This window comes from Ascidiella aspersa, chromosome 2 (assembly GCF_963924565.1).
Source record: "Ascidiella aspersa chromosome 2, kaAscAspe10.2, whole genome shotgun sequence".
Lineage (NCBI taxonomy): Eukaryota > Metazoa > Chordata > Ascidiacea > Phlebobranchia > Ascidiidae > Ascidiella > Ascidiella aspersa.
In genome coordinates, this window is record NC_139448.1 from 24,100,299 (window position 1) to 24,156,460 (window position 56,162).

At 36.0% G+C, this 56,162-nt stretch overlaps 3 protein-coding genes across 4 annotated transcripts in view; 1 reads left to right on the forward strand and 2 right to left on the reverse strand.

Annotated features, from left to right (window-relative positions):
* Positions 1-250, forward strand: part of LOC146164412 (polyubiquitin-A-like) — a 4,891-nt gene extending 4,641 nt beyond the window's left edge. The window contains 1 exon segment of the mRNA XM_083383167.1: positions 1-250. This exon segment is cut by the window's left edge and continues 107 nt beyond it. The gene's annotated coding sequence lies outside the window, so the exon portion shown is untranslated.
* Positions 251-13,704: 13,454 nt separating this feature from the next.
* On the reverse strand, positions 13,705-23,408 carry LOC146164413 (NHL repeat-containing protein 2-like). Of its 2 annotated transcripts, XM_083380450.1 has the most exons (12): positions 23,270-23,408; positions 22,835-23,034; positions 21,906-22,043; positions 21,401-21,593; positions 20,656-20,864; positions 20,444-20,560; positions 20,041-20,149; positions 19,556-19,638; positions 19,328-19,474; positions 17,881-18,003; positions 17,047-17,274; positions 13,705-15,426 (listed from the first exon to the last, which is right to left on the reverse strand). In XM_083380450.1, the coding sequence occupies exons 1-12, from the start codon at positions 23,406-23,408 to the stop codon at positions 14,869-14,871; spliced, it is 2,244 nt and encodes a 747-aa protein (XP_083236576.1). In that variant the 3' UTR covers positions 13,705-14,868. The 2 variants fall into 2 exon arrangements, with proteins under 2 accessions (XP_083236576.1, XP_083236577.1); XM_083380451.1 differs by lacking the exon at positions 13,705-15,426 and having other exon boundaries at positions 17,171-17,274; positions 17,909-18,003.
* Positions 23,409-23,491: 83 nt separating this feature from the next.
* Positions 23,492-24,762, reverse strand: LOC146164414 (glyceraldehyde-3-phosphate dehydrogenase-like). Its single transcript, XM_083380452.1, has one exon. It carries the CDS (start codon positions 24,684-24,686, stop codon positions 23,688-23,690), a length of 999 nt encoding a protein of 332 aa, XP_083236578.1. The 5' UTR covers positions 24,687-24,762; the 3' UTR covers positions 23,492-23,687.
* Between the last annotated feature and the right edge of the window lie 31,400 nt (positions 24,763-56,162).

The window sequence follows — 56,162 nt, forward strand, 5'->3', positions numbered from 1 at the left end:
AAAAAATGGCGAAAGATTTTTCTTGCGTAAATTTATTGAAAGCTTTTTCTGCCCTTGTTGCTTGGTCGTCATAATTCTAAAATAAATTTAAAGCTCTGGCTTATGTGTAGATATAACCATTCTTTTTTGTATGGCCGGTTGGGCAAAAGGCCAGGCCACTCACTTTTATGGGTTTCGAGTTTTTCATAATTTGTTCGGTGTTTTATCGACTTAATATTAAAACGTGCAGCACCGGTCTGTTTGCATACTAGTACAAGTCAATGGTGTATAACGATACGGAACCGCAAGCAATTAAACGAGTCGTGGTCAACACCAGTTCCAAACAGACGAGTTACAGAGTTCTTTTGTAAGGTAATTAAAAATGATTTTAGGAGATCCAAGATACAATTTCTTCCCGGCAGCTTTAAAATGTTTGACAATTCTAAAATAAACGCAAAGTAGTTGGGGGCATTTTTACAGGAAACACCTCGTTCGGAGTCAGTTTTTTGAAAAGAGTGCAATGCTTTGTCTGTTACAAAACTACTTGTTAATTAAGTTTTATTTGAAACGAGCGTAGTTTGGTTTCAATTACTTATTATTAGCAGTCCATTTAGAACACAAGTTCTATTTGTGTAACGTCCTTTTCGGAATATTATGCTTAAAGCGCAAAGCCCATGAGTTTTCACTTTTATCAGGCGTTTAAATATTTAAATAAGTTAGTTTCGCAATCTATTGTCAATCAGCATCTATAAAAGGCACGTGGTCATGTGCACATGTAGTGAATCGTATTTTTACAAGGTTCGGATTCCGTTAAAGTTCACTGTAGCATTATTTGTTGTCAGCTGGTCAATGCTTCCCACTTATACGTGAATACGTCTGTGTTATTTACGAATACTGCGTCGTGGCAGATTTATTTGTTATTCGCATTCTGCGTCGAAGCAATGCTAATCACACCCCAGTGTTGTTATCTTAATTGGCTTTTAGTTTCTGCTTCATTAAGTCATCGGGATTGGATTGAGAATCAGTTCCTTTTGGGGCTCACCAGAGTCACTTACGGGCTGACAAAGTATCTTAACTGGGCCCACATAGAACTCTTCTTTATTATCGACTTGTACTGTTTACAGCGTTGATTGTTTGGCCGCTCTATAGTTTGAAACTGGTTGTCGTTTATCAGCTGATACAATTCTACAGTTTAGAAAAAATTGGCCCTAAACCAGTTAAAAAGTCTCGTTTCAAAGTTCGGTTCGATTGCTTAAAACTACCACCTGTCAAAACCTAAAAAAATAAACGAATTGTGTCATGATTTTGAGGTTAATTTTAATTGCGTAACGTTTAAATGTTACTTTGTGACGTCGTCTCTAAAAACATGCACCCCCCGAAAGTTTTTCAGGGGGGTCAATTTATGGCAGTTGTATTTTTATATATTGTTGTTTTTTTTAATATTATTAACACAGCCTACTAAAAAATCAGTTAGGATTGGGGATTAACTTTTAGTTACATTTTTATTTTAACTGGAAAATGCGAAAAACCTGCGATAACATCAAAAGATTTAAGGGGGTTTACTGGAATACTAAAAAAAAACAGAATAAAAAATAATAATAATAATAAAAATGTTCTTGGTATAGACAGTATTTGTTAAGCCAACGTTTCGGTTCGGTAAACTATTCGGGAAGCTTTCATCAGGGAATGACACACACGGCCAACAGGACGCAAAATAAAATGACACAAAGAAAAAAAGTTAGATAAAATGTGCGAGACAAAGTTCAAAAATACATAGCGATAAGACAACGCTCAAAAATACAAAGCGATAAGACAACGCCCAACTCAGTAGGGCGCTGGAAACAAAACGTCCGTTTTGATGTTCATGGTGTCCGACATTTGTGTATATGCCAGGATTCCCGAAACAGACGTTTACGGTAGTCGTTCTCTTTTTGCAATTTACCCCATCAAAATTGATACCGTGTCGAAGAATGCAGGCGAGCAAACCTTAAAAAAAAACCTGGCTACACCAAAGGCCGGACACCGTGGACATCAAAACGGACGTTTTGTTTCTAGCGCCCTACCGACAGGTGCTGAAAGATAGCAACTGAGTTGGGCGTTGTCTTATCGCTTTGTATTTTTGAGCGTTGTCTCGCACATATTTATTTTGTGTCCTGTTGGCTGTAAAATATTAACAAGGGGGCAACTGGTGCAGTCAAAAATGTTATAGTCATCACCTTTTTATTAGAAGCTACCACTTTTTGTTATAGTGAACAGTTTTAAATTAACAAACTTTAAATATGTTGGTTTGAAGTTTTAATGTATGACGTAAAGCCTTTTATACGTTTTCCTTAACCATAAAATAAGTTCAGAAATACACCTGGTTAAAATAGATCACCGTTTTAACATGTTTGTAAGAAATGTTTCAAATGCAGTTAAAATGTTACTAAACAAAAACCATACCTATTCCAATTTAAAAAAATACTGTTCAAAAGTCATTACAAAAAAAAAACAAGTCAACAGAGAAGTTTTGATCTACGTCGTGTGTGTAGAGGGCCATCAACACAGGCAGGATATTAGATATGATGAAATCAATATAAAAAACAGACACAGCACAATAAATGTTCCAAGGCAGTCGACTCTTTACCACGCACTTTGTCGTGCAATATAGCAGGGTGGTCAACCTACAGCCCGCGGGCCAGATCCAGCCCGCCAACGCAATTCATACTGCCTGCGACCTATTTTACAAACTTGGTAGGATGCAGTGTTCCCTCTAAGGTGCGCAACCATATCACACAATTTGCGCAGTAATGTCACAATTTTGCGCAGTAACTCAAATTAAAACTAAAAAATCTTTACATTTTTGGCCACAACAGCTTTGGGCATTTCGCATTGGCCATTTTTTCATATCCGCAAAGACCAATTTGACGTACCGTAATACAAGCTAAAGTGAAAATATTAGTTTAGAAGAGTGCTGAACACAGCAGGGTTGAGTGTTAGAAAGAATCATGAAACTGAAATACATTTTTTGGGACGTATATTTTGACACAACCGCAATTTTTACGTGATTTTTGTACACATACAGCTGTGGGGTCAATACGCCTCACCAATTGACAAAATTATCTGGATAAGTTCCAACGAGCGCATAGGCGTAGCCAGGGAGGGGGGGACTCAGGGGCCATGCCCCCCAAAAAAATTGATAAATGTTTTACTCTTAATAATTTGTTTTTTAGCATTTATGAGCAGTGTCACAACAGTCTATCACAAGCGTGACACACCTTTCATGTACTGTTACGTCACAAACGATGTGGTTAATATTGCGTTTGCTATACATTAATGTAGTTTTACTACTTTTAGACAGTTTTTGCACTTAAATGTTTTTTGAGTATTGCGTTAACACTCCGTCAGTTGCTGCTCGAAACGGTTTGCTAGTATTGTTATTTGTGTTCATTACGGTAGTTAATACAATGACAAAAGCTAAAAAAAAAGTTTACTTTTTTAAACTTTTTGCCCCCCAAAAATTTTCGGCTGGCTACGCCACTAAACGAGCAAATAGTCCACGAATTTTGATTATGGCAAAAGTCATCGCATATCCTATCTTGCTAAATTGAAAGTTTTGTCAATTAAACCCAAATAATCGGATATTTTTTCGCGCGACCGCTTTGTTTCCATATCCTTTCACGGAACGTATTTACACCCGATTACAGCCACGTACAAGTTTCTCTTTATTTGTTTCACGACGTCACGCTTTGGGACGTCATCTTTATAATTTTTAAACCCACACAAAAAACTTTGATCTGCGGGCCCCTGACATCAAAGCGTTAAAATATTCAGGAGGTCATTTATTTTTTTTTTTGGTTATTTCAAATACAAGCCAATTTTGTTTCTCCATCGAGTGTAAATTACAAAATACCTGTTTTATCCCTGCTTTTCAGGCGTTGCGGTTGTTAAGATGCGTAAAGACTAAACAGTTAAAATTTTACTGCCCACAGAGTCCTTTCTGAGTTTGGTTCTGCAACGCGACTACAAAAATGTTGCCCACCCCTAGTTTACAGCATAGCTTTCGAATCATGCAAGTTGAACAATAATTTTATTAGCCAGTTATTTTTTGGTCAGTTATTTTTTGGGTTTATGCAAATACCATAAAAAATACCAAAGAATAACAAGACGCTGATTATTTTAGAAAAATGTTGTGTAACAGTTGAAATACAAGACAAAAATAATTACAGAAAATTAACAATAGACCTAGCCCTAGCATATTATCGAAATAGGAAGTGGGATAATTGCAAATCACAAGCGAAAAAAAGACAGCAAATACTGTTTAATAAATTTGTTCAAATGAGAAGTACACAACTATATGAAGCAAAAACGAAGTTCAAGCTGAACCTAATGTGATAAATGTCGAACCACTGACCACCACACATTTTTAATGACCCACCTGTCTCTCTAGAAATGCGGAAATGCTATCAATTATTTTAAGGAAAAGGATAAATGAAGAAAAACAATTCTTCATTAGCACTATATGCCTACTATTTAAATCACGGTTACCCAATCTTTGGGTCGAGCAAAAGTGTTTTAGTGGTTACGAGTAGAACTACATTAACTGTACTTCAGCAAATGCGTTCAGAAAAGCACACAGCTGAAAGCATTTTGTTTATCGCTGTAAAACTTTAACGGTAATTTAAAGGGAAAATTAAGAGCTCGCAGACTAAAAAAAAACTTCTAAACATCCTGAAAACCCTGGTTAATCCATGCTGAGAAGATTTCTGCTGAACTCCTGTAATCCCACAAAACATGCTACAGCATTTGTTAACTATTTAGGTTCTTAATATTCCTGTGAATCCAGATTTAGAAATCGTCTAAAAACCTTCCAATTATCAACCCAGACAATAACACTAAACGCGGCAACAAAGCTTCGCATGCAGCAGCAAATCTTCGCATAAAATTAGCATATTAAATACATGACCCACTTGTGCATTTTGTAAGGCTTAGGGTTGTGTTTGTGACCCGCTCGATGAAAAGGTTCGCCAACCCTGCTGTAGGCCTAAGGCTGTTTACTTGAGAAGGGCCTAATTTAATAGAAAATGATTTTTGGGGGGCCATGACAGCTCTGACTATATTCTGACACTTATTACTTGCATAAACGAAAATGCTGCTACAATCGGTTTTAAACTATGCAAGTCCGATATATATATTGTAACGGCAGAAGTTAAATCGCTTCATTCTAATCTAAAAAGATCACTCGTCACGAGTCCGTTGCAGGATGCGCTAAGTTGGAGGGCAAATTCCGTCTGAAAACTATTCGCACCTTAATTGAGCTTGTCAACATTACACTTGAAAATAACATCTTAAAATACGGTAATATGTTTTTCACACAAAAACAAGGTATAGCCGCAGGTGATAACCATTCCGTTTCACTTGCCAATATTTCCATGCACTATGCTATTCTACAGGCTGCCAACACCATTAATGGAACGGAAGTTTTTAAACGGTTTATTGATGACATGATTTTTCTGAGTTTTGGTGAAACCGTGACTGGAAATGTTATTAAGACGCTGAATGCCACCTTCAATCTATATGGGCTTGAACTAACATTTGCCCAAACTAATACCGGTACCCAACTCATTGATAGTCAAGTAGTATTTTTAGATGTGGAACATCAAATCACAGATTCCCTGTTCCGTTTTAAGACCATCAGCCACGTAAAGAAAACGGCGATTGGTCGTTGTTTTCTGCATGGTTCGTCCTGCCATCCACCTTCGGTGTTTAAGTCAATTGTACATGAAGAAGCCGTCCGCATGAGACGATTTAACGAGGAGCATACCGACTATACAACATGAGTCTGCTCGACTTCAAGAACAAAGCTCACAGGTCAGGATTTCCTAAACCGATGACGGAAGACATAATTGGTATGGCCGCCAAGTGGACCTAAAGATTTCCACCCAAAACCCGACAGAACAACGCTGCGCAAAAGGTCGTCTTGGCTACGAGTTTTGTAGACCTATACTCAAACCGTCGCTAAAGGAGCGGTTGTTAAAACCCAATGTGACAGTGGCTTACAAAAGACTGACCACTTTATCTAACACAGTGGTTCTCAACCTTTTTTATCTTATGGACCGGTAAAATTTCAAAACAGATTTTGCGAACCGGTGGTCCTTCAAAAATCAAAATTAACCCAAAATGCAAATATGACAAAAGTATGCAACTTAAAAGCAAAAAATGGAAACTTAAATTCAATGAGCAATTTGCTGTTGTCTCTTTGATATCATACGTGTTATACGTGGTTCTATTAAAGTTTTTCACATACAACTCGTCCTAAAATTTAAGACTTAAACGATCTGTAGCCTAATTTTAAATAGTTGGGCACAACACTTGCATTGTGTCGTACGATAAAGTCCAAAGTACACCATTAACTCTTTGTTATGTCACAATCTTGCAAATTACGAAGCTGGCGAAGTTCTAAATTTGGTGGACAAGCCTTCAGCATCTTGCATTTTGTAGTTGAGATTTAAGATTGTAATATATTTGGCGGACCGGCAGGAAAGTTGACGGGGAACGGCACCGGTCCGCGGACCGGCGGTTGAGAACCACTGATCTAACATATTAACACTTTACAAACGGCTTGCCCATGGGCCCAATGATTATGTTACATGCACTAAACCTGGATCGTATTCTCGTGGGCATAGCACACTTTGTGGTAATTTTGGTAAACATTTCAGTATGGTTGAATATACATCTTTGATAAAGACTAAGTATGGTTCATTTAAACTTAACGAATCTCTTTCTTGTCGCAACTATGGTATTTACATCGCCACATGTCGCCTTTGTAAAGAACAGTAAGCTATGTTGGGCAAACGAAAAATAAGTTTTCTGCACGTTCGCTCGGTTTAGAACTCGTTTAAGTCCGACTCATCGCTCGGTTTGGAACTCGTTTAAGTCCGACGGCAACTCGGACACCATTATCTTATGTTTCACGAAAGTTATTTGTCTAACAAACCGTTGCTTCCCGATTGTTTTATGTGCAGCTTGTCGCCCAACCTCCGTATTATCTAGATATAGCAGAACATGAATGGCACAATAAAGTTCATGCCAGTATTAATATCCAAAAAAATGGTTTTACCCAGAATCAAATAATTTTGTGTCTTCTCTGTTTTTACTTTTTTTTACATTGTTTTATCTTTTATTTTTAGTTACATGGGCCTCTACCGTTTGCCTTATCTTCTTTGTTACCACCCCCTGCCACCTTTTTTTACTTTTTCATATTTGCTTTGCCAAACATAGCGGGTTGTTGTTTTTCCCAAGACTTTGGGCAGTAGGATGGACCAGTTTCCTATAGGCCTATATCCTATTACATTTATCTTAGATTTTATGCCTAGTCGCGCAGTTCGTGCCTAGTCGCGCAGTGGTTCTACTATTATTTTCCCATGACTTTTGATTTCCACCACCTAGTTCAGTGGTCGGCAAATGCCGGTTCACGGACCGGTGCCGGTCCACGAGGAGTGCGTTACCGGTCCGTAGCAGGGTTACCAGATTACAATTTTGATGAAAACCAAAACCGTACGTAAAAAAAACGAAAAAAGGGAATAAGTAAAAAACAATTAAATGTAGTTTTCCATTCAAAACACGTTTACTTTCGTTCAAACCTACTCCATGGGTTGATTGGTAAGATAAAAAATCTCAATTAGTATCAAGCACTCGTGAGGTTCGAAACAAAGCAGTGTGCTGTGGCCATTGAGTTACATTGCAAAATAGTTAATTAGTTTGATGTTCAGGCTGGAAAAAAAAGTATGCATTTTAATAGGTTCATTAAAGTTGTAATAAATTACCTTTACTTATCATTTGTTGTTTTTAAGACCGGTTCGCGACAAATTTTCAGTTTTATACCGGTCCGCGATGCAAAAAAGGTTGCCGACCCCGGACCGTGTTTACGTTTTTGCATTATTTTGTATTTGTTTTTTTTCAGAGACTGATGATGCCGGATTGGCGAGATATATTTATCTATTAAAAACTAGAACTTTTAAATGACTGATTTTGACTCAGGCAACAAAGTCGGAAGTATATAGAATTATACATATTTAGCAATTGTTTTCGAACCACGATAGAATATGATCTAAAAATCTAAATCGTCTGACACATACCTAAACCTGTCAGAATAGGACCTAAAGCTGATAGGAATAAGGTCTAAATCAGTGGTCGGCAAACTTTTTTTGTCGCGGCATAAAGTACTATTTTCAGAGCTATTGAAGGGCCGCTACGTAAAAGCACAACGAACCAGTGGTGGTTTCAGGATCCACTTAAAGTGAAAATATTACACGGCGATTTTAAGCTGAAATATTACACGGCGCCTCAATCCCCAAAACACTGCTATACCATAAGTAATTGTAAAAGATAGTGTATATACGCGAAAAATTTTCCATTACATATAGTTAAAGTTGGCAAAAAATATAGCTCGACAGGCTCTTAGGACCACATTTGGCACGTGGGCCTTTCCAAGCTGAGCCACTTAAAAATTTCATATCACACCATGTTTTAAAATAAAGTGCAATGATTGTACGGCAATCACGCGGCCCACAACTACATGACACTGACTAAACTATTCAAAAGTAACTCGCGGCCCACAAAAAATGGCTCTGCGGCCCACAGTTTGCCGAGCACTGGTCTATATGGACAAAATAATACCTAAAAATGTTAAGAAAGGATATGGGATTATCGGGGGTCATCGGTCTGACATTAGATGTTTTGGTGTCGACGTTTCGGCGTTCGAGTGTCGACGTTTTTGGTGTCGACGTTTCGGCGCGATTACGGCGCCGACGAGGCAACGCTGTTTTAGCATGAGGTTGGTTCCCCTGTTTGCTGTTAGTCATAGGTAATAGGTGGGGTTAAGTTTTGGTTCCAACTATTATAGGAGTTAGTGATGAATTTAGGGGTGGTGTTTGAGGTTAGGTAAAATGTTGTAGAACTTATTCTGGAAATTTAGGTCTTATTCCGACAGGTTAGGACTTTCCGATTTGACGTTATTATACGACTATAGGTTTTAGTCCTATATTGCTGGTCTTAATCCGAACTGTGTTTCATTTCAACGTCGATGTTGTTCTTATTTCGGTCTTATGGCTGAAGTCCCTTCGGTCGTCTTAAGATATTTTAGAAGGTCGTAAAACCGTTAAATCAGAAGATAAAATAATGTAAAGCGTCAAATTATCGGCGCCTTCGGCGCCTCTAATCGTAAATTGCACTTTTTCTCTGGGCAGTCCGTGATATTGCTTTTGTTGTATTGTCAATCGTCATGTATTTCGTAAGTATGCCGGGTGTGCCGCAAATGAATAAAGGTTGCGGAGGACTGCTCTAACTAACCTGCCAACTAACATAAAAAAAATGATTGTCTCTAACTACAGATATTAGTCAATCTGGTAAAAGGAAAAAATGACTGACAATAATTCAATTGCAACAATTTGCCAAGTTGCCAAACCTAATTCGCAAATATTGCTTAATAATGGTAACATCAGACGCCAGTACTGTATTGAATTTCAACTATTGAAAACCAAAACAAAACAACTGCATGAGGGCCGAATTTTTCCAGGGCCTAAGCCTATAGCCTATTGGTTAATCCGGCCCTGGGCGGGATAACCTTGCATTTTTGATTTTTGAGATTGTGCCTTATTCTTTCTTTAAAGCAAGAACAAAAAATATTGGGTTTAACCCTGAATAAAAAGGACAAATTCATGAAAAAAACACGCGTTAATATTCTTTTTAAAAGCACACTAATATCTGTATTTAGAAGCAGTTTTTACTTAACATTGATTAATAATAAGCGTGGAAACCAGTAGGTCAATCTGCAAGTTTTGCTGTTTTATTTTCAGTTCACATGTTGTATTATATAAATGTATGAATGCAATAAAAAAAAAATCAAATACAAGTTATATACACTTATACAGGGCACACACTCAAAAGACAGCTAACAAAAAATAATAATAAAAGTTCTAAACATATTGCAACACAAAATGCGTCAGAATTTTTAGTAAGTTTGCCTTTTATGTCAGTTTCTCGTTTTTAAAGTAGAAACATAGTTACCCTAAAATGATTTATTGCAAATGCAGACAGAGTAAAATAAAACTGACAAACAATTTACGTACAATTTTTTATATTTAACAGAAATTGAGAACATTTGACTGACTTATTTGTCAATGTAGTCATCCGTCAAAAAATTAATTCGTGAAAAGTCATTATACTAATTATGGGGCGGATATTTTTTGACCCAAAAAGTAAGAATTTTTGAACTATTACTACGTAAAACAACTGATTAAAAAAATAGTGTAAGTAAGTAGTAAAAACAAATTGTGATTTGGTTGAAAAATACTTCGCTTGCTTTGTTTATGCAACATGTTTTCTTCAGAAAAACTCGGAAAAGACTTTTATTTTATAGCTCTGTCGCTGCTGTTTTTCATCGAACCCATGGCGGCTGGTAGGTCGGTAGATTTAGTGTGTTTTTCAGTTGATTTCCTGGTTTTGGTGTTGCTCGACTGTTTCAGAGGCTTAACTTTATTGGGACGGTGCGGATACAGACGAATTTTCCAATTGGCAAACGATGCAACCAGAGTAAAGATATTCAGTGTGCTATTATAAACCAGTATCATCGGGACAAAGGACACCGATGCCCACGAAGAAATATTTTGTTCACGTGATGCTACTGCTATGAATGCAACGTCTGTAAGAATACACACCAATGACCACACACTAACTCGAATGGCTGTGTGCTTAACTCTAGAATTGTTCCTTATGTGAGTGGAACAAAAGTGTTCCATTAGCGGAACGATGAATAAACCAAACAGAACTGCTTGATTGAGCATAAATGATACAAATATAACTGCCTTTCCAATAAAAGGAGAATCACCGATTTCGACGCATCCACGCTCGCTGGCACTATACGGAATTACAAGCATAAAATAACTTTTTAAAACTGGAATGATGAAATTTGTTAGCAGCACAAAATAGCCGGCAAACTTGGCAATACGCTTTCTATTGACGGAAACGGTCGGATTGGTGTACAGATTGCTTTGTCGCTTCCAAAGAAACACATATATAAAAAATCTACTCATTAAACCTAGTGCTGCGGTTAGAGGTCTGTAAGCAGAACAAAACTCATCGGTATAGGTATTTGCAAACACCTCGGGAACGAGGATCAAAGTTTGCAAAAGAACAAAAAATATCGCCGCCAAAAGGCTGTACTCAAGCAAGCGCATTGTGTGTGTGCCGTGTCGAACCCTAAAAGCAACTGCTGTTGCGACAAAATAGAGATTTATAACAATCAACGGTGGAATCAACATTCTTTCGACGGTTCGGCTTTCGTATGACTTGGAAGTAGCGTTTATGTCAAATCCAACTGTGGTAATAAAGTCGACAGTTTGTGTTTCTTCGGAAGTAGACATTACAGTGTCGTCCATTTTCAATATCTAAAAAAGCCACTTTTTAAGAGCTATTAATGTTAAAGCAGTTTTAAATAAAAAATAAAAAACTTGTTATCTGAAACTTTTTAATTATCTGAAATGTTTTTAAAGGAATTATTATAACATTAAGCAATAGCCAGTCAGTGTATATTGTCCGACCCGCGGCCCTTTTCTCAAGCTGTAGGTACGAGGCACTGCCTCACATATTTTGGCTTTATTACAAAACATTTTTTTAATCTTATTAGTACCTACGTCTGGTATGTTTTCGTTTTAAGGGAATTCCCTCAGCCTAAAGGCGCCATGCACACTATGGAATCTCCAATAATTAAAGTTTGCCTCCTTTAAATATCACATAACATTCAGTGGTGGGATTCAGCCGGCTCGCACCAGTTCTACAGAACCCTCTCACAAAATTTTATGAGATCAGCTAACCGGTTAGCATTACTGGTTACTGTCAAAAGATTTGGATTTTATCTGATACACCGATTTTTGAGAAACAGTCATCATTGTGATAATTTTTATAATTATAATAATTTTATTTTTGTGATTTTTTGTCTGAAAATTGAATTATTGCGTCATAAGTAGCCTATAACTTGTCATAAGAAGACGACTGCCATAGTTGCCATTCTAGATTATTTTAATCTAGATTTAGATGTTTTGGTTTGAATCTAGATGTAGCAATATACAATCTAGATGTTAGATGTTTTTTTAGATCATTAAAAAAAAATATTGTATAATCTAAATAAGTGACAGATTCGCTATTGACGATAAATATTTCAGTAATTTCAAATTTTTTTTTTTTGCAAATTGAAAAAAAAAATGATGAGATATAAAATCGAAATTTCAGTAACTCGTCATGTTCAGTAAAATCTTTTATAAAGCAGAAATCTTAAATCTAAAGCATCAAGCAAGTCCCTTTATGCAACTTTATACGGCATTAAGCTTTTAATGTTGATTTTTTGTCCAAAAGTATTGAATATTTTCAAAAATCATTTTTAGATTATTTTTTAGATTTCTCCATAAAAATGTAGATGTTTTTAGATTATTTTTTTGGTAAATCTAGATGATTACTGTAAGAAAAAAATGGCAACTATGACGACTGCTGCTTTTTAGAGTGGCCGTTAGCAGTGAAGGGATTCAGCCGGTTCAAACAATACGCTGGAACTTGGAGTTGCATCCCGTTCTTGCAACTACTTTTATTATTTGCCGAAAAATAAGACTTTTTGTAACAGAACCGGCTAAAAAATGTGACTTTTGTGATAGAACCGGCTGACAAAATTATTCCAGTTCCAAATTTTTTTTACTAAAATGCTCATTAAAAAAACAAACAGTTTTAAGTTCAGTGGCGCTAATAATAACGGAATAACTTGCGAGGGGTCCGTTTTGCCCCAACACTATGCGTCGAATGAAACTCTAATTTCTCTAAAATCTTTCAATTAAAAAAGCAACTGTTTCGGATTAATAAATAGCCCTTACCTGCAAATTATTTAGCAAAACAGTAACTTAGCCTTTACTTAAACTTTAGTAATAAACACATAAATGTACTGTGCTATATTGTTATATCAAAATCCCCCAAACACATTTTCTCCCCTCCCTGTTTTGTGCAAAATCGAATCTGACTATTTTTTGGCAACAAAAGTTTTTTTGACGATAGTCATTGTCCAGTAAAGAAATATTAATGCTGACAATTTTCGTTAGCGAGAAAATTGAGGGGTCTGTTTTGCCCTACTTTCCCACTTTCCACCTCTCCAATTAAGAACGTGAACAAAAGACACGGGATTGTAGTTTTGGCAAAATCGTCGCGATAAATTTCAGTTTATCAAGCAATGTGCGCATCTTTTTGTGTCTAATGCGTCAAGTCTTCTTCAAAATTAATAGCTAGTTCTACCACTTAAATTGAAACAAGCGCCATTTTCCCTTTGACGAACATTTTGCCGCCACCTATCTGTGTATATTATGTTGGTTGCATAACAATCCTAGGCCCCTTTCCAAAGGAGGGTTATTACTAAGCAATAAAATTGTTATTGGGAAATTTAATCACGGCCATCCGAAACCTTGCTTAGTTTGATTTTGGCCGGCGACTGCAAAAAGGCTGCCCCTAGCCTAGAAGGTAGACTTCGACGCAGAACTGTCAAAATATTTCGCGTCAAAAATACAATGTTAATAACATATGGGACACGTCTACGGTCGAAGAATCGATTCCATTATATCAGTCGCCCTGGCTATAGACTTTATAACTCACTTATCAATGACTAACTGAGTTCATCTGAAGTTCATATTAAATAGTCGTGTCAAGTCAGCCCATTTTATCTGCCTGAAAGATCAACCACACCAACGGCTCTTTATAAGCATTCGAGAAATTCAAAAAAGTTATAAACAACATATGCAAACAGTCTCGCAAAATTTTGGCCAAACAGATGGAACGGTGTAAAACATTAATGGTGGCCGCCTGTCGTGAAGTGCCGGACAATGGGTTTTAATAAAGATGGTTAATCAAATGGTTAGAAAGATTAGACAAGCCTATAGTTAAGCTGCCAGCAAAATCGCATGTATTGCGAGAGTTCTCGAAAGTGATTTTTTGTAAAGCAGTTTTGATGCGTCAGTTGTACTTAAAACTCTGTTGGCCATGACAATTTTAAATATTTGTCCGAAATCATCTTCATATATGGCAATATTAGTTGTGATAGATAAAGTTTTTTTTGAAGTTAATGCGTCACTACGTCTCTTCAATTTTAGGTTGTGACAATTTGAACCAATTTTTCGCACACTTTTCAGGTTTACACACAATCTTCTTATATTTAATCTGATGTTTAGTTGCATATTTGCGAAAGGCCATAAACAGTAGGTTTTTCATTTGTTACAATACGTCACATTATGAAGTATTAGTGACATTTTTTGTTTATATGAATTTTATGGCCGTTCCAACAAAAATCTGGGATTTGTCTCTGATCGCTGTTAAAGGAATAATAGGAGAAACAAAAACCTTTATTTATATTGGCCTGTTTTCAACCAAAAATTACGTATAAGTGTTGAACTCAAGAAGTTTTCTAGAGAGAAGCCTTTAAGGCCCGTATACACTACAGCGGCACTGGGCGTGAAATTATTTTCACTACAGCTGCAGTGAGCTGCGCTGGGCGTAAAAGTCGCTCCAAAACGTAACGTTTTTCTATTGCTGCATATAGGGCTTGAGTTTAGCAAAGCGTGGAAATCGCTCCAAAGCGTATTTTTTTCCAGCTGCACGGAGCGCGAGTTTAGCAAAGCGTAACTTTAAGCTAGCTGCAGCTGCTGCACGGGGCTTAAGCTTAGCAAAGCGTGAAACGCTCGCCACAATAGAATTTAAATGCAAATTACGCTTTGCTCAGCTCAGTGCAGCTGTAGTGTAAACGGGCCTTTACTTTGAACAAAGCAAAATTTAAATAGGTGTATATTGAATGGTTATAATTGTGTTATGCAATACAGTACATTATAATTAATCAACTGAAATGTTAGTTGAATATGCGAATTCGTTAAAGGTGTAATGCAAGTTTATTTTGGCATCGTCAGGCTCATTGTGTGGACTGATAGTAGCCGGGATGATGCAGACAATACCTTTCATGCTACAAACACTTGATTCACCAATACAATATAACAGATTAGCTTCGAAGGTTACAAGGAAACTTAAACTATCAGCCTCGGTTTCAATTCGACCTTTGTCCAACATTAAAGCTTTAAGCAAGGTGGAAATTAAAACGTCTATGCTTATTTGAACAATTGGTGAATCAAAGTTTCCACTTGCGACTAAAGATGCCGTTTCTGGAGACCCCACATTATGAACTGAGAGCTGCCACGACGAGGGTGCACCTTTGGTGAGCTGAACGTCGGAAACCTCGAAATCTATCCACAGCTTCTGTTCAGGCGAAAACCTTCGATGCTGGCAGTTTGTAATAAAAGCCCGTTCCCGACTGACGAGCGGTTTAAAGCGGGCGTCTTGTGTTGGCATTGCTGTTGAGCCATCAGTAACTGTTGCTTCTGGCAACTTAAGTTTAAGCTGCGGAACATGGATATGTTTATAAAACAAAGCAATGAAACCACTTAAACGTTTTTTACTTATGAAAACTTCAATAACTCGATCTGTGACAAACGTTGTACCACGAATTTAGGACTAGGGGAAGGTTGCCCATGATGGGACACGTTTTTTCAAATGATTGTAGTTCTCAGTTATACCAACAATTTTGAATAATATCATGCCTGTTTGATACCTCTGCCCTTAACGCTTAAAAAATATAACTTTTGCCCCCCCCCCCAGCGTTTAAACTTTTTTAACAAATCATCTTAGAAAAAACGTTGCTGTGTCCCGTCTTAGGAAACCAGAGTTTTATTTGATGGGACAGTGTGATTCGCAAGATGGGACAGGAAGAATCCGTTGTTTTAAATTGATCAATTTGTACCACAAGCATTAAAAACAACTTTAACTCCACCTGCTACACTTACATAAGTTTAAAACTAGCCTGTTTAGAACAATTTCACAGAATCTTTTTTTCACAGAAATTTTGGTAAGCGAAAATTAATATTTTTGAATTAACAGGACAAGTGCGTGGCAAAGAGTCACTGTCTTGGAACTTTAGTTCTGTTGTGTCTATATTTTTACATTGAATACATTATATAAATATTCTGCTTGTGTTGATAGCTCTCAACACACACGACCAAGGCCAAATCTTGTCTGTTTGCTCGTTTGTTTTTTTAGTGGACTTTTAAACAATAATTTTGTTTTAATTCGAATAGGTATGGTTTTTGTTAAGTGAAGTTTTACCTACATTTGCAATATTTCTTACAAACATGTTGATACGGTAATCCATTTTAACCAGGTGCATTTCTTAACGTATTTGATGGATAGGGAAACCGTATAAAATGTTTTACGTCATACATCAAAAATTTTAAACTAACCATATTAAAAAAAACGTTTGAACTATAACAAAATGTTAGCTTCTTAAAAATATATAATGGCAAGTCCATTTTTTGTCACAATAACCCAAAATGTAGGTTGCAACAAATAGTTCCTCATTTGGGAACGGTCTGTCCCATCTTACGCACCCCACATCACCATATACAGAATATATATTGACTGCTTATAGGTACAAGATAATATGAAAAACTTACCTGTATAAGTAAGCCTGGTAAATTACCCATACATTAGTAAAAAATGAATTTTATACAACTTCAACAAATATGAAATAACTCAGATATAATAAAACTAGCAAAAAGACACCCCTACTTTCTTTAGATTGATATATTCCATGCCTGGTAGCAACAGTTTATATATATTGTAAAAACGCCGTCAGCCTAATTAAATGATTTTGTGTTAAAATGATGGCTACTATTGGGTGCTTCAAAAAATAATTAAGAATTGGCGCTATACCTAATGGTACGTTGATGTAATCCCCAAGTCCCGACTCAGGCAACGTCCCATCTAGGGCAACCTTCCCCTAAAAGGAAATACGTTTACAAAACTACAGCCTTTCTGACGCTTTTCTTAATTCATATCTTTCGTATTGATTCCTAAAATCGATTTAGTGTGCTACGTATAAAATATTTCCCAAAATTAAAAAAAAAATATTAAATTGATACTGCGTTGGGGCGTAATTAGTTTTCGTGCTTTTCTACTGCTAACCTCAGTAACTTGGCCACTTTGAATGCAAACCACTACGATCCTGTGATTGTTAGTATCGGCAACGTAAAGTCGTTCGCAATGTGGGTCAACGCACAAGCCTCCGGGTTCATTAAAATTAACAGGGGGGTACTCCGCCGGGTATAATTGGGTATCCTCTCCGACGACTTTACACGGTTTAGGTCCAATGAGTGTTATACACGTTTTCTTGAAGGGATCGACGATTTTTATCTGTTGACATGTTTCGAATAAATTCAAATTATTATTATTTATTATTACTGTACCTAATTGATTTTCTAAAAAAGGCACCAGTTAAGAAGGTTGGCAAAATAGTATATGGACAGTAGGTCAATAACTTACTAAACATTTATATTATAAAGGTGATTATCAAAAATGAAATGACTTTGCATGATTACAAATACAACAAGCTCTTGATGGTTATCCAGTATGCCTCGTTTAGTATTTAAAAAATAGCAATGCATGACAACTTTGGAATTAAAGTAGCCATACAAATATTTACCCGAACCAGAAGAAAACCACTGGTATAGGCTATAAAGCTATGGGTACACTGTGCACGGATCTTTAATTTAGCTTTATAATAAATCCCAAAGCTAAAAAGGTCGACTTAAAACCTAGAATGATAATAATTGCGTCCCACCTTTCATGAGTGAAGTTTTGATTTACTTCTCAGTCACATGAACTGAAGATGATACAATTTCATATCGAACGTCTTAATCAAGGTTATGTCGATGTAGCCTACTCGAACTTTTTGGCTTTTAAATTCATTATCAAGCTATAAAGCTTTGTTGTGTAATATGTTTTAATACGTTTACTGACTTTGTTGTTGTAAGTATCAGACACATACAGTCTTTGTCTTCTGTGGTCCCATGCGACGCCAAGCGGGTGTTGTAGTCTGACGTCACGTCCTTTGCCATCGATATCACCAAAAGCGAAAAGATTCTACAAAATTATTTAAACATACTTACTTTAAGTATGTAAAACACTTTTATTTTGTGGAGATTAGTAATGTTCATAAAGGCTACTCGGGAAGAAAAGAATGTGTCAATATAATTTAGTAATATGAGAATATACAGAGGTTTTACCAAAGGAGCATTCGTCATCTGTCACTTAAATAATCGTCATCTGTCGTTTCGGAATTCATCTATATTGTATGGCAATATAACCGGATTTAGTGTATTAACCACCGCATGGAGTATTTCCAACGTAATGCTGAATTGATGTCATCCAGGTCGCACCATATATTATTAAAGTTGATATCGATCGCAAAATTTCTGACTTTTAAAACTCGACTTTATAAGCTGACATAAATTGAATGTGGCTATAAAAACTTTAAAGTCTTAATGAGCATTTCTTACAGGGTAAATTCCATTTTTGTTTAAAAATTGTCTGAGAATGAAGGATGACGCCAAACATAGATGTTGACCAGTTTGGCATATGTCAAATAGCTATTTGAATAGTAATAATAATGTGAACATAAGTCAATTTCTCAGCATCACACGCCGGCCCAAGCACAACTACGTGATAAACATGTTAAACATTAGCGACGAGACAAGCAGTTGGCGATAAGCCCTGACCTTTGATTAAACTTTTTACTGACTTGGGTTTTTTGACTTTAAAATAGTGAACTAAAAAGGTTAGGATTACCATTAAGCTAAGCATTGCTGCATAATAAGGTATGATGTGCTAACCGTGACCTACTACACAACGGAGAAATGTCGGTCACTAAGGACGATATAAAACGACAAGGAAGGTAATACGTTTATGACAAACGATGTTGGTAAAGCACCAATTTGTCTTTATTATATATTCAAAAAAATAACCATTTGACAACAGTTATGTTTGAGACGTGATGAGAAGCACGAAATGGGTCAAACGGTCTATGTGTATAACCGGGCCGACGTGCACGTGCAAAACGCGAATGTCTAATGGAGGTTGCCTACGTGTGTGTTGCTTATGCTCCCCGTTCAGTTTACATAGCGTGACGCGCTTGCTGAATATGCATAGGAAAGTGAGCTAAACGTATGTTTCAACACAAAAATGAAACAATCTTCACAGACTGTTGCTCCCAAATAAATGGCTACATATACAAAACCAAATGCTTTTTTAAGGTCAAACCAATAGCGTCGGTCATAATAGAATATAAGTTTAATGAATAAATGCATTTTTTTTTCTAAAGCTAAAAAAATCATGACACCTTTCAGTTCTTTGAAAACAGAAAATTACAAATAGAGCAATACACTAAAACAACAATTTATTCACTTACTGTAGGGTCAAAATGTCCTCCAACCACCGCTTCTGTAGCTCCATTGTTCAGAGTAATTTTTCTTATGGTGCTGCTCTCACTGTCTGCCACATACATTTTGTGATCCACAGTGGAGACAGCTATGCCAGAAGGTTGGGCAAATCCTGCCTTCAAATCAATGTTTAAGAGGTAATGTCAACATTTAGTTTATACAACAATATATCAAATAAACAATGTAACAAAACAAACCTTATGAGGATAACTATTGTTTTTATTTTCTTCACGGCCACTTCCAGCAAATCTGACACATGTCATCATTTTTAGTTCTGCACCTGCAGACAATAAAAAAAAAATTTGACAGCCATGGCCGGCTTATGTAACAAGTTTTAAGGGTTGGCTTAAATTATAGTATACAAAGAGTAGCCTTTAAAACCCTTTGAGCTTTAAGATAGAAATTTCAAAACTATTACAAATGCAGTTTCTAAGTGCGATGCAACTTATTTCAACCCAAGTATGCAGAACCACAGGTGGAGAAATTAAATATCATTGTATTCTATAGATAAATTGTTATAAATAAATGCGAAACAAGCGATTAAGTTTAAAAATGAAATAAATAAGGGAATATTTATCTTATTTCCAAAAGATTAATAATGTACGTAGGGTTGTTCTTAGCCTATAATTATTTTGTTTTCTGAATGCTATTCCTATAACAAGTATATATTTTTTTCGTTTACCTTTTTGCCAGTCTGCATCACAAAGGAAAAATGCCCATATTTGATGAATTCCTGCCATTGCAATGTATAGGATATTCTCTTGGTTTTGAAATTTGGGACTACCACCAATCTATAAGTTTAGGCAAATTATTTTTGAACATTTAAATTTTATGAAATGTATTATCGTATTGACACATCCTAATTTATTTTATAAATAATGTTTGGTCAAAAAAGTGTATATTTTTATCATTAGGGTTTTAATAAGGCTTGATATTTAAAGTTAAACAATGAAATATAAAGCGTTAAATCAGCAACTACATGTTTTAGGAACATGCAAATATTGGGTAAGCAATTCCTTGCTATCTTAAAAACTGCAAATTTACTAAAATTTGCATTTCCTTTCAGCTAGTTTAGCATAAAATACCTGCAGATCCCATGGAGAGCTAATACTCTGTTTAATTCCCAGTTTTCCACCTTCAATGTCATTGCTTTGACTTCCAGTTCCAACCAAAGTCAACAATTGCTTTCCAAAAAAATCAATCTATAACACATTAAAGTAGTTTATCTTAACTGTTGTAAGTGATAAACATAAAAACATATTACAACTCAGAAAATAAAAGAATAATATGCGAGTACCTTTCTTATTAGATGATTCTCACAATCAGCTACATACAGAGAATTGGTTGAGCTCCAAGCCAATCCTTGTGGAGTATTAAATTGAGCTGAATCAAAATCACCATCTTTATTACCAGGTAAACCATTACCCACAATACTAGAAATGGCACCTTCTTTGGTACATACAATCACTCTGTGATTGCCTGTGTCAGAAATTGCTAATTCATCTCCTAAAAAAGTATGCAGTAATTTTCTACACCCATTCAGTTCTGACAAACTAAGCAAGTATGTTAATTGCGAACACTCACTGTAAAATAAAGGTGAAATAGCAAAGGGTTTAATAAAAAATATGGGCTATGGCAGTGTTTCTAAACCTACGGGTTGTGACCCATAATTGGGTCACCTACTGCAGTAGTCTACACGGTTAGTTCAATTTACAGGTCGGATTAATTTTACCCAAAAATAGTGGAAAAATACAAAGACGTGGCTTGCACTAATTCAAATTTATTTGTGCTATAAATTTGTCTTGTGTTTTGATTGCTTACAAAAAAATCATTCAAGAGCATTACATGCCCCGCTGTTATACTTTCGGTTAGTTTTTAGGTTGCAGCAAAAAAGCTTATAAAACACTGGGCCATAGAGTTAGGGCCAGAAACAGAAGTAGGACTGAAAAAGTCTGACTTGGGTTATATGAAGCCAACTTCACAGCCCTGATTATAATTACATCACACAATACATTTTGTTTATCTGTTTTGTCTGTGCCTACCTGTTATGTTTGTTACCACCTTTCCGGGGAATTTAAGTTGTATGTTCAGTGGTACATCTGATAAAGCCCCTGTGAGCTGGTGAATAACAGGAAGTTTGCGGTCACTTAATGAGCTCTTGTAAAAATGCATTGCTTCATCTATAAACATTTCCACCACATCCATATGCGCTTCTCCAGGAAGGGATAGTAAAACCTAATTATATTACAAGGTGACTCTAATGTTAAACTTCTATATCTTTTGCGTGAGTTTTTTTATGTTATCCAGTGTGTTTTTACCTAACAAACAAATGTAACCATTTATAATTATATCTGCAAACAGTTAGAGTAGATAATTATTTAATTTTATTAGATATAACTGACGAAAACTGCACAAAAGATTTTAAATGATGTACCAAAGTCAAACATGACAAAATAATGGTATGATTTGTTTGTAAACATTGTTTGGTTAATAATATTTAACTCACTATTTGTTTATGGTGTGTTACTGAATAAAATAAAACCATACCTCATTATTTGGATTAACAATAATCAATGTTGGCCAACAAGTGACTTTTAACATGTTCCACATTTCAATGTTTGGGTCATTCAAAACGGGGTGAGATATATTGCATCTGTTTACTGCATTTTTTATATTGGTTGAATCCTATAAATAAATTTTAAATTTACCTTAACGCAAGAATAAAAAAGACTTAACAAATAACCAAAAACTAAATGGTAATTCAAATTCATATAAATACTTTTAAAATATATGTAACATTGTATTTCAATCAAAGCAAGCTTTGTGTACTGCTAGTTTAATGTTAGGCATTCAAGTTTTAGCAGCTTGTGTATAACAACTGTTTCAAAAGCAAATCACCAATTCTTGTCTGACCCTACAATTTAAAATACAATGTATAAAACATCTATTTTTAATCCAAAATACATTTTTTAATCAAGTTAGAAAAATTGGGCAAATCTAATGCCAATTAGGTGTTTTATAGATAAAATAAATCCACAAATGAAAACATCTAAAGGTAATGTACGGATAGATGGTGAACCCTTACTAACAAAAAAAATATTACCATGGGGACTTTTTATAATTACTTCCAGGATAAATATATCTTTTTCAAATTAATTGGGTTAACATACATACTACTACCCTACATTGAAGTCAACAACCTATTACATTATACCGCTAACCTAATAAAAAATAACAGATGTGTTGAATAAACACATACCATACCATCCTAATACTAATTACCTACTGTGTACTTTTTATTAAGTTAGGAAAATCTTACAATGCTGTAGTTTAAGGTTTACAAATATAAAGTAGAGATTGTTTTAAGCTTGATTGATTGAAAAAAAAAATTAAAACTTCTTTCCCATTTTAGAAGTGTAAACTATTTTTATTTACTCTTCTACTCTCTAGAGTAAGTGTTAAAAATCTCCTTTTACCTTTTCGTTGGGAAATTTGGCAGAATGAATTCCAACCACAGCAAAACCCATCTGAATGGGGTATTTGGTCTCCAACTGATGTAGAAATGGAAGCATATGAATACAATTTATGCAGCAATAAGTGAAAAAATCCATTACAACTAATTTTCCCAAAAAATCATCTCGACAAAGATGTTGTGTTGTGTTTATCCATTGGTTATCTGTAGTAATATTGTTCAGAGTTTGACACTGCTTCGCTTTACCAGCGTAAATTATAGTTTTACACACAATGTAATTTTGAACAACATGCTGTTTTTGTCATTTTTTGTAATTTTTAACATTTTCAAGAATACTGTGTTTAAATTTCATTATATTTAAATCATGTAGAATGGGTAAGATGCCGGTTAACATGACTGGTTTAATATTTTTTTCCTGTCAGACATAACAATTGCTCACCCTTTGGGAATTCTGGCAATTGGAATCTTGAGACTTTACTTTTAATAAAGTTTCGAACAAGTTCTTTTTGTTCCATTTGATCACATGAATTATGAAAATCTTGGGCTAACAGCAAGGACATTCTTTCCACCTCCTCCATTTTTCATTAACATTTATAAAAGTCTACTTGTGTAAAAAAAATTGTCTAAACACAAGTAACAATCACTGAACAAATGTTTTGAATCAAAGAACCAAAATGAACTTTTTATTATGTGCAACAGAATTTAGAATGATGCCAACCAAAAGAATAGACAGTGTTGCATTTATATCGCAAGCAAATATTTTGTGATACATACTGACAGCGCTAATTATATTATATAAATTTACAATATTAAACACACAAATCAGAATTGTCAGTCAGGGAAACTTGTGTAAACAGTTATTTGGTGGCCATGTATGCCAGAAGATCAACAACACGGTTGCTGTAGCCAAATTCGTTGTCATACCAGGAAACTAGCTTGACAAAGTTGTCGCTGAGAGCTATTCCAGCTCCAGCATCGAAAATGCTGCTTCGCGAATCCCCGTTGAAATCTGTTGAAACTACCTGCTCTTCTGTGTATCCCAAAACTCTTGGATTGCTTTGTGATGCTGCTTTTACAGCTGCCTTTATTTCATCATAGGTAGCACCTTTTGCAAGACGAACAGTAAGATCAACTACAGACACATTTGGTGTGGGAACCCGAAAAGCCATACCAGTTAGTTTTCCATTTAACTCTGGAATAACCTTTCCTACAGCCTTGGCAGCTCCTGTTGAAGCAGGAATGATGTTTTGCGAAGCTCCACGTCCATCTCTCCATTTCTTTCCACTTGGTCCATCAACAGTCTTCTGGGTTGCAGTGAAAGAATGGACAGTTGTCATGAGACCTTCCACAATCCCAAACTTATCGTTGATTACTTTAGCCAGTGGAGCAAGACAGTTGGTAGTACAAGAGGCATTACTAATGACATCCATTGAAGCAGAATCATATTTTTCCTCATTAACCCCCATCACAAACATGGGAGCATCTGCTGATGGGGCAGAAATAACAACCTTTTTGGCACCTCCTTTTAGATGAGCTCCAGCTTTTTCAATAGTAGTAAAAACTCCAGTTGATTCAACAACATAATCAACACTGCAACTGCCCCATGGGATTTCAGCTGGGTTACGCTGTCCAAAAACAGTTATGGTTTTGCCATTGATAATTAGTTTTCCATCCTTTGCCGAAACTTCACCTTTGAAGGGGCCATGAGTTGAATCATATTTAAACATGTACACCATGTAATCAACATCAATGAATGGATCGTTGAGGGCAACAATCTCAATATTAGGATTGCACAATGCTGCCCTGGTGACAAGACGACCAATACGTCCAAAGCCGTTAATTCCCACTTTTACCATTGTGAAATTTAGGAGTTTTACAACAAATTAAAAATGTGTAAAATTTTTGTTTGAAGCTGTAAAAAACATTATATAGGTTTATAAAAATGAACTATGGACATTAAATGTATTTGTATACCACTGTACAAAAAAAGTATGACAAGTACCCTGTGGCTGTGAGCTTTTGCAACAGATAAACCTTTGCACCAGCTTTTTAAAAGAATTTAACAAGCGGGCGTTTTTTTACCTTCAATGAATGCATTAGGAATTGCACGGAAATTTAGCTGATATCTCAGGATACAGTATAATAATTAGGGTTTTCAGGCGTATTGGAGGTTTTACCAATTTTTAATAACAGAGGTTCAGAATTGTCCCAAAACATTTTTTTTGAATTGTACCAAACATGTAATTTACTTTTTCTGAGTGCGACCCTGGCAGAGAACGCAGCCTTAAACCAGGTCACTCTGATTGTTGGGCATGAACATAATATAGCATCACTACAAATGATTGCCTTACCAAAAAATATAGGTCTAATTTAAGTAGACTTTAAAAGCTTGTAAAAATTGTTTTACACACAACCATTATATGCAAATTACAAAAGCGATTTGTTCGGTAGTAATATATAACATATTTTGTCACTATAATTTAGATGCTGATTGCGGACATGCTAAATTCACAAAATATAGTTTTTTACAAACATTGTCTAAAAGTATTCAACTACTAGGCCTGCATATATTAAACGACGATGACATCAATGCCGCTATTTAATGATTTCGTCAATGGATTGTCGACTACTTATATATGTTTTTGTGACCTTTTGAAAAACAATTGTGGCGCACATCGTACGTGACCTTGCGCTTCATCACCTTACCAGATGTTACCTTGAGTGACACAAGCCTGTTAAGTTTTGTCTTGCAGCCCAAGTAGCGAAGACAAGGGCGTTTAAAGGTCTCCGGCGCATGAATATCTTAAGCTTATTATCCCGAGGCTGAGAGAGTACTGCGCGCTATTAATATAAATTTACCTAAATATTTAATTCCGTTACTATTCAAGTGCCACTTCTTTCTATACCCTTATAAAAACTATCTAACAGATCTTATAAAATTCAAACATTACAAAGTTAGTTGTATTGCTTCTTACCAAGTACTGAGACATGTAACTGCCTGCTGAGGCATGTAACTGCCTGCGTGATCAACACGTGATACCGGTTAATTTACTTTGCGGCAGAAAAAAGTTTTTTCCCGGCGTGGCAAAAGTTAACGTTCTTTACTGGTCACTCGAAAAGTGGGCGTGTTTCAATATCTCGACTTGCTTTGCGTACAGTACTGAGAAAAAATCATTTGTAAATTCTGTAAGTTGTTACGATAAAAATATGATCGTGGAATGTGCATAGATTCTACGAATCTACGTACACGAGCAACAGAGTTAAGGAATATTTTTATTCTTATTAATATCGCCTTGGTTCGCACTGCATACATTTATTTTGCTTGTTGTTCCGAAGGAATCCAGCCATAAGACTAAACTCTGAATACCATGAACGTCGGATTAAAGTATAAAACACTGTTTGGAATAAGTCCAATAAGTACTATACCTAACGTTCGTAACAACGTCTAAATCAGGGGTTCTTAAACTGGGGTCCATGGACCCCTTGGAGGTCCGTGAACTAGTTTTAGGGGGTCCATGAAACCCAATTGAAATATTAGTGTATATTTAAGAAGTAATATATTTATCAAAAAAATAAAATAAAAACGGCTTTGTACATGCATACGGCTCCATTTCACTTTCACATTCACATTTTTCGACGGAAATCAGCAGATTTATAAAGTCTATTTGTATTGTGACGTAAATTTATGATGTCATTTTTTTTCATTTTCGTTTTTCGCTAGAATTAGATGCCATCGTTTGGTTTTACAATGTATTACAGCAGACCAAACTGAGCTAAAGCTTGCTGTCTGATCTGAGCAATAAAATCATAGTTGCCATTTTTTTCTCACAGTAATCATTTAGATTTACCAAAAAAATAATCTAAAAACATCTAGATTTTTATGGAGAAATTTAAAAAATAATCTAAAAATGATTTTTGAAAATATTCAATACTTTTGGACAAAAAATCAACATTAAAAGCTTAATGCCGTATAAAGTTGCATAAAGGGACTTGCTTGATACTTTAGATTGAGATTTCTGCTTTATAAAACATTTTACTGAACATGACGAGTTACTGAAATTTCGATTTTATATCTCATTATTTTTTTTTTCAATTTGCAAAAAAAAACTTTTGAAATTACTGAAATATTTATCGTCAATAGCGAATCTGTCACTAACTTAGATTAAGCAATATGTTTTTATAATAATCTAAAAAAAAACATCTAACATCTAGATTGTATAATCCTACATCTAGATTCAAACCAAAACATCTAAATCTAGATTAAAATAATCTAGAACAGGGTTGCCAGACTATGAAAATGTCTTAAGGCCAAAATAGTAGAAAAAAAGGCCAAATATGTATTTGCCTGTTATTTGTACTAAAAATAATAAAATATACCGGTACCTATAAATAAGGGGGAAATTATCTTAGGACGCAAAGGTCCAACAGAAAAGAGTCATAGCGTCGAACAGAGCTAAACGCTTTTTATAAAAAAGTCAAATATGAAAAAAATATATATTAAAATGTCGTCAAATCATGTACATTACTACACTAATTAAAAGGCTTACTTACGCCATAACAAAGAATAACGGTAATTTGAAAAGCACTCAATTGCACAACCACAAATCACTTGTAGGCTTTTGCTCTACAACTGAATTTCTGAATGCATGCTCGGCAGTTAAGTTGTGTTATTTAGACCAGTGCCTAATATTTTTAGACCAGTACTTTTTTAGATGTGTTCACCCCTAGCATCTATCTCCAGATTTCATTCACCCTTGTCCCATGATATGATAAACCTATCTCGTCTATATTAACAGTACACCCGAAATATCCGCCCTGCTCGCAATCGCAAGTTATTATCCATTTCTGCCGGTTCACCCTTATTCACCCCTTTGTTGGTTTACCCCTGCAAAAATTTTATTCACCCTGGGGGTGAACCATTCACCTGATCAAGAAACACTGTGTTAGACTACCGCTTGATCGAAAAGTGAACACGTTTCGTTTCTGTATACCTAGTTTTGAGCATTCACATTAAAATTCCAAATTAATGTCTATAATATTTATTTTTATCGATATTTTATGACTTGTACTTCGTCACATTACGAGTATTAAACAAGTATAGACAATGGTAAATATGGTTTCATCTGGCAAGAGAGACGATATATGAGCAATCTTGATTAATTATGCATTTTGAAGAGTAAATTAAAAAAAACAAAATTTAAGGCCAAATCCATAAAAAGGCCAAATGTATAATTTCTAAGGCCAACTGACTCTAAAAAAAGCCAAATTCGAGGAATTTGGCCTTAAAAGGCCAATCTGGCAACCCTGATCTAGAATGGCAACTATGAATAAAATTGCGTGGACTTTTTTTAACTCTTCAGATTCTTTGTCTAGTGTTACGTCATAAACGAAATGCTGGCCTAAAAAAAGAAAAAGAGAGAAACATCCACAAACGGTTCTCTTGGTAGCCTTTACATTTTTGGGGGAATTTTACGATTTGACTAGCCGCATGCGGCTCGCGAGCTTCAGTTTGGCCACCCCTGATCTCAATTTATCGGAATAAGATCTAAATGGCCATAAAAAGTTCTATTATACAACCTTTTATCTAACCCCAAACGGCCAAACACCACTGCTAACCTCATCACGAAGTTCCCTAACATTTTCAACCCTTTCCCAGTTTATAACCCCGCCAAATTATCCTAGGCCGTTGAGCTAGAGCCAGACTTTTTGAGTCGGACTCGGTTTATATTTAACTGACTCCACAGTCCTCGTGGATATTACTACGTTTTTGCCTTTAGCCTATTTGAGTTGTTTGTCTCAATACTATGTTTTATAATCTAGCTCAAGGGTCTCAAACTCAAATTGCTCTGAGGGCCAAATGAGGACGTGTAAAATGCCCAAGGGCCGCAATTTACAATAAATAAGAACACAATAAAATATAAACACGTGTAGGCTGATTTTAGGCTATATAGTTACTTGTTCTGGCTACTTTACTGGCAGCGTTTATCAAGGACAGGGATATCGATATTGGGCTTCAAATTGTCAGCAGAAACAAATCTTAGAGTTGCTTGCAGATGTGGACTGCCTAATATTGGCAAAGAAAATTCTTTGTTTGCAAAGTGCTGGTTTAACTTTATATTTTTTTACTTTGCCCTGGTAAGCATATTATTTATCGCGGTGCATTGTTTCGAAGTGCAAACCCTTGTTATACTTCTTCATAACAGAGATCTTCTGCCGGCTAATAAGGCAATAACTAGTACCTCTGACCGCGGTGACAAAATATAACTCCTCCCACTTATCTTGAAAAACTTTTCCTTCGTCTGTGATTTTTCTCATTTTTGAAGCAAAAGACAAGTGTAATTTAGCTTTTTAAGCTATAGAAATTTATTTCAATACTAGGCTAGAACAATCAAAGCCTACAACTCGACAATGAACAACTGTACAGAGTTGAATAGGCAATGTGACGTAATAGTAGATCTTTTACCGCATAAATGGTAGCGTTTGAAAGTGATATGACAGTGAAGTTTGGTGAGTATAGTTTCAGTTTTTTGAAGCAATTTTAGAGTGAATTTTTACTTTTAAATCTGATAAAAAAAGATAGGTGGCACTTAAATATTGTTAAATACTTGGAAATCCAAAATTTTTACACGGGCCGCACAAAATGTTCTCGCGGGCCGCATGCGGCCCGCGGGCCGTGTGTTTGAGACCCTTGATCTAGCTCATGGTGGTCCAAACTCCCGGTGGCCCGCGAGCACGGTTGAAATATTGCAATGCGTACCTTTAAGGGTTTAATCCGTAGTGGTTCTCAACAGGGCCTGATTAAGGCGGGGGCTGAGGGGGCTGCAGCCCCAGGCACACCCAAAAATAGGCCCATCACTAACAATTTAATAGATCAACCGATGTTATCTTTGTATAAGTTATACTCTACAGATATCACCACATTTTGTCCATTTTGAGAGCATCACACCGTTAGCTCGTGACGTCAGTGCGTGTTTGTTACTTTACATGCGAAAATAATGCTAAACAAACAACAATGAGCTACCATACTTTATGTTTAGCTTAGCCAGTTTGTTACAATATGTTGTGTCAGTATGTGGTAAAGGTAACAAGTTTTAGTAGGCCACGTTTAAGGAATTTGTTATGCAGAGGAATGTTACGATATCTGTGATGCTGATTTTGATTTTTTAATTCGAAGGCATGCATTACCAGCTATAAAATTAAACGGCTTTGTACTAATTAGCCATTATTTTGGTGTGAACAACTGAATGGCAAAAAATAAAACAGGATTGGTTGTGTTATTCACCTTTATCAAAATGCGTAAAGGAACGCTTTCATAAAACTATCCTGGCACTGAAGAACAGCAAAATGACTTTTAGTAAGGCGGCAAATTTACTTCAGAGTCTAATGATTTTGATCAAACATTAAAGCTCCGATTTAACGATTTCGAAGAAGGTATAGGGCCTACCATTTTAATTTTAAGAAAAAAGAAAAGAAAAGAGCGATGGGAAATCTGAAAACACATCACCTGGCCCATACTGGGCAGATTAAAGAAGATGCGTATATTTGCTTTTTTCGTTTGTGGTGGAACTCGATACCACGTCTAACCGTAATATTAACGAGAGTGCTGAAACCTTGCTTATTACCAAGATGATCTGGAAGAATCACTGCCTGAAGTGATGATTCGTTTTTCTGCACTGCTAAAAGAACGCCATTTTAACGTCGAAAGTATCAAATGAGCTCAAATGTTTAGATTTATTAAACAAAATAAGTTGATGTATGCGTTTCCTAACGTATCTGTTGTCATAAGGATGCATCTTTGTCTGATAATTTCTAATCGTTCAGGTGAAAGCTTTTTTTTAATCCTTAAAAGAGTAATTAAGGAACCAAATACGTTCGACTATGGGTAAAAATAGACTGCATTGCTTAGGTCTACTTTGTATTGAAAACGAGATTTTGGAAAAAAATAGACAACGAAGTTTAGGTTGCCATTTTTAACGCTCAAGGGTGCCGAGTCCAATTTTTGCTATATCGGTAAGCTTCTTGATACAATTTGTTGTGTACGATAAAATAACTATTTATAATTTCTGTAGGGTGTCGCAAGCCAAAAAAGGTTGCGAAACACTGGAATCAAAGAAATATAAGTGACCAACGATCAAAAAAGGCTAATTTTTGGTATGTGCTAGACCGGTTTTAAAGTCACAATACGTCCTATATGGAACATTTTAAAATGAGTGTTTTGCGAAATTATAAGTAATATTTGCGTTTTGTTTTCCGTCTTTTTAATATGAACATTGCATGAAAAGTCCGACACTATACAAATGACAATTTTCGCAACTTTAAAGTAAATGAACGATAAAATATATCGCGGTTCTGGAAAGTATTGTTTTTATAGGTTTTTACTGTAACTAAAGGCTAACGCCCTGACCCTTTTTCAGCAAAATTGGTCTAGTTTCAGCAAAATTGATCTATAGTTAAAAAACATTTCACGCTTAAAAAAAGCTGTCTTCTAAATTAAAAGTTTTGTCAAATGCGCATTTTTCGCGCTTCGCGCGCACCATTTTGTCAGCCTCACTATCACTCGATTTCAATTGCGCACAACTTCGACGAGAGCAGAAAGTTTCTGGAGCTTATATGTCTTTCGACGTTATTTTTTTACAATGCTTTATGACGTCATCTTTGAACATTTCATGCTCCGACCAAATGAAAATCATTGATCCGCCCATGGCACGCATGTAGCACTTTTCAAGAAATATTGTGGCCCGCGATGCTGTCAACCTTAGACCACTTTGAATTCTAGGCTACTATGTTTATCTAAAATGTAGATATTGTTGCCTTGTGGGACTTTGCGTGTTTTCGTTCCGAAAGCCATTTATAAAAGCTTAAAAGCACAAAACTAATTTCCAAGTTTTTTTTCCTAGCCTATAGGCTACTTCCTAAAATATTATACGGGAAATTTCGAGCTGTTACTTTCCTTTCTTTATCACCACAGCTATATCTCCAAATGCAACGCAACATGAAGATCCGCATTTAAGACTATCCTTATTTCAATGGTTGTTTTTATTACACAAGCAACGTCATATTTAAGGGGATCTTCAGAAGCGTAATAGCTGCTTTTGAATTAAATCGATTCGTCCCTTATAACACGATTCATATCGGAATAATTATCCTACTAAATGGAAACAAGACCTACCCGTCGGAATAAGACCTATCATCTTACCTTAACCCACCTCCAACTTCATCACTTTTCTATTAATTTATTACACGATTTGGGAAGTGCTTATATAGGCACTGAATTAGGTGCTACTTTTTATTACATTTGTTGCTTTCTATTATATATGTTTGGAATTTATATATAGTCTTTACAATACCAGATTGTTTGTTTAAAACATATCACTTAATCAGGACACATATTACCATGTATAAAATTGGAAATGTTTAATCTATGTGGTAAATTTGTGCCATGTACCTTATTCTATGTTATTTATTACGCTATGTTTATTTGTGACATGTTGTGTTGCAGGTGATGTTTAGTTAAAATTCAGTTAATAAAGACCTAGCAATCCCTAGGTCACCACAATCTATTTATATTTTTAGACACAATATGGCGAGTAATATTTGTTGTTTGTGTTGGACAACTGTTCAAGCACTGCTATACGGCGGGAAATCCAAACTGACCGACCGCCGACTGGTGATCAGGAAGATACTTATGACGTAACACTTAATGCAGCTATGCGCATGTCGAAATGATAAAAATAAATAAGTTGGATTAAATATATTAATAATACTTGACCCACCTAAACGCAAACTCGTAGTCTCGTACCATATCCCATGCGCTTGTGTATAAATCCTGCCATAACGCATATTGTTTGGGTTACCGTGCGGATTAGCGTTTGGGTCTTGGTGGGTTAAACATTATTATTAAATTATAAATATGATAATACCTGACCCAACCCAAAGGCTAACTCACACCCTAACCCAAATAATTTATGTTCATTTAATAATTGTTTAAGCACTGTGGTAGGATTCTAGACCAGCACCCATATCCCAATAACCCGCCCCCCCACAAACCTCTTTAGGTAGTCAGCTTATGTGTACCTACATGAAATTATACACTCTATATAAATATCAATCATGAATAATACAATATCAATCATGAATAATAGCGTTGTGGTAGGATTCTAGACCAGCGCCGAATACTGCATACAGCAACACACATTATTTGGGTTAGGTTCTGGGTTAGCGTTGGGTGGGCCAAGCATTATTATTAATAATAATACTTGACCCACCCACACCTTAACGCTAACCAAATAATATGGGATGCAGTATTTGTAGACCTTTTTTGCATTAGTTTCTACATTTTAAATAGATGGAGCGCCAGAGATTCATACATGTTTTTTTATGCTACTATATGTCTACGTACCAAATAAAAAGAGCCCTGTCGGCTGAATCTTTTTTATTTCTTGTTTTGTTCAGTCTTGTTTCTGGTTGCGTTAGCCAGTGTTCTTCCGATTTTTTTTTTATGATAACTTTTTTAAATCAAACAAACCAGCTAAACTTATATACCGGTACGCACCCAATTTTAGTATACATTACACAAGCGGGTTGCATTTTTTGTGATTCCTGAAACTGTTAACTATCCAGTCTGGATTCTGAGGCAGGTGCACATCCTATATTTTGTCTAAAGCAATTTGTGTGCACACCTGAAAGTGTATTGTGCACTTAAATTTCCAAAAATAGCTTATATGATTTCCAACCTAGCGTCCCCCCCCAAACATATATAATTGCACATCTTAAAACTTGGTTCTGTACACCCTAAACAGATTGCATGAGTGCGATAAAATGAACGCTGGTTAATTATAATTGTAGAAATGTTAAAAATTTAAAAATATGATTTGAAAAATATTATTTAAAATTGTTTTATGTTAATATTTATTTACATTCGTCTTAGGTCAGGTAAATTACAAACCTAAATTAAAAAAAAGGTTGAATGGTGATAGATTTCTAACTTCAGGTGTGCATAAACCTTGACTGCACACCCAAGATATTAGTTTTAATGTGCAATGAAAAGCAGACTAGGTCTTAGAGACATATAAAAAGTAAGATGTGGTTTGTAGTATAGCTAATACGACTTATAAACGCTTTAACAGATTAAAGTTTAAACTTCTCTTGCTCTCTGCCATTCCTTAAGTATTTCTGATCGCTGACTGCAGTAACTTTATTTGTTTAGATTTACAGAGATTTGTTCTGAATTAGACTGCTCCAATACTTGAATACAAAGGCACGGCTTATATTCATTAAATTAGAACATTGGTTATGTAAATGTCAGAGTTTAGTGAATAGTATATATTTTTGATATCTTTATCATTTTATCCATAGGCACCAAATGTGGGTGGGTGGAGTGTTTTTTGACGCCCTGGATTTTTTTTAGAGCGTTAAAATGCCCTGTAATTCGACCAAGTTATCAATAAATGTGCCAAATAATTTCTGGAGCACCGTCTTAGTTAATGAAAAAGGATAAAAAAATATAAATAAAGTTGTGAAAGACGTAATGGTTGGCTCAGTGATAACAGGCATGAGCTGTTTTAACAAGTAGATGTACTTCAGATTTTTCAACTTTATTTAAATATTTAAAATGAACACTTGTTATCTTAATTTAAAGTTCAAATCTCCTGTTTTTGCTGAAAACCAGAAATTAAACTAGCAATTTAAATTTGTTTAAAATACCTTATAATATTTATAGCACACTATCTTCTAGTTCACAGAAATCAAAATAACTATATCACGACAAATTAAACAACTAGTTATTTAGCAATTATATATTCTGACTGTAACCAGACGTAAAAATATTATTGATTGTTGATTTGTTGCCTTTCTTTTTTAGGCTGAACTGTGTTTTTTAATAAATATTTTATTCTGGTGTAGCAGTAACTATAGATAATGATTTCACTGTGGAAATACCAAGAATAGCCGTGTTGTAAACAACTGTGAAATAAAAATGAACAAGAAAAATTGTACTGGATCTCCTTCAGTGCCTGAAGTCCATGTCAGGTTAGTTTAAAGCTATATTTATGATACGTTGTTGTTGTATTCTTGTATTGTTCGCTCGAAGAGTAGAATTGAAAAGGCGTAAGAATAAAAAGGCACAAGCTTATATAGCTTGGATAATTGGCAATTTACATAGCACACACGAGTGGTAATCACCACAGGCAAAACAGTAAAGAAATGCGGTACAATTAACGAAACACGTGACTGTAAAATGCGCGTACGCGATTATTGCCTTAAGGACAGTAAACAAAGCGGGCCAACAACATCTCCCCTTCGAAGATCGAAATCCCCTCATCAGAAGTGAAATCGCTCGGGAAGTTTCCGCGATCTCTTTGTTCATCGAGGATTGTCGGGACCGAATGAAGGAGAGCTGTGATTCAGTGACATGTCTGAATCTGCTCTAGCAGTGAGGCCCTGCGGAATACTTGCTTCCGCTCCTGGTTCCAAATCCTCATCGGACGTGTATCGAGCGCGTAGCTGATCGATATGACGTCTCCAAATTGGACCACGTGGAAGAACCTTAACATGAAAAGTACGGCTGCCACATCGTTTAATAATGGTGGCAGGAACCCAGCAAACATCCTCGGTACGTCTTGCACCAAGATACAAAGCGTTACATGGGTCTCCAATGTTAAAAGAAGTGATCTTCACAGGTTTTTGTGTTCCCTGTATTTGGTTACGTTGCATCAGGTGTGCTGGCGAAGGCAACAGAGTATCTATTTTTGCCCGAATCTGTCTGCCGTTAAGTAGTTCACTTGGTGAAAATCCACTGGCGTTCGGAATACGCCTGTATTGCAGTAGAAATTCTTGCAATGCCTCTTTGGGAGGTTTAGAAGACTTCTTAAGTGCCTTTTTGAAAGTTTGCACCAATTGTTCTGCCGCACCATTTGTAGCAGGAAAGTATGGAACTCCGGTCAGATGAACGATGCCCCTTTGTTTGCAGATGTCTTGAAACTCGGCGGACATAAAAGCTTGCGCATTGTCAGAAACAATAGTATGGGAGTAACCGAAATGGGCAAAATCTTGTTCCAACAACTCCATAGTTGTTCTCGATGACATAGATTGCGTTTGATGTACACATGGGTATTTTGAGTGAGCATCTATCATCACAATCCAGTTACTTCCCAGAAAGTTAACTGCGTGATCAATGTGTAATCGATGCCATGGCTTTTCCGGCATCATCCATGGATATACAGGTGCCTTTGGTGGAGCGTTTGGATGTTGCCTATAGAACAAATGAACCTTGTACGCAAAGCTTCGTCCAGCGGGTCTTGAATTGAAGGAAAATCGCACGTGCCTGCATCGTGACGAATGCGTGCAGCTAACTCTTGCACTGTTTCCCCGGGCTTGCGTTGCATGTTGCTCCAAAACTTAAAGCGCTCCCGAATAACAAACCTTTTCGGGTCGAACTGTTCCTTCATGAAGCCTTCAATATCTTTAATAGAAAGTTTGTTTACTGTCTTGGCTGGAGAGCTCTGACCAGCTAGATTTGATAGAAGCTTGTACGTCATAGGGGTTTGATAGGTAAGAAAAACTTGAGCCACCCTCGTTTCTGGTATAGCATGTGCCTGTATAAACGTTGTAAACCTGGACCAGTAGTCGTCCCACAGCTCCGATGTTGAGTCGAATGAAGCAAAGCTTGGTGTAGCAACGGAAGGTGCAACATTTTGACTTGAACCAGCTTTCTCGACTAGGGCAAGAATTAGCTTCATTTGTTCATCATGGCGTCTTTGCTGCTCATCATGACGTCTTTGCTGCTCTTGTAGTTGTTCTTGCATCAGCTTTGCAACTTTCTCCATCGTTGAAAAGAATATCTTTGATACCAAACTGCGTAGAACTCGTTCAGTTGGTAGTATCCCATTCGAGTTTAGTACTGGCCACCAATAACTCTGTTGTATTCTTGTATTGTTCGCTCGAAGAGTAAAATTGAAAAGGCGTAAGAATAAAAAGGCACAAGCTTATATAGCTTGGATAATTGGCAACTTACATAGCACATACAAGTGGTAATCACCACAGGCAAAACAGTAAAGAAATGCGGTACAATTAACGAAACACGTGACTGTAAAATGCGCGTACGCGATTATTGCCTTAAGGACAGTAAACGAAGCGGGGCCACAACAGTTGTCATGTAACTTTGCCTAGCATAGAGTTAGTTTTATACTTTACCAATATCAAGTTACCATTTTAAAATGTTTGTTTTTCTTATAAATAAATAAATTTGTTTGTATTATAGATTTGCCAAGTTACGTTTTTGGGTGAGGTTGTTTGGCAAATCTTAATAAAACAATAAACTACAGCGAACTTAGACCCTAATCTTAAATTAATGAGCTGCAGTGTATTATGAAAATGCAATTTTTATCTGCTTACATAGCTGATTACCTATAATGAATAGCAAAAAGTATCAATTTATTGAGGGTGTTGTTTTGCAACTGGCCTTCAATAAAATAATAAATGTTTCGGATGTGACTATGTTACAACATATTCAGTCATAACTAGGGCGATTATTTTTTGACCTAAAAATGATAATTTTGATAAATTAAGACCTAAAAATATATTTTTCTTTCGAAATTTTTTAATCAACATGTTGTTGTTTAAAGTACTGAATTAGTAATTAGTAGGGCCCGCAAAAGTCAATAAAGTTAAAATTTTTTAAGGAGCTCGTCTGTCCACGAATCAAAGAAAAAAGTTGTTTTCAGCACCTAGGGGACTGTTTTTAAAGAAAGTTTATAGGTCAAAATAAAGTTAAAGTTTGTCAAATTATGGCTTTTGACAAAGTTTTTGTGTTTTGAGAGTAATTTTTGTAAAAATCCTTGTGGAAGCATTGTAAATCAGGAACTGCGACACAATTGAACCATATTAACCAATAAAAGCAGGAAAAATGTCACAATGTCCACTTGGATCAGCAGTAACTTTTATAGCAACTTGCCATTTTTTTATTTATTGTTACGTATTTAAATAATTCTTATAAAACACTTTATCTTCATAAACGTGGTCTTTTCGAAGATCAACAGTTTGGATTTTAGGAATAGCCTACTGACATTCTGTAATACAAAAATGCCTTTAAGCAAGCTAAATCTATCCATAAAAAAAACGATGCACTTTTTATAATCCATAATACACTTTGTCTTTGCGACAAAATATTACGATTGGGTCTGAAATTGACAAAATATTATGTTTGGGTAACTGGCATCAATTCAAGGAAGAACTGTGGCGTCTAGAAACAAGCAATTTCATTAGGTTAAAATAAAGTCAAAATTTTATAAAAATAAAGTTAAAATTTTTTTTTAGGTTGAAATAAAAATGGCCCTAGTAATTAGTATCTTGGCGTCGTTAACCACACATTTTAGATGTTTTACTGACTACCGTTCGAACACAAATCAAATATTTTTTCGGGTTCAAGCAAAACTCATGAAAATGCTTACCGGTAGTTAATATTTTTTTCTGTTCAAAAAAAACTATAAAAATGCCTAAGAAACAAAAAAGGTTATTGTAGAAAAATGTTGTGTAAATAGTTGAAATACAACATAGAAATAAATGTAGAAAATTAACAAAGACCTAGGTATCAAAATAGGAAATTGGATGATTGTTAATTACAAGCAAAAAAGACCGCAAATACTGTTCAGTACATTTGTCCAAATCAGAGATAAATAACTATATAATGCCAAAACAAAGTTTGAGATGAACCTAGTGCGACAAACTAGGCCTGGGTGGTTGGTGGATAAATCTCCCAACTTGCGTATACCATATATTGTTCTGATGAAGATTTTTTAACGGTATGACAATTTTTAGAAAGCTGACTTTAATTTTCTAAACGATTTATGTGCCTTTTTATTAGATTTGACTTAAAATTATTTTGACAAATTTTGACCTAATGTGTAAATTTTGACAAAATTTTGAAGTCAAAAAAATAATCGCCCTAGTCCTAACGAATGCCACTTTCTTGAAAGCCCTGGTAGCTCAAATAAAAGAAATTTTGGATTTTTGTTCCGGACTTAGCTCAAATTAAACTAATTTGTGCACTTTTTGGATCGTACGTAGCTCAAATAAAAGAAATTCGGGCACTTTTTTGTCCGTACATATCTTGAATCAAATAACTTCGGCACTTTTTGGATTATACATAGCTCAAATAAAACTAATTTGGGCACTGTTTCGAAACTTTTGTGAAGTAAAAATGGGGTACCTAAGGTATTATGTAATAATCTTTGCAATATACTGATAATGTGGGCTTCAGGAGACGACTGAAGGTTGAGTTTTAGTAATAAAACAACTTTTATTTTTTTGCTTGTGCACTTCCGCGAAAAAAAGTGAGCAAGTGCCCCAAATTTTGCACAAATTCGCAAAAAAATGCGCTTAGGGGGAACACTGCTGTGCAGTTTATGAAACCTATGTGTTTTACTTAGTTTATAGCTTCATGTTGGTGTTGTCTTTTAATAAAACTCCTTACCCTTTATGTTATGCTTTGTTTGCACAGAACTGGAAGAAGGCTGTCTAGGACCACTTCGTTTCTCAGTCCATTGTCTAGCTTGGAGTTTATGGTCAGTGTTATATTATTATACTTGCATATCAATTTATAGACTATTATGTTTTTTATTTACATTTTAATATTTTTCGTCTACATTTTTACAATTTCTGGTCATTATTGTATTGTACCTAACGACAACGTTTTTGGATTTTTCTGTTTTAAGGTAAACCGAAAAAAGCGCAAAACATCACCTATAAATGAAGATTCCATTAGTGTGTGCAGTCTTCAGTTGTCTGAGTTTAAAGTATGTATATGCTTTTCTATACCTTTAATAGATCCCAATTGAGTTTAAATGCAAGAAGACATATTTAATTTTGGTGTTCAAAAATTTCATTTCTGAATAAATCTTAAAAAAATGTGACACTTTTATATTTTAGCGAATGCCTTAAACTTTTCCTAAGGTTATGTGTACCCGACCACTGACAATTTTTTAATGATTAGTGAGTAGTGACCCCTTGATAAAAAAACATAACTAGAAAATGAAAATAACAGTTTTGTAAAGACCGATTTATAAACAAACAAAACAAGCACCTAATGTATACCGGAGTTTATTGAGATGGGTTTACTAGCTTCGCTTCACACAATTAAACCTAGTTGCATTGGTTAAGCTTAAGACTAAAAATTTTTAATCGCGAAACAAACTTAAGACAGCATTACCAAACCCAATGGAACACAGAACTCACCTACGGTTGGTCAAGACCGGTTAAACATTTTTATTATTATTAACCATTTTTATTATTATTAATGTATTTCACTGAACTTGGTTGAATGTATTAAACAAGAGCTTAATTCGTTTTGACCTATTAATGTATGGTATATAAGGCTAAGGGGCTTGTTTGTCATTTACGTTTGGAAAACTGTTGCTCATTTCTTTTTCCATTTACATGCTTACCAAAATACGGAACTTTTTTAGGGACAATTTGGTTACCTAAGGTAGTTTTGGCCTTGTTAGGTCGAACCAAACTAAACAATTCCACATGTCATAATGTGGCCATTCACTGCCCCGTCGTAATATTTCTTGCCCAGAAAATGTGTTCCCTCGCGTAAGAGCACTCGAGAATATTCTTTACTTCTGGCTAAAAATTTAAACGGTTCGCCAAAATACTTTTTCTATGCTAAAAATCTTAGGTTGCTATGTATTATCGAAGTATCTTTAGAGTCCACAAAATATTTATACTTTATAGTGTTAATCTGCCCGCTTAGTGTTAGTTAGCCTACAATTTTTACAGTTCACCCAGAGCTTATAAAAGGTCCGCCAAATGCATTTAAAAACTTCCATACGGATTTAGCAACCATGTTTTTTCCTGTTTGCCGACCTTTTCCAAGAGTGTTAAATGTTACTTTGTTTTAAATATATTCGGCGACCTCATATGAAATAACTACTTCAAACTACAAAAACTCGCGGCGAAATAGAAAAAAGATGGCAAACGGGAAGTTTGCTGGCGACCTAATGTATACCAGGCTAGAGAAAATATTTTAAAACGCTTTGGCTTGGTGGCTATAACTACTAAACCTAAAACATACAGTATGGCTTCTGATGACTGATAAATGTATAAGGTGGTAAAAAAGTAAAAATCCCGCTAGCCAGGGTTTGAATTCAATCGCACAGCGCGATTACAACAACGAATTAACCAATCACATCATACGTGGTCTCTACTCAGCTACAGTAAAAAATAATAAGTTTACTAAGCATCTGATTTGTATAATAGGGTGGAGTGAAAAAAATAAAAATCACTAATTCAAAAAAAGTCCCCTCTCAATAGTTGCCTTTGGTCCTAAAACTAAGTTTAAAAATGTTTTTTTGAAGTTGCCTTGAATACTCGGGTGACAACCCTGACGCAAAGGTCATGTAGGGGTCAAATCCCATAAAAATGCCATAACTCTTTAACCTGTGGTGCTAGAGAGTTAGTTTTGATGCCAAAAGAAGCAGAATGTGCACTTTCCTATCTGTCCTAAAAGAACTATTTGTCCTAATTTCATTAGATATATGGTTATTTTCATAAAATGTCATTTTTGGTTCAAATATGAATAAGACATAGGATTATGCACAGTTTTACATCACAATAACATAATCACAACACAATAAATCAGCATAATGAGTATAAAATATCTCTAACCAATGAAACATACATTTGAGAGGTTTTAGATGAAGCACCAGCACAGGATGGTAACAGCAAACAAATATAAAATTGGGTTTCATAATATTAAAATAGCGTAGACGTTCTGCCAGTTTTATGCAGGGAGAAAATGGCATCAGCATGAGGACCTAAGATTGGAATTGATTTTTGGTATTGTATCCGGGGCTGGGGAGCCACCGTAAAATAGCATTAGCTCCCGCTCCAGCTCCGGAGCCATCAGGCACTTATTAAATGGCTCCGGCTCCAGCTCCGGAGTAGTAAAACTCATATCCTTTAGCTCCAGCTCCGGCTCCATATCCGGTGCCACCAGTCACTTATTCAATGACAAGTTTTAAAAATTGCTTTTGGCTAACTAACGTTGGAGATGGAACAAAATATAATTTCTTAGCTTTAGCATCACAAATTGAAAAATGGCTCCAGCTCCACAAAAATAATAAAAAGGGCTCCAGGTCCAGCTCCAGCTCCACAAAAATAATAAAAATGGCTCCCACTCCAGTTCCACAAAAGAAATAAAAATGGCTCTGGCTCCAGAGAAAATGCTAAGCTCTGGGCTCCAGCTCCGGCTCCCCAGCCCTGATTGTATCGCTTCATCAGTTTTCGTGACCGAATCTTTAGCCTGGTCAGGCCGTCACGTCTTTCGAAGCCAGCTATTGCTGATTAAGATTCGGTTACAAGCTTCAAAACTTTTTCATGCTAAATCTTACTACTAACTTGTGGACTTAAATTCTGACCAAACCAATGAACCACCAGCAATTCGACACCTGACCAACCTCAACGTTGAAAAAATCAGAGAAGAAAGGTTCATTATGCGCCACCCATGCCACAATCAAGCTGTGGAGCGCCACATAAAGCTGGTAACCGAAGCTTCATCAGCAGTAGCTGGCTTCGACAGACGTGACGGCCTGACCAAGCTAAAGATTCGTTCACGAAAACTGATGAAGCGATAAAATACCAAAAATCAATTCCAATCTTAGGTCCTCATGCTGATGCAATTTTCTCCCTGCATAAAACTGGCAGAACGTCTACGCCGGTCATGTTCAAATGGCGGATCGCGATCCGGTTCCGGATCTTTTCAGCGTTTTGTGCGGATCTTCTAATGTAGTCTTAAAAAACAAACTTTCCACAGTGTTTTTATGTGAACCAATTGTCAGTGTTAATGAATTTTGCAAAAAATCAGCATAGAAAGAAACTCCCAAATGCTAATCTTTGTAAGCGTTTGAGGATATCAGTCAGCAACAGAAAATCCAAATTCGATGCTATTGTAAGACATAAAATGTCTGAAACAGGGGTTGGCAACCTACGACCAGCGGGCCGGATGCGCCCCGCCAATTGAATTCATTCGACCCGCCGCCTCTTTGACAAACTAGATACGAGTCCATTTCAAATACTTTTTGACTATTTTAACTACGTAACTGCGAAAAAATTTCCAGCTTCGCGCGAATCATCTCTCTACGAGTCTACGCCCGGTTTGTTTTCGTTTTGATGCAGTCTTTTCAACTAGATCAGCGCTTCGTTACCGTTAATGGAAAACTTATTCAAAAATATTGGACATATGTATTTTTTAACATTTTATATTTCTGGCAATGCAATAAAAACTTGAAAGAAATTTAAAAGAAGTTATACCTAAAAAAAATCGCGCTCGCTTCGCTCGCCCTGACTTAGAAAGATTAACAAACACTAAACGAGATTAAGTATTAAAGTTATCGCGTTTACATAAATAAAGCACCAAAAAAATTAAAGCGTGTCCAATATGTTTACTATTCCTATTTGGTGGATCATCATGTTGTCAGGTTTGGCTGTGTTGGATCATGGCAGAAATCATCTGAACACCCCTGGTCTACGCTATTTTAATATTATGAAACCCAATTTTATATTTGTTTGCTGTTACCATCCTGTGCTGGTGCTTCATCTAAAACCTCTCAAATGTGTGTTTCATTGGTTAGAGATATTTTATACTCATTATACTGATTTATTGTGTTGTGAATATGTTATTGTGATGTAAAACGGTGCATAATCCTATGTCTTATTCATATTTGAACCAAAAATGACATTTTATGAAAATAACCATATATCTAATGAAATTAGGACAAATAGTTCTTTTAGGACAGATAGGAAAGTGCACATTCTGCTTCTTTTGGCATCAAAACTAACTCTCTAGCACCACAGGTTAAAGAGTTATGGCATTTTTCTGGGATTTGACCCCTGCATGACCTTTGCGTCAGGGTTGTCACCTGAGTATTCGAGGCAACTTCCAAAAAATATTTTTAAACTTAGTTTTGGGACCAAAGGCAACTATTGAGAGGGGACTTTTTTTGAATTAGTGATTTTTATTTTTTTCACTCCACCCTATTGTATAAGCATCTGTTTTGTATATTAGGAGTTAATGCGCAGACTGGATGCCGACATTTGGGCAAGTGGTATTTTTCGTCCTGGCGTGTAACAATTGGCAGTCAATCGCCTACCAGGCGATTGCAAATTAATATTCAATATTGACACATGATAGGATAATATACTATATTTTAATGGAAAAAATATCAATGTTGAAAGGGGCTGAGTATCCTACGTCTCTGCTGAGGACGCTCTGAGCACAAACCAAGCATCCCAAACTCGGCTTCCTGGCTGTAATATTTTAATAAAATAATTCTAACAAGATTTAAATATGCTTTTAGACAAGATTTTATTAGGCAGAAATGGCATGCCCAGGCAGTATCAATATACGCTAAATTGCTACTGTTTAGTGAAGATAGAAGTACATAACATGCGTGTTTTTTTTAGAGGATAATTCTATCCCAGACCAACGGAATGAATGACAAACCTAAATCTCCTGTGTTTTTATGTGCGACGTGATTAGCAAAGTGTGGCGCGCTATAGCCGAGTATTTAGTTGATTCATTTCAGGGACAATACACAACATTGCTATTTGATTACATGTTAAATTGCAACAATATTTTTTAACGAACGGCTTGAGCAAACGAAGGCTGAATAGTACAACATAATATGCAATGGTGATTAAGACTGCCGTTTTATTGATTCTTAACATTTTTTGAACACTTTCGTAAATTATTGCCCTTATTGCAATAGTAATTACTACAGGGCGATTGTTTTCGAAAAAAGCACCTCTAACTTGTGACTGACGCCAAAACACTTATGTAGTTGTTCGTGCAACATTGCGTATTTCTACTATGCCAAAATTTTGTCAAAACAATTTTAGGTCAAAAATAAATGCCCTAGTAATTACATCGCAGGAACAACGCAAGCAGTCCAAGCAAATGTTTTTACCATAATAAGTTTATGACATAGTATTAAATTGGTAAATATATTATTTAACATCGGCAATGTCTTGATTTATGTCTTATTTATATATATATCAGCACTGTTTACGAAATCCAGACATTTCACAAGTCGTGGAAAAAGTTGAAATATTACAAAAATTTTTCATTTGACATATAGACGACGTTTATTAAAATATTCGGTACAGCAGGGACAACGTCAGTATTTGAAACAATTGTTTTTACCATATTAAGTTTAAGGCGACACATATGTATTATGTCTATATGAGCACTGTTTCCTAAATGGAGATATTTTGCAAGTCGAGGCAAAAGTTGAAATATAGACGACGTCAGTTTAACGTACAAGAGTGCTGTTAACTAGCAACTCGCTTTGTTGCTGCAAGCCTGAATCGTTATGAAAAAAGAAATTCAGATGTCTGGTCTTGGGGGGAAAAAACAATATTGGTAGGACGATATCCTGATCCAAACCCTCGGCACAGCATGAACTAAAAACAAAAAGCAAAACTGGACTTACAAAGGTGAATTACAAACTTTTATTGAGAAATGCTTAATCTTAGCTTAGTGATATTTTGGAGATATGTTGGTCTATACTGCTGGAATCGTTGCGAAACGTTACGTTTTTCAAAATATTATCGTACAGTATTGACGTGTCGATATTTACTCGCTAGTTGGCGCTAGTTTATCAAATCGATGTGGGACAAGAGACACGCTTATGGCTAGCTGAGTAGCTGGGAAATTGTCGTCAATTGGTTAATATTTTTCAAACAGAAAACTTATTCTAGGGATGTAAAAGGTAGAACTGTCGTATCGATAGTTTCCTTGGGACACTAAACCGTCTCCACGTTTATTAGGTGAAAGCCTTGCTCGCGGTTGTGACAAAATGTCATTAACCAATCAGAGGCGATGCCGCGAGCAAGGTGGACCTGGCGTTTTGCATCAGTCTACCACAAAGAGATTCTGTTGTTAGACGTGTGTTCGTAGCTTGTTCATTGCGTTACAAGTCATTGTGCTGAAATTGTTCAGTTTTAAGTTGCTGTTCTGACAAATGATTAAATAATTTTAGTTTAATTACGAGGGGAAAACAGTTTTGTGCTTTATTCAGTAGTAATGAGACCTAGTCAAGTAACAATTAAGCTATTTATTTTCCAAGGTAAACAGACATACTTTTAATTAGATTATGGAACTGTATTTTCACTTTTATACAAACTTAGTAATTAGAATGACCTGGCCATACTGTTACGAAATATCTAAAGCTGTTTATCATTATCCATTCTAGAAAGGCGATAGTATAAAAAGCGATATTTAAAAGATTTTCTGCTGTACAAACTATCTTCAATTACAATTATGTTGCATCCACATTACAACAAAATTGCATTGAATTTTCTGTCAAGTCTACCTCTTCTAAATCGTTTCACTCGTATGTTCTATAACTTTACTGCAGTGTCACATCAAAAAACAGCTTGTTTTACAAGAGGATTTACAAACGTTTATTATTGTAGTAGAAAATATAAAAAAATGCAGAATTATTTTGGGCTGGCTGACTTTGTTCGATTCGTACATCCTTAAGGGGCACGAGAGTTCACCTTAATCCCTTCGTAGTAATTTACCGTTTTTATGAGCAGGTAATTTCACCCGATCAGTCACACCGATGCGTTTCAATAAATTTTAGCTGAGATTAGTCAAGAAGCCAGGCGATGAGTTAAACGGCAGTTTGTTTTTTCGACCGTTTGGGTTTTGACATAATAATGAAGTTTCGCGGCTATATATATAGTTGCATTGACACTTTGTATTGTCTAGCGCGAACTTACGACCCTTCGCATAATGCGCAAAACAGGAAGGATGCGACCAATACGTGGCGTTGTCCGCGGCCTAACGTTATTTTAGATTATTTTATTCTCCCAGTTAGCACACATAGCTGTGCAACGTACGTGCGCCCTGCTAATGTTTCAGGCAGTAGTTTTTATTCTGGAGGTTTGTACGTTTTTAGATTCGTTTTTTTGTCTGTAGCTTAGCTAGAGTGTATGTAGTTTACTTCAAAAGTTATTTTACGATAAGGTATTAAACGGTAAAGTTTGAATAAAACCTTCTTGATTGTGCTCCGTTTTTTTGTTTATCCCGAAACACTGAGTTTCCGTGAGAAAATTATCGCCGTAATTTCACATCGGCTACTACAGCGAGACAATTTCTAATTTGCTGTTTTGTTTTTGGAATTACGCTGTGTTGCAACTTTTGGTTTTTCAATTAATATACTTACTGAGATGAAACTGTATCATTTCTTTTTGTTTGTGTTATAAGGTCTGTTCTTTCGTTTACTTGCAAAAAGAGGACACTGATTTGGTTGTTACTGCCGACGTCATAAAAGTTTGTGTTTTGACTTTCGAGGTTGAGGTTTTAAAGTTTAATTTTTACTTGTGTTGGTGTTTTGTGATTGAAGCACCTAGCGTTGCTTTAAGGAAATTTATTTTTGCTAAATAATTATAGGCCTTACAACAACATGACCAAAAGCGTCGAACAAACGGCTCTCGTTATTTCACACCATGTAAATGTTTTGCGCTAGAAAGGCATGTGGGCTAAATATAACTTTTCAAGAAAAACATAGTCAAATTGGATAAAAGGTGGCTAGCGCGATTCTTTGCAATCACGTCGTTGAAATAGACAAAAATATAGGTTAGTGGCATAGTGGGTGGCAGTGCCCCCTGGATCCGGTTCTGCCATTGTCATACCTGCATCTCGTCTAACGTGACTATCGCGACCGATTTTATAAGTCAAATAGATGTACTTAAACCATTAAACGCTTCCAGTTATTAAAATACGCACCCAGTAAATAAGCAGTATACCAGTCAAAGTAAATTTGCCAACGCACAACAATTTTATATTCGAATTGAGTAGTTTTAAAATAATAAACACTTCATTTGTGTTGCACTGCTTTTACTCCCCACTAAACATTGCACTTCGTCTGTTAACAAAATTAATTCTCGCCTATTGCAGTATAAGCTTTTACTCCCCTCGCCTATTGCAGGAATGTTATCTTTGTGACAAAAAATACACAAGGTCTATGACTATGTGCAAAAAAAACAAGGATTGAAAAATCAATGTCAATTTTTAATTAATGAAATCTTTTTTTTTTCGATATTCTGGCGGCTATCATCCTGCCAAACTGCGTTTTCCGAATGCCATTTTGAAGCTCATAACTAAGTTATTCACAAAATTAAAGGATAAAGGCTTGGATTATAAAATGTTGCCCCTTATCTCGCACCTAACCTAACTCCCTAACCCAAAACTATGGCTCGGCTCTTTTGGTAAATAAATCTTGTTCGCAGATAAATCTAAGCTATCATTCTGGCATGATCTGAATAGAACTACACGTGGTCATGACCCCTTTTCATACTGTTTCTTTTACTTAGTTTAAACAAACAGTAGCATTTTTTTCCGTGCTTCGTATGAATCCTATTTGCGGCTGTTAGTCCGTTTGACGGAATCTCTTGTCATCTAAAATGCCGATTGCAATTAAAGTTTTGCAAACTTTAACAATGTGTTTTTTTGCGGTTAATATGTGGAAATAAAATAAACAGTTTTGTTCAAGCTATTTTTACCAACCTAAACTATATGTTGAACGATATTATATGGCTCTCATGAAAATACAATCAAAAGTATTTCATCGTAGCTAAAAAGATTCCAGACCTCTGCCCTAACCTACTAAGAGCTTCGTTTAACTATAATATCCCTTCGCTCTCAACTTTGTTGAAAGTTTGCCTTTGCATTTATTATCGTTTTTCCTAAAGATTCTGCCGAAGAAAACACGTGAGTGTGCCTGCCGCAAGTGCGGTGCACTGGACTAAAGGTGTAGCAGATTGTGTAACCATTAATAGTGACGACATCGGGTTGTTTTGACAGGAATTCCGTTTATTTACTTAAAGGTATTTATTATAGGGTTTGGTCATCAAACTGGTATTGACGTAACCTAGCAAACAAATTGCGCCGCTAAAGCTTTTATGATGTCGCTCCACAATCCATTTGTTTAGGGCAGTGATTCTCAACACCATTGTGCCTAGAGAGATTCTTCAGTGTACCGCAAATTTAGCATTTTAGAAAATAACCTGTTCGTGTTATTAAAAGACCTGCAGTTAATCTTGCATGACTTTATGCGAACTATCCATTAACTAACCTGCTAATATTAGGTTATTTATTAACTGATTTTGCGTATAAGGGAGATTGTCAAGGTACGTTTTATTGTTTTGGAGAAAGTGCCCTGCGTATTTTGTTTCTTAGTGTGCTGAGAGCTAAAGTAGTTAAAAATCCACTGGTTTAGACACAGTTTCTTGAGACTGCCTGCATTTGTTATTTTGAGATATCGCTGAAACACCTTTTTTGTCTTAGATGACATCACAAGAAGATAAAAAAGGCTTAAATTATTGGTATATTTCGCATTTCGGTGGAAAAATAAAATCAACCTTTTAGTTTAAAAAGCAAAATCAATCCGTCGCAGATAATGCAAAGCTCTATTTTTAGTTAATTGTTGCCTTAATTTTGTCCTTATATTTATTCTGGTTTAAACATATATTGAATATATTAACTACCTGAAGTTTAATATGAATTCATGTGGTAATTATTGTTTATCTGCATGTCAGTCAGAAACAGATTTTAAACTGAAAAATGTTGGTAATGGTTTTAATAGAATGTTGGTTAATGTTTCTCGTTTGTACTCATGCATTTATCGAATGGCGGTTATATTTTGATGTGCAATGTGTTTCATGGCCTTATATCGTTTGTTGAAAGATAATGCTAAATCAACTATCAAGCGTCCAAAATACGAATATTTTAATGCCTAATTTAATACCGGTCCGGCGTTTATTCAAAACTGTCAGTCTTTTGCTTTTATAAGAAAGCATCACCCAAATAACAAACTTGCGAAATATAAGAACAAAGACACGACTTTTGTCTCGCTTATGAACCACTCTACCTATTTAAATGCCAACGACATACTTGTAACGTCACGTGTACACGATACTTAGCTGAACACGGAAGTTCGGATGCTCCATCACAAAGCCTAGCACGCGCTTGGCGTAAATCATATGCGGCTTTTCTTGTTGTGCGTGTGGTTTGACAAAAAATCGTGTTGCTGACAAATTTTTGGTCTGACGATTGGCGTGACCGTTTTTCAGGCCTTTGCTTTGCTTACTTGGTTTTGATTAACCTTACTTTTAATTGGATCTGAAGTTAGCAAAACGTGTGAAGTGTGAACCCTAAGAAACACTAAAAAGTTACGGTTAAGGGTAGTATGGTAGTTCTGATGTATTTTCTGCATAAATACTCGTAGCAGCCAAGTAATAGGCATTAGGCAGTTTTTTTGCGTAAATGTTTTTGTTAACTGGTGAATGCGAGTTCGTGGTCATTTTGTTTTATTTTTATGCAAACTTTTTCCCTTTGCAGACATTATGTTTGACCAAGTTTTCTTTTCGAAAAGCAGTTTTGAGCGCTTGTAGAGCGTACTTTCTTATTGCAAATTGGTTCAGCTACATACGTAACAGAATACTGCTTTATGCTATTGCCTTCCATTTAGCTAGCACCTAATTTAAGATGGCTATCTAAAGTTGCTTTTGTGGTTTAAATTGAAACGATTCCATCGTTTGCAATGGAGGGCGATGCTCATTAATCGAAGTATGATTTGTTCAGTAATGTGTGAAAACAGAATGTTGACACGGTACATTCATTTTCTGTGGAACCCTTGAAGAAAACATTGATTAAAAACACTAATTTAAAGGTTGCATATAAGATAAATAGTCACGTTTTATCATACGCACGATGTCGCTGCAAGTATTTAAATTTCGTTATTTATTATTGGAAATTGTTAATGTTAACTAAAAGTTGCGAGAAATTATGCTTGTACATGCGTTTTCCGCAACAATATAACGGATGGCGTTATTTTCTAATTGGCTGTTTCCTTGCGAAAAACGCCTTTTGGAAATGGTACAAGGCAGACTTTATTTATTTGCGCAGCTTTCGTGTAAATACAGGATATCCTGTTCGAGTCTTACACGCTGGAGTTGGCGAAGTTGCGTTTCCCCTATCTTCTATGGTCAAACGTAGCTGCTGCAAGGAAACGCACCTAATTAGGCCTTTCGTGGAAGTGGTTGTTTTTAAATATTTTCATGAAAAGGGGCCTTGTTTAGTGTCAGGAAATTAAAACAGTTAGCGGTAATCTTGGGACGGTTGCCGAATCAAAATCGTTTTTTTTGTGTGTCAATCTTACTGTCACCCAATGTACAAGTGGTTAATTTTATTTTATTCCTTAAATATGGTCATTATTGACGTATGAAACAAATGCAAACTTCAAGTGTTCAAATAAATAAGTCATTGGATAAAGTTTTTAATACACCTCAAAATCTAAGCCAGGTGCATTTTTTGCTGAAAGCTGACTATTAACTTTTTTCTAAGGCGTAATCTATCTTAATTCAACAGAGAAAGGTATGCAGCATTTACTTCACATGTGTCAAAAAACTTTAACGTTGTTATCGCATCCGACAGACAACTTGTGATTAAAAAATACTTACATGGGATTTGCGATATAGGATAAATGAAGTGTGGGCAACGCGAAAGGTATTTCTCGTTTCGCTAATTGTACCTTGTGAAAATGTGATATTCAACGAGCTTGAGGTGTGTTACCTGAAATAACAGTTTTTAGCGTGATTGAACATGGATTTTTCATTCATGTAGAACCCCAAGCTGTTGAACAACAATTTGGAATACTCTTTAATTATGGTCATTATTTTTTTAATTCATGGTGGTGATTTCACTCTTTCTTTTCAATTTTGTTCGTAAACGCTTTCGTCACCACAACGCAAATGCAATGTGCTCTCGACTATATGGTGTCAAACCGAACGAAAAAAATCAATGTAATTACGTTTCCCCCGCCCAAACTCGTTTGCATTGAAAGGTAACCATGTGGAACAGTATTCAGCAGTTCCTTGCTTCGCACGGCAAGTGCAGCTTTCGTAACTCGCTCATTAATATCGCCGTTTGTATTTAGCTCACCAAGAGTTGTTTTTTTCTGAACACAAATGTAAGGACCATAAACAGATCGTGTTGCGTTGAATGAAAAACATTGTTAGCTTTACACCAGTGTTCGGAAGCTGCGTTTATGTAATACTTTTGGTTGTCTGATCTCCTAATAGGTTCTCACTAAACGGTCGGATGCCGAATTGCCAGGAGGCCCCATGTGAGCGTAACCGATTTGTAGAAGTCCCCAGTGATACCACAAAGCCACCGCCTGTGAAACACAAAACAAGACAGACGGCTGGCACATTTCTATTTCAAGATAAGAGTTCACTTGGGTTTCCTTAATATGTCATTTTTTGAGGATTTATGACTTATTTCGCTGTTTTGATTTGAAGAGCTGTATTAGGTTATATATATTTTTTAGCTAGTAGTAGTGTAATATTTGTTGAATTTGTCTTTTTAACTACGAGTTAAATGTATTTACAATTAATAGCGTGTATTAGTAATTGTCAATAATAATTTACATTATAAGGTGATTGCGCTTGTTTAACATACATTTGTTCGCACTACTTGTAGTTCTTTCCTAGTCCCCGTCACAGACAGTTTTATCTGGCATCGGAAGTATCAAGTATCAAGCATCGAGTGATATTTGTACAAACCTTCACAATTTATCAGACACGGCCAATTAAACGGTGTCTCACCTATTTTTCTTGTGTTTTACTACATCTTGGTTGTTATAGTTGTTGAGCGAATACAGGCTTGAATGAAAAAGTTTTTGATTTCGGTTTGGTGACTTTGACGTGACTCGTTACCCCGTATTCATGTCAGGCTTGTTAATTTGAACATTTTTGAGCACTGCAGGCAATCAGTTTAATTTGTGCCGACCACATCGCTTAGCTAACGATGAAAAACTACCGACTTATGCTATAGATACCACAATTGGTCGAAAATGCACCACTTATGATCTACAAAGAAATATTTAGAGAGTATGTATGTACTTGCAGTTGTGGATTGTTGCACGTTGTTGAATAGTTTTATAAAATGTGACGTCAACTGATAATTTTTAATTGATCATGTAGTGGCTCACGCCGCCAATTTATCGATCGCCTTCTGTCGCATCTCACATGTTATGAACGTTTGTGCAGCATCATTAAGTTGTGTGGTGCAACCGCTTTGTGTTGTTGCTTCTGTCTATTGCCACTTACTAAATAGTAGTTATCTACTAAAGTTTCGAGATAGTGTTATTATTACATATCGATTTTTTATATTTACAACATAAAATGCTTGATAGTCGTCTTGTAATGGTTAGGGGTAGCACTTGAAGTGTTTTACATGGTTCAGGTAAAAAAAATAATTACTTAAGTGGATTTGATTAGGCTGATTTTCCGATATGGCTGGGCGAGCCAGCACGTTTTGTGTTCGATAATTCGGGTTTTGTTCAATTATATGGTACACATAAACCCGCTCTAAAGACTGAGTATCGTGGCATTTCGGCCTGAACTACATTGTATTTTAATGCCGCAGCTACAAAACTGATGCACGTTGTGCTCGACAGCTGGCGTTTAAATAATTTACAACAGGGTTTTTTATTTACAACCAGTGTTTTTTTAAGGTGTTTTGGGGGACCGAAACGGTTCCCAAATTTTGGACTTGCAACTTTTTGGTATTTAAATTAAACACTTTCGGTCTCTTAAAACTACTTAGCGGTCACCCAAACCAAACCTTAAAAAAACCCTGTTTACAACTACTGCATTTTTGTTGCTAACTATCGGACGAATGATAGTTTTCTCTGTAAAAGCCCTGAAGGTTTTAGTTTAAAAGCTTTTGAAGTGAATACAGTCGCTGTTGGTCTCGTGCAACAACAGCCGTTGTCTGAAATGTGATGCTTGGCTCCTGAGCTTCGTTTCATTCTATTAGCTATCCTTTGGTAGTAAATTTTTAAATTCGTGCTTTTTGTTGTAAATTTCATATTGTTTTTTTGATGTCGAGGTGGTGCTAACCATATTACAAAATTATTTGTGTTATTCGACAAAATTAAAATGTACGACCAATTGACGTAAAGCTTTCTTCAAATCAAATGTTTTCGGTTTCACTTATAAAACTGCCTCCTCGGGTTCCAGTCGCAAATTACGTTTTATAGCGGTGACAACCAGAAAACGCCCCTGTAAAACTACTGGGTAGGGAAGGATATAATAAGAAAAATACAGACACATGGCTATACTGATTCCTGACCCCTTTCTCTGGTACCGTTGTTACGGAGGAACAACCCTATTAAGATCGATCTGGTTTGTAAAAGCGACAAATTTTACGTTTTGTGTAACTCCTTTGTGCGAAACCCTGCCAATTAAAGGATCAAGTCGGATTGGATTTACTTTCTCAGCCACTGGTCAGATACGACATCGGGCTGCACGTAATTCTGGGTCATGGAGTCAGTAGCACACGTCTTCCGCACTGTCTGGGTTATTATAGTTGTGGCCTTTTAAATATACGCATGAACTTGCGACACTAGTAAGCGAGCGTCGGTTTCTATTTTTGGTTTATTGTTGTTTTTCTTTTGTTGTATGGTAAATGCCGTTGTGTCGTCGGTTGACAAAATTCTATAACTCCAGCATGCAATCTCTTAGCAAAACCTTAAATGTCGCACATTCCGTGCTTAAACTGTCGCAAATTCCGTGATCCGTGTTGGTGGCGCAGCGACAAAAATCTGCATACAGCATATTCCGAGCACCAGCGCAAAACATCCAAACGTAAGTTACACTGTCCAGTTGCGGACATTAAATGCAGTAATTTGCTACTAAGAACGTCCTATTTCTCCAACACGTATAAAACATTAGCATATGACTGCGATGTTACCTAATCGATAAGATTTAGCGCAAGTTCGGTGATACGTTAGCCCAGTTAACGGCTCATCGTCGTATCGATTGAATCTCAGTACAGCATTGCCGCATAATGTACTCTCACGGGTAGTTTAAGTGGCATCTTCAAAAGCAGTCACCTTCGCCTATTCGGCATGGTAAAAACGCCTGTGTTGAAATTTTATTGCCTGGAAAATTTGTGGAAACTGGGCTGTCGAACTATGGTTACCGTATTCTCTTACCGTCGTAATGTGACTTCTCCGTTCAGCATTTTGGGCCCGAGGCAGCTAACAAACGAGCACTGCCATTGTCAACCTGGCACTTTTTCACCATTCCCGTCTGTTGGCCTTCTACTACCCCAGGGAGCGTTTCCTCTACGTTGTACGCGATTTCTTCTCTTGTCTTTGTGAGGCGCAGAAAGCACATCAGCGGGCGAGCGACCGACCGACCGACCAAGTCTCGAGCGCAAAGGTCTAACAGCAACAATAACAAAAGTCAGGGCTGTAGTTAGTAGTCTAGTCTACCTAGTTTAAAATAAAGGATGTGTTCTACACAATCAGTAGTGTGAGGTACGTTAAAACTATATACCAGCATATAGTTAAGGTATATAACAAACCACTCTTTATTTTTAGCCGACGTACCACTGCAGTTTTGTTTTTGGACCGAATGTCAGTTGAAGGATTAATAGATCGTAAACTTTTGTCGTTCGTCATCAGACTTCAGATTTGCGGTTTTAACTCGCTTGCTGAACTGTCAATTGCTTTTTGTGACGCTACAGTTTCATTGTCTTCGTGGCAGGGTCAATTTAGCATTTAAATAGAAACGTGACGTTTGTCTTGAAGAATAGCTAAACTCGGGTGATTTTTCAGTCATAACATTTGTTATGTCAATCTGGGAAGTAAGAGTCAGTCAGCCATCGAAACTATATTGTTATAGTGTGGTAGTTTTATTACTTGAGTAGTGAAAACAAAACACAGCAGTGTTGTTAAAGATCTAGGTCCTAGGTTTTATTTACAATTTTAATTTAAGTTATCCATTAGGTTTCCGTTTAGTTGTTTTGTGTTGGTGGATATATTGCTTGCTTATATTTGTGTGGTACATTTGCCTCTTCATATTACCGAGTTGGTTTGTGTGTCAAATACTCATACCAACCAAACTGAGAAACTCGCGGCAAACGTTGTTCAACAGTAGCTTTATGTTTCTTGTTTCTAAACTGACTTTTTAGTTTTCTGTCGATGTTAAGACATTAAGTAAAAAACGCAATCAGTGTATAAAAATAGTCAGTCATAAAATGTGATTTCGTGCGGAAATATAACTATTAACAATGCTAGTGGTTATACGCTCATTGCACGCCGCAGCGATTTTGCCCTTTACAAAAACAAAAACCGACGTGTAAAGGAGCTTTAAGCAATTAATTACGAGAGTTGGGCTTGCATCTGTTGCAGTGCTTAACTGGCACCGGAAACTGTTGGCCTGCTGCCTCTGCGTGCTGATGCTGGGCGAGATGG

What these genes read in the sequence shown, in the direction of transcription:
- LOC146164414 (XM_083380452.1), bottom strand. Translation starts at nt 24,686, where the DNA reads ATGGTAAAAGTGGGAATTAACGGCTTTGGACGTATTGGTCGTCTTGTC.
- LOC146164413 (XM_083380450.1), bottom strand. Translation starts at nt 23,408, where the DNA reads ATGGAGGAGGTGGAAAGAATGTCCTTGCTGTTAGCCCAAGATTTTCAT. An exon ending in ATTGCCAGAATTCCCAAAGG is followed by an intron (nt 23,035 to 23,269) that starts GTGAGCAATTGT and finishes ATATTACTACAG; the next exon opens with ATAACCAATGGATAAACACA. An exon ending in CTGATACTTACAACAACAAA is followed by an intron (nt 17,275 to 17,880) that starts GTCAGTAAACGT and finishes ACATGTCAACAG; the next exon opens with ATAAAAATCGTCGATCCCTT.